Source organism: Lactuca sativa, chromosome 5 (genome assembly GCF_002870075.4).
Source record: "Lactuca sativa cultivar Salinas chromosome 5, Lsat_Salinas_v11, whole genome shotgun sequence".
In the NCBI taxonomy this organism is placed as follows: Eukaryota; Viridiplantae; Streptophyta; class Magnoliopsida; order Asterales; family Asteraceae; genus Lactuca; species Lactuca sativa.
In genome coordinates this window covers 126,500,195-126,572,283 of record NC_056627.2, presented here as the reverse complement: position 1 = coordinate 126,572,283, position 72,089 = coordinate 126,500,195, and the positions used below count along the sequence as shown (strand labels likewise).

The following is a 72,089-nucleotide window of genomic DNA, read 5'->3' as shown; positions in this document are numbered from 1 at the left end:
GTTAGCTAGAAGCGGTTAGCGGGTAGCTGGTAGCGGAAAGCTGTGACTTTTATTTGTTATATGAGTGTTTGACAAAAGTAGCTGGAAGATTTTGAAATATATAAAATTATATAAAAGGACAACTGATTAAAAATAAATAAATATATAAAAATATTTTTAAAGGTAATTATGAAAATTGATTTCAAAAACTCAATAGCGTTTTGTTAAACGCTACATGAAGTAGCTTTTAGATTTGGAGCGTTTTGTTTAAACTAAAAACTAAACGTTCGTACTACCAAACGAAACTTTTGTTTAAACTATAGCGTTTTGTTAAAAGTTAAAAGCTAGAAGCTCGGAAATGCTTCCAAAAGCTCCGTACCAAACACGCCATGATAAGCAGAAAAAATAGTTGAATAATAAGGCTAGAGGGTGTGGTGCCACCGAAACCGCACTCCCTCCCCCGCCACATAAGCGCCATGTCATTTTTTACCATTCAAGTATGGTTTCTTGCCAGTTACCACACCAAGGGAGTGTGCCACAGTTTTAGTTTTAGTTTTAGTTTTTTTTTTTTTTTTTTTTTTTAATTTAATAAAACTTATTTTTTTAATAAAAAAAACATAATTTTAAAAACATAATATTTCATTAATTAAAAATACAAATACCATACATTACTTAATTTAAAAAAAAAAAAAAAAAAAAAAAAAAAAAAACCTAAAAATTTAGAAAAACAAAGTAGAAACATAAAACCTACAACTTAAAAAAAACACACACACACACACACGAAACGATTAAAAACTTGAAAAAAAAACTAGAAATTAGCCACGATTGATGTAACGGTTTTTCACTTCCTCCTTCATCGCCAAAACCACTTCAAGCTCGGCCCCGGTCATATTCGACGTGTCCATCGCTAGTACTCGCATGTCGCTCTCCCTTTGTTTTCGAAGCTCTCTTTCAGAAGCAATTTTCAAAATCTTGTCCATTTTGTCTTTTATACCCTTCATGTCGGTTCCCATTTCTTTCAAATCATCTGAATCCGACGCTTTGCCTTTGCCTTTGCTTTTTGATTTGTCTCTTCCCAATAATCGGGAAGGTGGTGAAGCTGGAACAAGTTCATCTTTGTTCAGATCAAATTGAACACGAGCATCTGATGTAGTGTGGTCGGACTCAGATGTTCTGCTGCGTTTTGACCCACTGTCGATATGCTGGTCAGATGTTTTGCTACTCAGCCATTTCCTGTTATCTTTAAAAAAATTCCAAACTTCAAGAAACTTGAAAAGCCTTCAGATTTTCTTTTTGATACACTTTCAACGCTTTCCTCAAAATCACTTCATCGCTTTATCCACTTTTCCATTGACGTTTCATGTTGTTCCACAAGTCATTAAACAACATGACTTCTTTGTTCATCTTCCCCCATTTAGAGTACACTTGATATTTTGAACAATATTCTCCACGGTTCATTCCTTTATGGAACCTGTGTAAAACACGAATCCAAAAGCGGTCATGCTTTTAGTCTTTTCCAACCGTCGCATATTCTGAAATATCGATCCAAGATTGTACCAACACTAACGCTTCCAAAGGTTCCAAACATCTAGCCTCCGCCTTCTCCTTTCTTTTAGTTGCTGCTCGAGTTAGCTGAGTCTTTGTAACGAATTCCGGTTCAGAATCAGAAACGACCGTTTCTGGCTGTGTTTGTGTTTGTTGAACAAACTCGGTTTGAGATAAAAAATCAAATGGATTAAAATCCGGGTTGGGTTGTGGTAGTGGTGGTGTTTGTGGTAGTGGTTGCCCTGGTCGTTGTGGAAAATATGGAAGCATACCGCCGTAGTGGTAACACGGAGGTGAGAAAATAGGTTGATCGAACGAAGGTCCTGGGGTGTTGGTGTTTCTGACTGGTGTTTTTTCTTTAGTAGGCCTTTTGGAAGAAGACATTTTTTCAAAAAAAATGGATGAAAAGATTGTGTAAATATTTGTTTAAAGATAGAGTGAAGGTGATGAATGGTTAAAATGGTAACATGTATATATATATATATATATATATATATATATATATATATATGAGTAAGATCAATTGAGAACACCAAAAAGGTTGAGAACGCGAGAACACATCTGGGCCATTAAAATATTCAAATCTAAGACTATTATCAAACGGGTAATTTATGTTGATTCTAAAACTATAGGTAGTAAAGTGTAACTTTTAAAATGGCATAAGGGTATAACAGTAATTGAAACTTTAGGTCAATCCTATAATTTCTCATTCCCATTGTTATTTCCATTAAAGATTGCCGTCTCCCTATTCATTCCCCAATCAAACGATTTTTTTTAGCCCTAATTGGACCTGCAAGCCGCTTTGAAGATAAAGACTATTGATGTAGTCGCTTTTTTTTCTCTACTCATCCAGAAAGCACCCTATTTCTCCTTCGTCTTTGATCTTCAACAATCCATCTGCCTCTCTGCAACGCCGCCCTTCCTTTTGCTGCCCTAGCCCCGAAAACGCAAGCTTCGCCGAAGATGGTTGCAGCGACGTCGAGTTCCCCAACCATTGAGGCGTCTATATCCAGTTTAGACCCGTCTCCGCCATAACTGAGATGCAAATATGGTCAAGATAAGCTCCTAAGAGGCTAACAGCCGCCGCCTCCTTCTGCTGCCCTAGCCCCGACAACGCAAGCTTCGCGAATCAAACTCAACCCGAATATGAAGCTTCGAATCAATTTCAAACTACAAACATCCCAATAGTGAACAGTCGATTTCGAATCTGATCTTAACTTTGATGTTCGTGGGAAAAATGAGTCTGAGCCCTGATTATCAAGCTCCGATCGTTCGCAGGTGAGATAGTTCGCAACAATATTGACTTCCAGGTTGACCAGCAAATAGCAGACATCCTTAGAGCATTCCAGTAAAGTTTCAATCTCGATTTCATTCAGTAAGAACATCATACTCCCGATTGCGAATCGATGTTAATACCTGAATCCAAGCATTCCAAACATAGGCTTGATTCAGATTGCAAATATGAGTTACGATTCCGAGACCTCGTTTCTGATTACATTCACAGGTGAAACATTCGAACCAAAAAGTCCACAAATCCAACTTTGACTTTTTAATTGACCATCCCGATTCCAAATCAATCGACAATATACTCCATAAATTCAGAATGTGTATTTATTTATGAATAACATTGTATTCATGTGGGAATAACAGTGCATTCATGTATGAATGAATGTATTTAGTTATGACTAGAGGTATTTATTTATTTATTTGTGAATAGCAAGGTACTCATTTGTTAATAACAGTGTATTCATTTGTGAATAGCAATGTAATCATGTGTTAATGAGTGTATTTATTTATGATTAGAGGTATTCTTTTTATTTTTAGTTGATTAAAATAAAGAATTTGGTTACTTGTAAGTTGATATGTATTCATTTGTGATTGGAGTAGTTTTATGTTTTTTGGAAAAAAAAATCATTTGTGAATATAATTGTATTGATTTGGGGTTGAATTTCTATTCATTTTTTTTTGAAGAAAAAAAAACGTGAAATAAGAGAAAAAATTTGATTTTTTTTCATTATTTAAATAAATTTTTGTAAAAATGTTTTTTATATTACATTAATAAGAAAAATAAAAAAATCGAATATTTTTTTTTGGTAACTGATCCTAAATTTAAGGGAATTTGATTGAATTTTATTTTATTTTAATTTAATTAACATATATAATTACTAATATACCCTTATAATATGATTGGTCCAGAAGTGTTCTCGCGTTCTCAACCTTTTTGGTGTTCTCATTTGATCCTCCCCATATATATATATATATATATATATATATATATATATATATATATATATATATATATATATATATATATATATACACACACAGAGAGAGAGAGGTAGGTTGAAATGTTTCTCACATCTATTGTATACTAGAATGCACCAATAAGAATTGAGTAAACATTAAATGTATATTAAATAATATCCATATTTATAATTCCTTTTTATGGAAACGAATTTAATTCGTCATTGATGTCAATAATAATAATATTATTTCAGAATAATTTCATATATAAAATAATAAGAGTGTATTCTAGGAGAACGAGATTATATTCTACTAGAATACACCATCATTCTTCATATTTCATACAATTTTATTGTATTTTAAGTGAGTGAGTCCTGAAATATTGTTATTGCTGACATATAAACCTAGATACGAATTCATTCTGAAAGAATTTTATTGCTAACATTAATGACGAATTTAATTAATTTTCATAAAAAGAAAATTATAATTATGGATATCATTTAATATACATATAATTATGGAAACCATTTAATATTTATCATTATTTAATTAAATAATAATATAATTTTACTAAATTCCTATTGGTGCATTCTAGCACACAATAAATTTAAAAAACACTTTAACCTAGCCCTATATATATATATATATATATATATATATATATATATATATATATATATATATATATATATATATATATATATATATAGTGGCGGACCTTAGTGGTGCCCCAGGGGTCCCGGGCCACTGCTCCGACGCCGGCACATAGTGTAAAAAAAAATTTAATGTCTTTTTAATGTTTTTTCTATTAGGTGCACCGGCTTAAAACACGAATGACACTACTAATATAGATTTATTTGGAAAAAAAAATTTAGTGTCGCCGCTATGAAAATGTTCTGCGTCCGCCACTATATATATATATATATATATATATATATATATATATATATATATATATATATATATATATATATATATATATATATATATATATATATATATATATATATATATATATATAATAGTAACAAAAAATACACGAATATACAGCTTTCTACGGTCAAAAGTTGACCAGCCAATCAGAGGACGCGGTCTTCAAAGGCCGTACTGCGGTCTTGGCCGCAGAAAACCGTGGCTTGAAGACGGTGTTCCAGATCCACGTGGCAGAAACCGCGGTTCCAAACCGCACCCCCACACCGATGACACCGATGAGTCTAAGTAGAAAAATATGAATCTATGAGGAAAAAAAAAAGGTTAGATTGTGCTAAGAAAAAACAAAGACGTCCATTTGCTAAACCCTTTTGCGGCAGAGTTCACATGATTGGCAGATAATGGTCAATAATCCAAACGTCCTGTTCAAAAACAGGGGCTCACGATTTTGACCAATTGACATTTATTATTTAAACCCTAAATTCCAATGCAATTTCCCAGAAACTAGTAGATCTACGAAGAAATCTCTCCCAATTTGAGAGAAGGCTCAAGGAAGGTAACAACTTTCCAAAGGAGAACGGGTATCTGATTCTTATTTCACCCCTACTGAAAGAAATTAAATGCATCAAGATACCTGCTCTCCTACGCAACTACAACTTAGAATCAATCAACATCTTAGGTTATATACCAAGGAATCTGAATTGGGTATTGCCGATCTCTTGTTATCTCCGCCGACTCTTGTTTATTGATCATTTCGATTTTAGCTGGAGGATTTTCAGTTTCTAAGGTTTATGTCGAGAAATCTGAATTGAGTATTGCGATTTCTTGTTATTCCGAAGGTTGTTTTTTTTGGTTTTTAAATTGCACGCAAGAGATTTACGGAAAGTAGATCAACAGAGATCCATATGGAATATTGATTCTGTCTTAGGGTAATTCGATCGGTTTGGTATTCTACTTTTACTTTTTTCTGTTTGATGCATATGGTTGTTGTCGTCGGTTACAAAAATTGTCTGGCGAACATATCTCTGTGTGTGCTCAGGCGGTTGTCTCTACATTGGGTTGAGCCAACTGCTAGAGATAGATGGGATAAGGATTATTTCAAATTGCAGGGTGGATAGGGAATAGGGACATTCATAGTGTTTGAAAAGAAAAGGTCGTTTGGTTTTTAGATTGTGATTTTAGGAGTATTTCTTCAAGATGGGTTCTTCCCAAGGTTCTTCACTATCCACAAATGTGGCAGGATTGGTTGAGGGTTCATCTAATGGGAGAGAGGTTGCTTATTTAGATACATTGCCTGTGTATGTCAAGGAACTAATAGCTGGAGGTGCTGCAGGAGCATTTGCTAAAACTGCTGTTGCTCCACTCGAAAGGATTAAGATCTTATTGCAGGTGGGGTTTTGATTAATACTTTGTTTGTTTAGCTTTTCTTTTTAATAATCTCCATGACACTTTAGTTTCATTTTTACAATGGTGTGTCTTTGATTTTTACTGTAGTTGTTTGCTTTCATTGATTGTTAAATTGAGAAGTTCACAATGTAGCATATTAGTATAAGGAACTTGTGATTTTATCAGATGTAGAAGCTGGTTTGTATTTGAGTTCAAAGGGGTTATAATTCAATATGGCATGTTAGAGCTGCATATGTGTTTTACCATATAATGAATGACATTAATACCATTTCAATCATTATCTTGTTTTATTAAATAAAAAACAAGAATGATATGATTCAACTTTCCATATAAGGGTAGTCTTGTACTCGAAGGATGATATCATAATTATCATTATGATGAGAATTTTCTTTGAATTAAATCGATTGCATCCAATGTAAGATAATATTGTTTACTGCCAATTGCATCCATGTGGAATTCGATTTATGTTTTGTTTAATGTTAAAAAAGTTATGATTCAGTAAAAAGATGTAGCAGAAAGACAGGATGAAAATCATGCATCAATATGAATTTTCATACATGATTTTGTTCTATTTGTTATATTATAACTTTTCTATTTCTATATTCAGACTCGAACTCAAGGCTTTCAGTCTCTTGGAGTCTACCAATCACTGAAAAGACTACTAAAGCATGAAGGGCTTCCAGGATTTTACAAGTATGTCTAGCATCATATTATCACTTCCATTTCTCTCATTTTTATTCATTTGTATATCTAGCATCATACCTCCTTTTCTTTCTATTAAGACTTTGCATACGTTATACTTTGAGAAGCGTACTCAACATTACTATAATCGGGTAGAGGAAGAAATGAAAAACAAATGAATGGAAATGGAAGTTGCATAATTTAGAATGTATGTAAATGGTTTGGTGTGTGTTTTCAGAGGAAATGGAGCTAGTGTTCTTCGAATAGTTCCATATGCAGCATTGCATTTCATGACATACGAGCAATACAGATGTTGGGTGTTGGACAACTACACCGGATTATTAGGGACGGGGCCCGTTGTAGATCTCTTAGCCGGCTCAGCAGCTGGAGGCACTGCTGTCTTATGCACTTATCCTCTCGATTTGGCTCGCACCAAACTCGCTTATCAAGTCAGTTTTTTCTTTCTCATCAAATCATTTTAATGTTTTCATTTTTTGATCCCTAAATTGCAAAAATCAGCTAGCTATACTCAAGGACCAAAAATACTAATTTTTTTTTTTACTTAAATGAAGGACCAAAAATGAATTAAAAATAACTTTATAAATATTTGAATGGATTTTATCTACAAATAATTATGGAAATTATCATTTCATCACAATTCTTATTTTGCTTTCTGGTTTTATAGGTTGTGGATGAAAAAGCAAGTTTGGGAAATGGTTGTAAAAGTAAAAGTATTACTACTACTACACAGCCTCGCTACAGTGGCATTAGAAATGTTTTACAAAGTGTTTATACAGAGGGTGGGATGCGTGGCTTGTATCGAGGTGTAGGTATGTTGTTATGTATCATCCTTTATCATATATCATATATTTGCATATTTCTTATAGGCTACTAATTTAATTATCTTTTCAGGTCCAACACTTATTGGTATTCTGCCATATGCTGGTTTGAAGTTTTATATTTATGAGAAGCTGAAAAGACATGTTTCTGAAGAGCATCAGAGATCAATCATGATGCGTTTGTGCTGTGGTGCTTTGGCTGGTTTATTTGGTCAAACTTTCACATACCCTTTAGATGTTGTTAGAAGGCAGATGCAGGTACTACTTAATACTTATGTTATTTTATTTTGCTTTTTGCTTCCTTAAATGCATACAATAGCAACCTACTTGTAATTATCTATTTCTTACATTTTTCAAGCTCTAATTTCTTGTATTACTTTCTTTTGCATTCTACTTATCAAAAATCTACCTGATTAATTATAGTGGTTTCATCCAAATACAAAGCAGTTTTCGCTGATTTAATTCAGTATATTTTTTGGTTAATCTGATAAAAGACCTTATATTTTTGTGTGTCTTTTACCAGATTAAACCTCAACTTTATTTTTTTTTCCTGAAAAAGACCTTGTATTTTTTTATTTTTTCCGAAAAACCCTACTTTGGCTATGTTTCGCATACTAGCTAAAAAGCTGAAAAGCTAGCTGTTAAATAAAAAGTTAGCTGACAGCTGAAAAACTAGCTGATAAAAAATGACGTTTGGTAAAACTAGCTGAAAAGGTAGTTGTTAAATAAAAAGTTAGCTGCCAGCTGAAAAGCTAGCTGCAAGCTGAAAAGCTAGTTGTTAAATAAAAAGTTAACTGATAGCTGAAAAGCTAGCTGATAAAAAATGACGTTTGGTAAAACTAGCTGAAAGATATAAAATGACATAAAAGGTTATTTAAAAGAATGTGTTTCTATAATTAATTAAGGGGTATATTTGGAAAATTAGCTTATAAGCTACTTTTTGGCTTGCCAAACATGACAACTTAAAAAAGCTCGAAAAATAAGCTAGCTTATCAGCTAGCTATGACGCGCCAAACACAGTCTTTGTCTTTTTTTTTTTTCAAAAAAAACCATCAACCTTCTAACTGCCTCCAAATAAACCCTCAACTTTTTCAATTTTTCTCAAAGAAACCTCACATTTTACATATTGTTTGGGAAAAAAAAATGACTAAAAGGGCCAAATGGAAAAAATGAAAAAATACATGGTCTTTTTCAAGTAAAAAACAAATTTGAGGTTTAATCCGGAAAAAAACACAAAATATAAGTTCTTTCATCAGATTAAGCCTAGATTTTTCTAAGTACAATTTTTTTTTTTTTGAAATTACAATGTCCTAATAGAAAGAAATGAAATGAATAATTAATTGTAGGTTGAAAATATGCAAGCCTTAGGGGGTGGTAGACATAAGAATACATGGCAGGGGATCACCACTATTGTCTCTGAACAAGGATGGAGGCAATTATTTGCTGGCCTCAGCATAAATTACATCAAGGTGTACCTCTTCATTTTCTTTCTACTTTCAATTACATACAAGAATCAGCAATCTTAATTCAGTTACACTTGTTTGTTTATATAATAGCAACTAAGAAAATATATACATATATTTATTATAATCTTAATTAAGCTTTTTTATTATTATTTATTTTTTTGCAAATGAAATGTGTAGTATTTATAAAAAAAAATACTAACAGAGACGCACAATTGTTGGCAGATTGTTCCTTCGGTTGCGATTGGTTTCACAGCATATGACATGATGAAGTCATGGCTTCGCATCCCTCCTCGACAAAAAACACAATCGGTCTCTGCTGCATAAATTTCCAAACACATTTTATGCAAAATTTAGACCTCTAAAAGGCAGTTATTGAAATGCAAAAAGTAATATTTTAATCAGAAGCCTATACTTAAGCTTTTAAAGTTTCAGTAGAAGATATATCTATCTGTTGAAACCTTTGAAAGAAAGTGAAAGAGATAGACACGATTATGTGGTGAAGGCTGCTTTGGGAGTTGAACCAAAGTGTAGAATGTTTCTTCTTACAGTCTGTGTTTAGGGACATTATTCCCACTTGTAAATAGTTTTTTTTATGGTGAAATGACACAAATTTAGACTTTGAAATCAAAAAGTTTTTATTTTTTGAGCTTTTGGCTATGTATTTTTTAATTTAGCCGCAAAGCTAGCTAGCAGGTGATTCGGTAAAAAGCTAGCTCATAATTTAACTGAAAAAGATAAAATTATACGATTGCATACAAAAGAATAATTTAATATTATAAGACAAATACGTAAATATGTTTCAATAAATTAAAATAAACATTAAATAACATTTTTCTATTATTTTATGTTTTAGTGAAGTTTTTTGCATCTCCTATCATAATTGCTTGTTATCATGAATATGTCGTATTTTATGATGTACCTCTCGGATTGAATGATTGTCTATTCTGCTGGTCAATAAGATGTTTTGACATTTGTTTCATATGATCTGTTTACAAAAATAAAACTTTAATCATATAATTAATAATTTTAAATTTTAAAATTCTAAATAATAATAACCAATTTGTGTACATTCACAATGCCAAGTGCCCTACCAAACTAAATAGAAAAACCTCTGGTCGTTGAGTATGTTGACATTGGACACAAATTATTATATAGTGTTAATTAGGTTATAACCCGTGGAAACTACAGACAAAAAAGAAAAATAATATTGATAATATAAAATCGTAATGAATAATCAAATATTTGTAAAATAAACTCTAAACTAATAAATTTTTTGATCTTGCAACCAAAAACTCAAGACATAAACTTTCATTTAACATTTATGATTAATTAATTATATAAATGTTTTATATGTAAAGCTGATAATATTTCATTTAATCCTAATTTGTTATGTCATTTGATACATATACATATACAACACAAAATTTAAGAAAAACTTGCCTAACTACATAACAAAATCAAAGTCATCTTTTGATAACATATAACATTCTATCAGGATTTTAAACTTAGATTTATTTTTTATATTTTTTATATTAGTAAACATCATATAACTAACTAATCAAAAACAAATATTGCCAAGTTAGTAATAGTTTTTTCTATAGAAAGAATACAACATATTTGCTTTATATAATTTTAAATTATTCAATGCAATTATATGAAATAAAAACAAAAAATGGGTGCATGAAATGCACCTAACAATATCTTTTGATCCCATAATTATTTTGCATATATATATATATATATATATATATATATATATATATATATATATATATATATATATATATATATATATATATATATATATATATATATATATATATATATATATATATATATATATATATATATATATATATATATATATATATATATATATATATATATATATATATATAGGCAGAGTAACAATTAAGTACGGTGCATATCCCTATATTTGACCAGCATAACTTCTAGGTACTACGTTATCCTAGGATTTTGGCAATTATAACATCAGGTATTATCTTTTCTTAGACTATGAGGCATTATATCTCTTAGGCATAATATCACAACTTATAAGTAGGCATAGTATCTATAGCTACATTATCCTAAGGTTTTAAGCTTTAAAATGATTTGATATTTGTAGATATAAATATATTTAAAAAAAAAACATTTGATAAGCATGTATTCCCCCCCCCCCCCCCCCCCCCCCCCCCTTTCCTCCGGTAAAACATTTAAAGTAGTAAAATAGGGGCCGTCAACTCACCCTAGTCGTGTGAAACCTTTGATGTATGGTTGAATCGGGCTTGGGACCGCTCTAAAGGGTAGCATCTTCTATCAAAGATAGAGAGTGAGAGAGAAGACTGAAAGTGTGTAGAAATGGAATGGCACTGCCTTCTATTTATAGTCGAGTTTTGGAGGTGAGCGTCAGGAAATATTTACACACGCCGCACGTGATTATCATGGCTCCATCCGGAAGTTTCCACGTGTCACTCCCCCACTTGGCCACGTCTCTCACAATCTACTTGAATCAGGTGTGCGGCGTGCGGAGACGCGCACAAAATGATTTTGCAAAAATCATAACTTCTTCGTGTGAGCTCCGATCTAAGCCCTCTCTATATCTATGTGATGATATCAATGGGTACTACAACTCTCTTTTAGGTTGTTTTGGCTAGGTTTGACTTTCATTTTTGTATCTAACAGGGGTAAAAGTAAATGATTTTACAAAAATCATATCTCTCTCATACGTACCCCCGTTTTTAGCAAACTTTTTCCTAAAGTTTATATCTTGAAGAGTACTAAGAAACTCCTGTTTACACTCTTAGTCAAAACTCAACCAATATCTAAGTACTGTTTTGACGTAATTAATTTTAACTACATGATTGATTTCTATTTTTATAAAATCCATAACTCTTACCTTTGGAGCCGGAGTTTTATGAATATTATATCCTTGAGATCACGTTAACGAGTACTATCCATGTATTTTATGTAGCTTATAAAATGGTACAACTTTTCGGAAGTTAATTTTTTAGCCTAATGGATGTTTTTAACAAATAAATGCAATGACTTATTTGATTCTTATTACCTCAAAAATCAAATATTACAATACTAAGCTATTACATCTATTTTCCTACTATTTCCTAATGGTGATCAGTGAACGAAAACCTCTCGGTTGTCACACAGTGAAATCCCTGTAACAGTATCGTCGGTAATGATGATTAAAAATAACCCTTAGGATAGATCCTTAGGGAACAATAAAGAAGAGAACGGGGACGGGTAATCGGTTTAACTGTTTGATAATTAAACATAATTAACTATATTTATTGTGGGTAAAAAACTCTATGTACTCACCAGGTTTCCTAACCTGACCCACTCAGTTTCTTTGTATAATAGGTAACGATACGAAGATATCTGACATTTGGACCTGTTGAGAGATTAAAGGAACTATAGGTCATTAGATATTGTAAGGCCAATAATAATAATGTTTATGATTAGGTTCTTGTATCAGTTATGACATCCCGAGCCTTAATAAATCAATGGAAACATTTCTTCAGAAATACTTTTATGGGACCAAATTCCGCATTAATGAATAAACTCTGTATTGAACAAACATAAATAAAAAGTTTTCAAAATGACCGTAAAAGTGGGGATGTCACATTAAAACATTCTCTTGTTGTTTATCCTTTAAAGATTAAATTCACCATGGAATACACTTATCACTTTCATTTTTTGTTTACAGCCGAGGGTGCTAAAAGTGGTCTTGAATTCAGCAATGTTAAACCTTTCAGTTGGATTCGCTCTAGGATGGATTTCATTCTAGGTATTGATGGTCCCACTAAAGGTGTTTCTAGGGCTCTTGCTTGCTTTAGTAATGTATGTTTCAAGTATATCATTAATCTTATCTATTTAATTAATCAACTAAATTATTATTTATACTTAAATAGTCTTTACATTGGATGATACAACTCTAAGATGGATTTCAGTCCCACCTTCCTTAGTTGGTGTGCCACCTGGATCTTTTGAGCTTGATACAACTTCTTTTTGAAGTGCTTAAAGGTATATTTCTCCACTTCTTTGTGTTTTGTAGCATTCTACTTTCATTTGATTCTATTATATTTATAAAGCATTGCACTTTGAAAATCTCATCTAACTACAAAGCATTTTTTACTATTATAATTGGATAGATTTTAATAAATAATGTTCAAATAAGGACAAAATTTGAAAGCAACATGCTATAATTAGCATTGTACTTTGAACTTTGAAGTACACTGTCTTAATAAGGAAAAGTTAAAAGTATAATGTTATAATAGAAATAAATCAAAATAAGATGCTATAATTCAAAATAATGAAAGTACATTGATTTTTTTGTTTTTTTTGTTTTTTTTTTTTTTTTTGTTTTTTTTTTTTTTTTTTTTTTGCATTTAGGTATTTCTCCATGCCCTTTTGAAATTTCCATATATATTCTTTAAGTTGGTTTTTGTATAGTCATTATGAAATTGGCATTTTAGGCTCTCACAGTTTTAAGTCAATATCTTAGAGTATGTTAACTAATGAAGTTTACTATTAAATGCAAGAAATATCAATGTAATTTCATTGTTGTTGTTTATTATAACGTTGCACTTTCATTTGTTTCTATTATAGCATTTTACTTTGAAAATCTATCCTTTATAAAACTATCATCTAAATATAAAGCAATTTTCACTGTTATAGTTGGTTAGATTTTTAATAGAATAGGGCTTTTGTAGGAAAAAAAAACCAAATGTACAATGCTATAATTTGGTGGATTTGAAGTACAATACATTAATAAGAAAAAAAACTGAAAGTATAATGTTCTATTAGACAATACCTAAATGCGAACAATGAAAGTACAATGCTAATTTTTGGAAAACAATTCTCTAAAAATTAGATGCTAGTAAAAGTACATTGTTGTTTCTTGCATGTAACTATGAATAAATGCTATTCCTACATGCTTAATTAAGTTTGTTTGGTTTCGTGATTCTGACATTAAACCATCTTTATCCAGGATTACTCTTGAGTGTGTCTAATGAAGGTTAACCGAACTAATTTCATTCAACATTTTTGGCACATGAAAGAATAAATATTGGTAAGAAAAACTAATCTTATTTGCATTTTATAAATGTTCATTTTATGCAATCCTTATTTTATTTTTATTTTTTTGGTTTTCATAGGTTTTAGTTGAGATTTTAGGAAGTCGTCAGGGGCAAGATAGTCTTTACATTGGATGCATGAAATCCGGTGAGCTAGATTCGGGCTTGATCCTAAAAGAGGTCATAATAGAGGGAAATGGTATAATCCAAAGATTTCCCCAAATTCCAAGGCCAAGTAAGAAACATTTTAATATAATTTTTGTCATATCCATTTATTGGATTTTAAAGCTTTTCTGTTTATTGACATAATTGGTGTATATATTGTAACACTCAGTTCCTGGTACGTATTTAAATTCAAGTAATTTCATATTTTGCTCTGGGACTCAGTGAGTTGGAGGCCCAACTCGTCGAGTAGACTGGATTTCTGGTTGCGGGGGTTAAGTGGCCTACTCGACGAGTCGGGAGCCCGACTCGGCGAGTAGGGTTGTCTAGATAAACCCTAGCATTTAGGGGTTACACCCTATTTAAACACCTTAAGTGGTACCCTTTGCAGCCTCCAACACCCTCAGACCACCCCCACGAAGCCCTAACTGTTTTTGAGTGATTTTGAGCTCTTTGTGCCATTTTGTGCAAGTTAGAAGGTTGAAGAAAAGAAGAAGGAGCTTGGGATTTCAGAAGGAGCTAGGAGATCCAGAGGTTTTGCTTCATTTCCTGTTTATTGGAAGTAACAAGTCCATACCTTGCTTCTTCTTTCATTAGATACTCTTTTTGGAGTAACTTAGGGTTTTTGGTAGCCATTTTGGAGCCATTCTTGGATGCAACCACGATTTTGGGATAAGAACTTCAGATCTGGAGCCATTGGGGGTTCCTATGGCATAAAGGTGCCAAATTTAATGCCATAAGAACCCCATGCACCATATTAACCCCTTTTTAGAGCCTTTTGAGCCAAAAAACCCATGCATGGACATCAAGTTCGTAACTTTACGTATAATATGGACCCCAGGAGGTCAGATCTATGGTTTAGATGCCTTGAGACCCACTGAAATTGACTGTATAGTTTTGGACAAAGAAGGAATCGGCGATTCGGGTTGCAGTTTGCCCTAGAATGACTTCTAGAAGTGGTCTTCGGTTGAGTTGAAGGAAAACTCAGCCTGTTGGGGTTAGTTATGGAATTGAAGATCAAAGGACTCGACGAGTTCAAGGCAATGTCCCAACCGCATGAAGACAGACTCGACCAGTTCAAGGAGAACTTAGCGAGTCATAGACTAAACACCTTCATACGGATGGAGATGAACTCGACGAGTTCAAGGATGACCTCGGCAAGTCAGTTGAAGAAGGTCTCGATGTTTGTGGAATGCAAACTCGTTGAGCTCTTGCTAGACTCGACGAGTAGTAAGGGGATTGTATCATTTCGAGGACGTGGGGACTCGACGAGTTGGTGGACCAACTCGGCGAGTCTAGTCAACCAGATGTTGACTTTGACCAGGGATTTGACCTTGACTTTGACTTGGACTTGAGTTGACCCTTGTGAGAGTTATGAGTATGAATTGGTAATGTAGAAAGGATGATGTGTAGGGATTGAGGAGTCGAGAATAGTTGATTTTTATACCGAGGACAGTGCAAACACTACACGACATTGAGGTGAGTTACCTTCTAGTAGAGGTGGGCCTACGACCACAATGTCGGCCTACCAGCAGGAGTTGTCTTTAGATGATTGTCTTTGTGATAATTGTCTAGGTTTGCTACTAGCTGATGTGTCTTATGTGCCAGTATGATATGTTATATGCAATAGTGGTAGTAGGAGGGGAATAGTCTCTCGATCCGGTCGTTAGGATGGAAGGGTAGGTCGGACACCCCAAATATGTCTGACAGCATGATTATGATATGTTATTATGTGATAATGGTAGGGGTGAAACAGTCCCCGTGGCCGGTTGAGATAGACCGGAGGGTAGGAAGGCACCCCAGAATGGCCTGACACGGGTAGGTCAGCACCCCATAATGGCTTGACATGGTTAGGTCAGCACCCCAGAATGGCTTGACATGGGTAGCTCAGCACCCCAGAATGGCTTGACATGGGTAGGTCGGGCACCCCAGAACTGCCCGACAGTATGTATGATTGCATGGTATGTGGTATGATGGGGGAACTCAATAAGCTTTGTGCTTTTGGTTTTCAGTTTTGGTTTCAAGTACCTCTTCGTCGAAGGGAAAGGAGCCGACTGGGTAGCAGCACATCGCACACACATGATTCCGCATTTGAGATTTTTGGGATTGTACTCTGACATTATTACTATTTGACGTTATGGTTTTTGAGACATGTAAATATGGTTTATGAATTAATATGATATCATTAATGTTTTCCTCAAACAAATTTTATAAGCAATATAATTAAAACAAAAATTCCTGGTCTCGATTTTTGGGATGTTACAAGTTGGTATCAGAGCCTTGGTTTAAAGGATTCAGGCACACCTTCGGGGGATGTCTGGACTCAAATCGAGGGCTTGAAAGATTTCTACAAGAAAATAGTTTTCTAAAACTTAAAAATAAGGATTTTTGAGAAAGAAAAAGGTGTGTGATGCGTGCGACCGACCGAGCTCAAGTAAGTTTTTCCCCAAGATACCCATACATGATATGTTATGTTATATGATATGATTATGAGAACTGCATGATAGACAAGGGTTGAGGATCTAGGGAGGATGCATGTATTCCTGTTATGTGATTATGAGAACTGCATGCTAGATTAGGGCTAAGGATCTAGGAAGGATGCCTTATATGCCTATTGTATGAGCTTATTGAGCTATATGCTAGGGCTGGTTAGTCAGCAGTATGATAGCCTAATTAGGTTATGCTTGGTTATGTTACTCGATGCACGAATGTTGCTTGCTTTGTGATTATAGGGGGTTCTAGCTAGCTTTACCTAACTAGTAAGCGAATATGTAATAGTATTCGCAAGCTAGTTAGGGAAGGGTGGTAGGGACTCCTTGTGCAGCTAATGGCGGAGAGTAGGTCTGAGAGTACCTTAGGACAAGCCTAGGATGAGATTATCTTGGAAACAAGTATTAGTATAAGGGACTTGGTGAAGTTGAAGCAATCCCTAAGGAAATTATGGACAGATGTGGAAGGTAGTATGGGCCCGTACTATTGGAAGCATAGGATTCGTACTCGAATCAAGGAGGGCTTTGAAAGAACCAGGGAACTTGGAGAGTGTGTGAGACCTCTCAAGAGTTTGTATGACCCTGACGTTTATGTGTTTTATTTCAGAACGACGATTATGCGACATGGAGCAGAGGGTTCAGGGTCTGGATCAAGATCATGATCAGGCTCGGGCGCGGGATCCGAGCAGGTTAATGATGGGCTACACGAGTTCATCGCGTCTGAGATCACGAGAGGTATCCTTGAGGTGACCCCAGTCATTTTCGAGTCGATCAAGGAAGGGATTATTGAGCTAATGGAGGATCGCCTCCAAACATCCAGGAGTGACTTGTCGTCCATCCAGTCAGGGATGTGCACACTGTCCTTCAAAGACTTAAGGGGGAGTGGTGCACCAGACTTTCATGGGTTGAAGGACCTCATTGTTGCCAGGAGATGGATCGCAGACATTGAGTTGTGCAGCTAGCGAGCTTCTGCCTAGAAGGGTCGAAGGTCCGCTTTGTTGCGGGTTGTTTGAGGGATAGAGCTAGGGATTGGTAGAAGTCGGTTAGTGACTCACTGGGAGCCCTAGCCATCGAGGCCATGACATGGTTGGACTTTGTGACAAGGTTTAGGGTTGAGTTTGCGCCAGCTGTAGAGCTTCAACAGCTGGCCAGAAAGTTTCTTGATATGAGAAAGACTACTGAGACAGTGTCGAAGATCACTGCCAAGTTCTGAGAGAAGGCTTTATTGGTAACTCAATATGCAGGGGATCAGGAGATACGAAAGACCCGCTATCATGACATGTTGAGGGCTGATATTCGGGAGCATGTCAGCTACTCAGCCTGCCCGACCCTGGAGTCCATGATTGCCAGGGCGAGGGAGATGGAGATTGATTTAGATCACCTCAAGAAGAGGAAGGCAGAGGCGGAGCAGGTTACTAGGGTTTCAGGGAAGAAACCCAAGGGATCATCCGACACTAGGTCAAAGGGCCAGCCGGGCCACAGCCGCTGCAGGAAATGCAACAGGCCGCATGAGGGAGCTTGTAGAGCAGGATCATCGGGGATGCTACAAGTGTGGTAAGACGAGGCACTTTGGCAGGGATTGTACTGCCCCTGCCCCCACTATTCAGACGTTATACCTAATTTGCTTTCATTGCAATCAGAGGGGCCATAAAAAGGCCAACTACCCTAGGTTGACAACAGCAGCGCCAGTGGTAGCGCCAACTCCAGCAACTACACGGGTTACGGATGGCTAGAAGGTCAAGTAAGAGGCTCCATTGGTGAGGAGCCAAGCTTTCCAGTTGACAGCCGAGGAGGCACGCGCCGCACCCAATGTGGTGACGGGTATGGTTTCTTCTCTCTAACTTTTATTATATGTCGTTTGTGATATTAATGTGTCATGTTATATGTTTTGTTTAGGATCGTTCCATGTGAATGGTATCCCAGTTTAGGTGTTGTTTGAATCGGGTGCTACCCGATCATTTGTCTCTCTTGCGCTTAGCAAGAGGTTCCCTGAGTCTTCAGGCATGTTGCCCTCTAAAGGTCGAGATTGCAGACGACCGATCAGTGCGAGCATCAGAGGTGTTCAGGGATTGTGTTTTGAGGTTGTTTGAGGAGCGCTACTTGGTAGACTTGGTTCCCATACCATTTCGGGGGAACAATGTTATTATAGGCATGGATTGATTGAGCCCCAAAGAGGCAGTGATCGGCTGCGCGCAACAGTTGGTCCGGGTCAGGACCCCAAGTAGGGGAGAGCTGGTGATTCAGGGCGAGAGGCTAGAACATGGACCGGCTTTATGTTCAGTAGTGAGAGCTAGGCGTTATCTGCAGGAGGGGTGCGTAGGGTATGTCGCTTATGTTTTGGATACCCGGGAGGCGGGTGAGGCGACGGTGAGTGATGTGCCGGTGTTACGATAGTACGCGGCTGTATTTCCAGAGGAGCTGCCTAGGATACCTTCAGAGAGGCAGGTAGAGTTCAGGATCAAACTAGTCCCTGGTGCGGCTCCGATAGCCAAGGCATCGTATCGGTTGGCTCCTCTTGAGATGCAGGAGTTGTCTACACAGGTGCAGGAGCTGTTTGACAAAGGATTCATCAGACTGAGTAGTTCACCCTGGGAAGCCCCGATTCTATTTGTACCGGGAGCTGAATAAGGTAACGGGGAAGAACCCTTACCCACTCCCGATGATTGATGATCTCTTTGACCAGCTTCAGGGAGCATCTTGGTTCTCCAAGATTGATCTGCGTTCGTGTTATCATCGGATGAGGGTCAGAGAGGAGGATGTGCAAAAGACTGCTTTTCGGACATGCTATGGTCACTATGATTTCATGGTGATGCCTTTCGGGCTCACCGATGCTCATGTCGCGTTCATGGATCTCATTAACCGTGTGTGCAGATCGATGTTGGATCAGTCTATGATAGTTTTCATCAATGACATCTTGGTTTATTCCAAGACGCAGGAGCAACATGAGGAGCACTTGTGAGATGTGTTTGATACTCTGATGAGGGAGATCTTATATGCCAAGTTCTCTAAATGTCAGTTCTGGTTGCGCGAGGTGCAGTTTCTTGGGCACCCCTTCAACCAGAATGAGATTTCGGTCGACCCAGCCAAAGTGGAGGCCGTGATGAGGTGGGAGGTTTCGAGATCTCCATTTGAGATTTGGAGCTTCCTGGGACTGGCATGTTATTATCGGAGATTCATTCAGGACTTATCCAAGATAGCCATGCCCTTGACTCGGTTGACAAGGAAAGTCGTGGTCTTTCATTGGGGGCCTAAGCAGTAGGTCGCATTTGAAGCACTGAGACAGAGATTGTGTGAGGTGCTAATCGTAGACCTGTCTGAGGGCATGGATGATTTTGTAGTGTATTGCGATGCATCCATCTCGGGTTTGGGCATGGTATTGATGCAGAGGGGGCATGTTATCGCCTACGCTTCCAGGCAGTTGAAGCCTCATGAGGCGAACTATCCGAGGCATGACTTGGAGTTGGGCGCAGGTGTTTTCGCCCTCAAGATTTGGCGTCATTACCTCTATGGGGTCCGTTGTACCATTTACACGGACCATAAGAGTTTAAGGTACCTCATGGATCAACCAAATCCGAATATGAGACAGCGTCGATGGCTAGATGTGGTGAAGGATTACGATTATGAGACCGTCTACCACCCGGGGAAGGCCAATTTCATGGCCGATGCGCTTATCCGCAAGGCAGCACCGATCAGAGATATTTGCTTGAGGATGACCGTGGTGACTCTACTGTCGGAGCGGATTCGAGAGGCCCAGCAGGAGGCTATGAAGGAGGAACATCGTAAGAGTGAGCGTATTGTGGGTCATGTTTCCTCCTTCGATTACGACAGTCATGGATTATTGACACTACACCGTAGGGTGTGGGTCCCATACCATGGAGGTGTGCACCAGGTATTCATGGAGGAGGCGCACAAATCCAGGCTTTCCATCCATCCCGGGACGACAAAGATGTATAGGGATCTTCGTCCTGATTATTGGTGGCCCTGCATGAAGCGGGATGTAGCTTGGTATGTTGAGATATCGCGGCAAGATCTAGCCATTGGATATCTCGATGTGGAAATGGGAAGATATCACTATGGATTTCATCACGAAGCTTCTCAGGACCACGTGAGGAGTGGATTCGATTTGGGTCATCGTGGATCGGTTGACCAAGAGCGCCCATTTCATTATGATTCAGAAGAGCATTTCGTCCGAAAGGTTGGCCGACATCTACATCAGAGAGCTAGTGGCTCGGTATGGCGTGCCCGTCACGGTGGTTTCTGATAGAGACGTGCGGTTCACTTCCAGATTCTGCACTTTAGCATCGCTTTTCACCTGCAGACGGATGGTCAGAGCGAGCGAACCATCCAGACTTTGGAGGATATGTTGCGGGCATGCATTTTAGACGTTGGAGGTAGTTGGGATACTTACCTTCCATTGGCAGAGTTTTCCTACAATAACAACTATCATGCAAGTATCGATCGTCCTCCCTTCGACATGTTGTACGGGAGGAAGTGCATGACCCCGATATGTTGGGGTGAGGTTGGAAAGAGGGTCATGGGGAGTACTGAAGTGGTACTCAAGACTACACAGAGGATTTAGCAGGTTCGGGGAAGGCTTCAGACGTCTCAGAGCCGGCAGAAGAGTTATGCTGACAAGCGATGTTCGGACTTGGAATTCTAGGTCAGGGATATGGTGCTTCTGAAGGTGTCACCTTGGAAATGTGTCATTCGGTTCAGGAGGCAGTGCAAGTTGGGCCCCAGGTACATTGGACCCTTCAGGGTTGTAGCCCAAGTGGAGGTAGCATATAGGTTGGACTAGCTAGCCGAACACAGTCAGATTCATAGTACCTTTCACGTCTCCTAGTTGCAGAAGTGTCTGGAAGACGATTCGGCAGTGGTGCCTTTAGAGGATATTCAGGTGGATGACAGCCTGAACTACATCGAGCGGCCAATAGCTATTCTCGACAAGAAGTCGAGGGATCCGAGGAACAAGAGGGTGGAGTTGGAGAAGGTGCAATGGAAGCACCACAAGGGCTTAAAATGGACCTGGGAGTCGGAGGACGAGATGAGGGAGCACTACCCTGAGCTTTTTCCGAATTCAACAGCAGATTTCGAGGACAAAATCTAAAATAAGTAGGGGAGTTTTGTAACACTCGGTTCCTGGTACGTAATTGAATTCAAGTAATTTCATGTTTTGCTCTGAGACTCGGGGAGTTGGAGGCCTAACTCGTTGAGTTGACTGGATTTCTGGTTGCGAGGATTAAGTGACCTACTCGACGAGTCGGGAGCCCGACTCGACGAGTAGCTGTCTGGATGAAACCATAATATTTAGGGTTTGCACCCAATTTAAACACCTTAAGTGGTTCCCTTTGCAGCCTCCAACACCCTCATACCACCCCCATGAAACCCTAACCGTTTTTGAGTGATTTTGAGCTCTTTGTGCCATTTTGTGCATGTTAGAAGGTTGAAGAGAAGAAGAAGGAGCTAGGAGATCCAGAGGTTTTGCTTCATTTCCTGTTTATTAGAGGTAAAAAGTCCAGACCTTGCTTCTCCTTTCATTAGATACTCTTTTTGGAGTAACTTAGGATTTTTGGAAGCCATTTTGGAGCCATTCTTGGATGCAACCACGATTTGGGATAAGAACTTCAGATCTGGAGCCATTGGGGGTTCCTATGGCACAAAGGTGCCAAATTTATTGCCATAAGAACCCCATGCACCATATTAACCCCATTTTAGAGCCTTTTGAGCCAAAAACCCCATGCATGGACATCAAGTTCGTAACTTTACATATATGGACCCTAGGAGGTCAGATCTATGGTTTAGATGCCTTGAGACCCACTAAAATCGACTGTATAGTTTTGGACAAAAAGGGACTCGACGAGTCGCTTAGGTGACTCGGCGATTCGGGTCGCAGTTTGCCCTAAAACGACTTCTGGAAGTGGTCTTTGGTTGAGTTGAAGGAAAACTCAGCCTGTTTGGGTTAGTTATCGACTTGAAGATTAAAGGAATCAACGAGTTGAAGGCAATGTCCCAACCACATGAAGACAGACTTGACGAGTTCAAGGAAAACTTGGCGGGTCATAGACTGAACACCATCATATGGATGAAGATGAACTCGACGAGTTCAAGGATGAACTCGACAAGTCAGTTGAAGAAGGTCCCAATGTTTGTTGAATGCAAACTCGTCGATCTGTTGCTAAACTCGACGAGTAGGAAAGGGGTTGTAGCATTTTTAGGACGTGGGGACTCGACGAGTTGGTGGACCAACTCGGCGAGTCTAGTGAACCAGATGTTGACTTTGACCAGGGATTTGACCTTGACTTTGACTTGGACTTGAGTTGAACCTTGTGAGAGTTATGAGTATGAAATCGTAATGTAGAAAGGATGTTGTGTAGGGATTGAGGAGTCGAGAACTGCCCTACAATATGTATGATTGCATGGTATGTGGTATGATGGGGGAACTCACTAAGCTTTGTGTAACATCCCAAAATTCAAGACTAAAAATTTCTTTTAATAAACCATTACTTTAAGCAAAGTCACCAATCCAAAACATAATCGAAGTATTAATTTCCAAAACACATGTTCGTTATCAGAGTAAACATTCCCAGGCTGTCTAATCTATGGTGTGTGACATGCGATCACCCCGAACTCTTCCCTCCGCTACCGGAAGTACCTGAAACCAAAACTGAAAACCTTAAGCACGAAGCTTATTGAGTTCCCCACCCTACCACATACCATGCATAACCACATACTGCACATATTGGGCCACACCCGCTATCCTGGGCCTCGCCCCCTACCCCGGGCCTCGCCCACTACAACGGCCCCGCTTGGCTTTGAGCCCCACTCGGATACAGATATGTTTCACTTAGGCCTCGCCCACTAAAATATAATAGCACATAAACATATCACATCACATCACATAAGCTAAAAACATACTAACGGATCTTGTCCTAAGGCATCACCTGTCTCTGGGCCCCGCCCTTGTCATGCTACTGATGAGTCATGGAACCCCGTCCATACTCCTGCTGATAGTGAGGTACGGGCCCAGCCCACCCTCACTCCTTCCCTATCTTGGGCCTCGCCCCTGATCTGCTGCTAATAAGATGTGGAACACCATCCACACTCTGCTATTGGTGAGTTACGGGACCTCGCCCACACTCACCTCCCTACCAGGCATATATAAGTATCACACAGACAACAAGTATAGACTATCACATAAGTCATTCCTTGGCCACCCGCCCGCTATCATTGGACCTTGTCCTGAATATCATACTAGCATACTGTGCCTAAGGCTAACCCTCGGGTCTTCTAATCATACTACATGGGCCGACATTGTGGCCGTAGACCCATTCACACAAAAGGGAAACTCACCTGCACTGGCTGAACTTGCTGATGATCCCACTAGCTGCTACCCGACAACTCTCTGAACTCCTGCTCCACTAGCTCCCCGAGCTACCAATATCAATGCAACACTGAGTCTAACTGACCCCCGAAATACAACCAAGTCAACTCTGGTCAAAGTCAAGGTCCTGGTCAAGGTCAACCTTCCAGGTCAACCCTACTCGCCGAGTCACCCTACTGACTCGCCGAGTTCATATGTTTAGAGTCCTTCCATTCGCGACTCGACTCGCCGAGTCAGTCCATGACTCACCGAGTCTACCGATTACTGAGTCCTGACCTGTCCAACTCACCGAGTTCCACTCGACTCACCGATTCGAGTCTCAACTCGAAGGGTTTGGGGTTTCACGACTTGACTCGCCGAGTCCAAGAACAGACTCGCCGAGTCCAAGACAACCTTCAATAGACTCGCCGAGTTGTTCTTCCAACTCGCCGAGTTCCTGTCCAACTTCATCCGACTCGACGAGTTGTTCATCCCACTCGTCGAGTTCCTCCAAATCTTCATGCTACTCGTCGAGTCCACTCAAAGGACTCGTCGAGTCCATTCAGATCTTCATACATGCAGAGGACTTTTGAGTCATGCATGGACTCCAAACTGTAGATCTACCCTTCCCAAGCCTATTCCTCACGTAAAGTTGCAAACTTTACGTGTAGATAAGGAGATCTAGGCTAAATACACCATAAACTAGGGTTTATGTCACACCCCAAAACCAAGAACGGCAGAAACGTTATGGGGCGGAGGACGTCATGTATAGTATCACAACACAGTAAATGTAAATAAGCAAACAACATCATCCATTGCATTAAATATATAATTTTAATGCAAGTGTGTTCTGTACAGTTATAGACACCAAAAATAATGAAACACAAAATAATATGAGATGAGTCTTGAATGCACTCCATCTTCTCAAAAGCTGGCCTCGGTACCTGTCTACTGATGACCTGAGAATACAAGTTATTTTGAAAGAGTTTATCAGCATTAAGCTGGTGAGTTCATAAGTATTTTAGTGTCAATGTTTCTTGTAAAAAACGTTTGAACCTGTCTCAATGTATAAGTTGTAAAAATGTAAGTAAATGTTTGAAAGTGTTTGTAAAAGTTTGAATCACCCAGAAAATCCTATATTTTCTATAAAAGTAACCTTCTACCAAGGCTAGGCTGTTTTGTAAACTTTTCTGTTGTAAAAGTGAGTGATTACCCAAATATAACTATCATTTGTTATAAATATAGTTTGTACATTAATGCTTAAGTGAGGTTATCACTAAAATATGTAATGGGTAAATCATTGTAGTACTGTAGCTTTGTATATTAAGACTACTGCTGTACTAAATACTACTACCTTAAACCGGATTTATATTAAGGCATATTGTGATTAATTGCACCATGCTATCGACTGATAATCAACGACATAATGAACGGTCGTAATAAGAAATGACGTTTGGCACCCGCAGACCTGCAGGTCCGGCTGTAGCTAGCAGCAAGGTGCAGGATAGTCAATCCAGTATAGATCTATACGCAAACTCACGCTCTCCCTCCAAGAGAATTCTGGCTACAACTCGGGCCATGACATTTAAGGCATGCCCGATACAGTGGATCACAATTATTACGTATTTATGTATATGTATTGTTTCTCGTATATCTGTATATGTATTGTTTCTCGTATATCTGTATATGTATTGTTTCTCGTATATCTGTATATGTATTGTTTCTAGTATATCTGTATATGTATTGTTTCTCGTATATCTGTATATGTATTGTTTCTAGTATATCTGTATATGTATTGTTTCTAGTATATCTGTATATGTATTGTTTCTAGTATATCTGTATATGTATGATCCCGCGTTACCCCGATGGTAACCAGCTAATGATGTACTGATGAGTATGAATATGGAAGTACTTTTATGTCTATACATGTATATATGTTATATAAGTAATATGGAAACGACCTTCGGATGGTCACCCGAAATCCCACCAGACCACATCCAAATCGAGGAAAAGGAAATAGGGCGGATGGCCTTCCTAAGCCCTTTAAACATTATTTATATATCTATACATATATGGGCATGCAATTGGATATATAAAGCATAAATAAGTTTTCATAAAACATTTGAAGCAGTAATATAATTTCAAGAGAAGATCGACTTGATGTCGATCTATAAAACATTTTGAAGGCATAAGTTGATAAAACAGTTGAAGTATAAGAAGTATTTGTTGAATCATAGTCTATAAATGAGTTTGGATAGTAAAACAGCTTGTAAAACATTTCAATAGTAAAGCAGTTTGAAAAACAGTTTGAACAGTGTAAAAATCATTGTTTTCCTAGTTATTAATCACATGTGATTAAATGCAATCACATGTGATTGAAGCAATAACTATAAGTATTTGACTTTTATTCCCCCCCATAAAATATTTAAAACACTTAAAATCATTTCAAAGGTTGATTCAAGGGGTATGAACTCACTTGTGGTGAGTCGTTTGAATTGTAGTGTCGGCTACCGTGCTAGGTGACAAACGGAGACTGGTTTACACGCACGAGCCTAGTTATCATATAATAAGCATACGTATAACTAATTAGACATATAATAAGTTAAATAAATAAGTTAAGACACTTAGAAAACATTTGAACACTTTTATGAGTGTTTAAGGTTCAAATGGTTGCATCTAAGTTGCTACGGGACAAGGCAAAAGGGTTTGAAACATCAAAGGGCCTTGTATAGGAGTTCACCACCCAACAAACCCCACACCTTGGAGTTTACGGCCGTAAACTCATAGGTTTATGGCCGTGAACTCCTAAAAGGGTGGTTTTGGGTGTTTTGTGGTGTTATCTTGCATCTAGAATACTCCTAGCTTTGTTGGAATAACACATGAAGTAGTTTTAAGGCTCTAGCACACTCCATAAGGGAGTTTACGGCCTAAGGTCCTTCACCTTAGAGTTTACGGCCGTAAACTCTAGGAATTTAATTGATTTGAGGCACTTAAACATCAAGAATGGCATCCATGATTTTATCTAAGGCTAATGGGGACAAGAGGCACACTTTGGTGCCTTCACTTGGAGTTTACGGCCCAAGTCATGTTCCTTGGCCGTAAAATCCTTCCAAGGAGTGGTTTAGATGTGTTCTACTCTCCATTCTAGTCCTAAGGGTGCAAGGTAAATTGTCTAAAGGCTTAAGGGTAGCTTGGAATGATTTTTGTCCCACAAAAAGGGGTTTACGGCCCAAGAGAGTTCCTTGGCCATAAACTCCTAATAATTTATGGTTTTGATGATCTTTTGTTGTTCTAAACAAGCACAAGTACTAGTAGTTAAAGTCCTTAAGCATTTGGGGAAAGTTTTAGGGCATTTAAGCCCTTGAAAAGGGGTTTACGGCCCAAGGGAGTTCCTTGGCCGTAAACTCCTAGAACTTGTGTTTCTTGGATGCTTTTTGGCCTATAAAGATCATATCCTAACTCCTAAACAAGTTGTCTAACAAGGAATCGGGACTAGGAAGCATTTATGTTCCATTTTGGAGTTTACTCCCCAAGAACGTTCTTGGGCGATAAACTCCCGGATCTTGATATCTAGACATGTTATTGTTGTTAAGAAGCATTAAACAAGTATTGAAACACATATAGAAAAGTAGACTCACAATCTGGAATGAAAACCCGAAGATCCGTCAGAGAGAATATGGCTTTTCTCTATTTGGAATTGTGAATAATGAATTAATTTAATTCAGAAAACTATTTATAGTCCTGGAATATTTTGGCAGAAAATATTTTTATTCCTGATATTGGACTGTAACATAATGAAACTTGAAATGCCCAAGTTTCACAACACTAGGAGTATCCACTCTCCTGATATCATCTAAAACATAAACCCTAATGTACACCAATTTGTTCGGAAAAGCTTGAAAATCACTGAAACTGGACTAGCTTCTATTGAATAGATGAGGTTTATACAATTGGAAATTTCAGGTTGTCACATCATCCCCCTGTTAGAGGGAATTTCGTCCCGAAATTAGAATTTAAGCAAATAAAAGTTACAAACAATCAAGCGAAAAGATGAGGGTATTTCAACTTCATCTGATCCTCGCGTTCCCAAGTGAATTCCGGTCCTCGCTTGGCGTTCCAGCGAACCTTCACGATAGGGATACGGCTTTGTTTCGTCTGCTTGACCTCACGGTCCATGATCTCTACAGGTTCTTCCACGAAGTTGAGGCTCTCGTTGATTTCGATCTCGTCGAGTGGGACTACAAGAGTCTCGTCGGACAGACACTTTTTCAAGTTAGATACGTGGAATGTAGAATGTACGTTACGCAGTGTGTCGGGTAGATCAAGTTTGTAAGCTACAGGGCCGACTCTGGCAAGAATCTCGAAAGGCCCTATGTACCTCGGATTAAGCTTCCCACGCTTGCCGAAGCGTATCAAGCCTTTCCAGGGTGAGACTTTGAGAAGGACTCGGTCTCCCACCTGAAATTCCAAAGGTTTTCTTCGTTTATCGGCGTAGCTCTTCTGTCGGTCTCTAGAGGCTTTCAATCGTTCACGGATTTGAACGATCTTCTCTATCGTTTCCCGAATGATTTCTGGACCAGTGAGAGTACTGTCGGAAGCTTGCCCTCTCGCTAATTGGGTATCACCAACCTCAGCCCAGCACAGAGGGGATCTGCACTTGCGGCCGTAGAGAGCTTCGAATGGAGCAGCCTTGATGCTGGTGTGATAACTGTTATTATAGGAAAATTCGACAAGGGGTAAATGAGTATCCCATGCCTTCCCAAAATCAATCACACAGGCTCGCAACATATCTTCCAAAGTTTGGATGGTCCTCTCACTCTGTCCGTCGGTCTGTGGATGGTAGGCTGTGCTCATGTCCAGCCTTGTTCCTAGGGAATGTTGTAGGGATTGCCAAAATCTTGAGGTGAACCTACTATCTCTATCGGAGATGATGGAAATAGGTACACCATGCAACCGTACAATTTCCCTAATGTATGTTCAGAAATATCTTCCCAAGTCCAGATCTATAGCTCCTTCTTGCACCTCCAAGATCCTTCTTTCTTCTCCAAGCTTTAATGCACTCTTCAAAGCAATAATTGGCTCAACAATGGATATGGCGGCTAGGGTTTGGTGTTATGGGTTAGAGAGGCAGTAAAAGAACCCTAGGGAAGAGAATGAGGCGCTTAAATAGGCTCCAAGTCCCGAATTTAGGGTTTTCCTCGCACAGACCAGACTCGCCGAGTCGGTCACTTACTCTTCGACCCGGATCCCGCTCGGACTCGCCAATTTCCTCCTTGGACTCGCTAAGTCGTCCCTAAAATTAGGGTTTCCTTTACTTTCTTGTCTTTCTGACTTCGGGTGTTACACTTTGTGCTTGCGGTTTTTAGTTTTACCTCTTCGTCAAAGGGAAGGAGTCGGCAGGGTAGCAACGCATCGCACATACATGATTCCGCATTTGAGATTTCTGGGATTGTACTCTGACATTATTACTATTTGACGTTATGGTTTTTGAGACATGTAACTATGGTTTATGAATTAATTTGATACCAGTAATATTTTCCTTAAATAAATTTTATAAGCAATATAATTAAAACAAAAATTTTTGGTCTCGATTTTTGGGATGTTACATATATGTACTGTTTATATAACAGATGAAAGTCATCAACTATCTTTTGGTGCCAATATGATTGGCCTTTTCAATGTATGAGAAGATTAAAGGCTATTTAGCTAGAAGAAGTATGATAAATAAAAAACAATATCCAAGGTTATTTTTTTGTTTGTATAATCTTAAGGTTGGTCATGACACATATAATATAGAAGTGGATCAACTAGGTGCACCTGATGTTGTTGTTTCTCTAAAATATTTACATATGTTCTCACATTCCACATGAGGTAGAATCAAAGTTTGGATGATATTTGTTATTATTATTTATGGTTGATTCCTAAAGCATTAGGGAGCTTTTTTTTATTATTCCAAAAATATTTAACAGGTTGTTAAGGCTAGGCGTGGAGAAGTGGGACACCACTCATAAATGGTGGACTGCATAAAAAAAGTGTTTGACCATGAGGGAATCCCTCTATCCCATGCGGATCATGGGTATCCTTTTTCTAGTTAGGATTAAAATGTTTAAAAACATTAATGTTCCAAATAATGTTAGGCGTAATTTGACTAAAATATCATGTGTCAAGCTTTTACGAGTCGTGGCGAGCCACGTCGTTTGTAAGGAGTGACTTAAGGCGGCAATTTTATATATAATGAATATATATATATATATATATATTACTATTATTCATTTTCATATCTATACATACATGTAACGTATGGGATTTATAAGGTACTATTGTTATTTATATAAGGTTAATAGTTTTAAAAAGGTTTGGGCTTAGACCTTTGGGCCCTTGTAATTGGGATGAGGAAGCACTATATGTGGAGTGTACCTTGCTATGTACGCTCAACATACTCAAGAGATAGGAACACGGAAGCCATGCACGTACGCCCAACATACTAAAGGGTACGTGCAACGTACGCATGCAGATGCTAAAACCCTAAATTTTAGGGTTTGATCCCTGTATAAAGGACCTTATGCCTTTGGTCCAGCCTCCCTAAAACCCTTAGACAACCACCACGAAAACCCTAACCTATATTTGTGTGTTCTTGTGATTTGGTAGCCACTTGAGAGCATTTTAGTGTTGTTTTGGTGTTTGGAAGAGAAAGAAGTTTGAAGAAGGAGCAAGGATTTAAAGGGAGCTTGCAGATCCAGGAGATTAGCACCATTTCTGACTTATATGAGGTATCAGGCTTCAAACTTGATCATTTCATGCTTAGATTTGATTTTTGGGGTGTTTTGTGTCACTTTTGGACTCCATTGTTGAGGTGGCTTGAATCTTGATAGTTTCAGACAAATAAGAGCTATCCTTTTGAGCTATTAGAAGCACTTAGAGTCATACAAATCAGACCTTGATGGTTAAGCCACAACCATGCAAGTGTTTGATGGTCACAAAGTTTGGTTAAGGACCAAAATCATGTTTTGATCCCCAACCATGCATGCAAGCACATAAATTTTTGACTTTATGGACTATGAGGTCTTAAAGGACCTGGATCTTCATTCTGGACATGAGGAATTAATGGATTAAGTCACAAATGGAGCCCCAAGGAAGCTGGTCAGTACGTTGGGCGTACACCCTGGTACGCTGTGCGTATTGGGTCAACTTCCCACTTTTGGTCAAGGGCAACATACGCTGGGCGTACGTGCCAGGTACGCCGCGCGTATGCATGCAAAGTGGCAAACTTGGGCTTTTGGGTCTGGATAGTTGGGCCCCATGACCCACTGTGGAGTAGAGTTTCTTGGCCTAGAACTGAGATTTAAAGTATTAGGCCATATTAGGCCACTTGAAATTATTTATTTTGGGCTCGGAATGGACTTGGGATCCCGAGGAAGAGATGAGGGAGCATTATCCGAAGTTATTTTTAGATGCAACAGACTTCAAGGACGAAGTCTGATTCAAGTGGGGGAGAATTGTAACACCCAGTCCGTGTATTAATTACATTTTTGGTCCCTTATATATCGATTTGCTGCTTTTGGACCTTGTAATTATGGAATTTGGAAGAAGGAGGGACCATTTATGCCAACTTTGGATTTTGGAAGCGGAGCCCGAACGCGGGGCATTCCCCTGAGGAATGTGCTGCGTTCCCGTGTTGAATGCAAACCCTAATTTTTAGGGTTTGGGACCAGTAGGGGATAATGATTTTCGACGGTCAGCTTGTTCAGTTCTCTATAATAAATACACATTCGGAATGAGCTGTCTTTCTTTTTCATGAACAAGACCGGTGCTCCCCAAGGCGAGAAGCTTGGTCTTATAAAGCCCTTGCTGAGTAGTTCGTTAAGTTGACCGGATAGTTCTTGCATCTCTGCTGGTGCTAGATGATAAGGCGATTTGGCTATGGGAGTAGCCCCCGGAACTAAGTCAATCCTGAATTCGATTTGTCGTTGAGGTGGTAGCCTTGGTAGTTCTTCCGAAAAGACGTCAGGAAAGTCGCATACTATGGGGAGGTCTTTTAGGTCTTTTGTTTCTCGGTTCACATCGACTATATGAGCAAGGAATGCACTATATTCCTTTTGTAGGTACTTCTAGGCTTGCATGTACGAGATGATACGAGGATTCGTACTAGGTTTGTCTCTGTAGATCATCAAGGTTTCGTTATTCGGCAGGTTTAAGCGAACTGCTTTCTCGAAACACAGAATATCGGTACGATGGAGACTCAACCAGTCCATGCCAATAATGACATCGAAACTCTTTATTGACATTGGTATGAGGTCATTTAGAAAGGAATAGTTATCTAGCGTGAGGGTACAACCTATGTAGATCTCGTTACAACTCTTTGTCTTTCCGTTAGCTATTTCTACGACGAAGGTTTCTTGTAGTGGTTGCAGTGATTGATTAAGTAAGTGTTTAAATTTTTGGTTCACGAAGCTCCTTTCTGCCCCAGTATCAAATAGGATACATGCATATGAGTTATCGAGGAGGAAAGTACCTGTGACTACTGTGGGGTCTGCCACTGCTTCGTTGTGGCCGATAGTAAGTAGTCTCCCTACTCCTCCCATATTTCCAGCTTTAGGACAGTTTCTTTTGAAGTGCCCGATCTCGCCACACCCGTAGTAGGCCTGGCTTACTCCTACACCAGGAACTTGGGTGATGGGTCTGGGTGGTGCTTTGCAAAACCGGATAGTATGACCCTTCTGGTCGCAGTTGGTGTAGTGCATTTCTCGGCATGGGCCGTTATGATGGAAATTGCACTTAGTGCACTTGGATAGACTCCCTGCATATGGCTTTGCTGGTACAGGAGCAGCAGGAGTTGTGGCAGCACGGACAACCACCACCTATTGGTTCTTGGAAGAGGGTTGAGCTGATTTGCCCTTCTTTTAGTCCCAACGCTTTCTCTTGTTGTCGACCGCTTTGGTTGGTGTTGAGGCAGTAGTCGTAGTTGTGGCTGGAGGAGAAGGAATCTCGTGATCGATAAGCCTTTGGGCTAATTGCTTGGCACTATCAAAGGTTGCAGGGTTCGATGCTAGAACGTTTCCTCGGTACGGGGATACCAAACCCCAGATGTATCTCTCGATTTTCTTGATTTCGTTGAAGATCATATTAGGACATAGAGTCACTAGGTCGCTGAACCTGGCTGTGTAAGCCACTATGTCGGAACCCTTCATCTTAAGGTTTCGCAGTTCCTCTTCGAGTTTCTGAATCTTGCCCCTCGGGCATTACTCCTTTGCCATCAGATCCTTCAGTGTATCCCAACCCATAGCGTTATCCGCTACCCTTGAGACTGATTTGACATGGCCATTCCACTACGTCAAGGCTCTTCTAGTGAAGGTGCAGGCAGCAAATTTTATCTTGCTTCCTTCATAACAAGAGCACATTTCAAAGACTGCTTCCGTTCTTTCTATCCATTGAGATAGTGCAATGATCCCTCCGGTTCCGTTGAAGAACTTGGGCTTGCAGCTGATGAAGTCTTTATAGGTACACTCTTGTGTACGCATTTGGCTTTCACCATGATTAGAGCTGGTGCCCGTTCCAGCTCCGCTGGTACCACCAGAATTTACTTGTGTCATGGCTGCGGCCACAACTGCGGTCACAGTAGCCTGAAACATCACCACATCGAACTGCGGAGGGGGTGGTGGTGGTGGTGTTTTATTTATAGGCGTGCCTCTGGCCGGACACTTGTGAGACGAGATCTTTTACTGAAAGTTTAAAGACATGACGAATATGGTAAGAATTAATTGCAAGTATAATGAGAGTGATCCATGGGTTAAATTGCCATAGCCAAACCATTGAATGAGTGTATGTTTGAAGCAGAGACACAATAGTAGGATAGGGGAAACACAAAAGCAAAGATTTTTCAACAGATTAGACAACTGTCAATGTTACTGGTATTAATGATGTAAATGAGTTCGGGGAAAAATGATCTAACAGTAGGTCTTACATCAAACCATACATGGGAAAATTTTGACAGCTTAGTAGTCTAGATAATGTACTTGAAAAGACAGGAATATTTTACAGACAAGTGCTTTATAGAGTATATAAGAAAGGCTATTCCTTAACCCAAAAGAAAGGATGAGTCAACATCTTCTACTGACGAAGGGTACCCCTCGGGTGAACCCTCAGATCCGCCAGTTGACGTACCACTTCTTTAAGATGTCGCTCGTGACCTCTTTGACGAACACGAATTTCTATGACCTCGGCTCGGGATGCAACTAACTATTGCTATAGAGCCTCATTGGTTCTCCTAGTCCTTTCCATAGACTCTTCAAGTTGGCGGATGCGGACCGTGTTAACGCCAGAGTTGGCGTCAATATCCATGACTTGGTCTATGGCTGCTTGACCTTACTCGACATTCCAAGCAATTGTAACAACCCAATTTTCACGTCCAAAAATTTCATTTTTAAATCAATACCTTGGAAAGCATTTGTAAATAAAACATTGTCTGATCAAATCATTCCACAATCATATATTGTGTTTGAAAAACCAAAATACGAAATCAACTGAATATCATAGTACAAATCCCAGAACAATCTCATAAGGCGGAAAATAGTGTATGTGTATGATGTATCGCTACCACGCCAGCTCCTTCCCCTTTAAAGAAGAGGTACCTGAAACCAAAACTGAAAACTGTAAGCACAAAGCTTAGTGAGTTCCCCCAACGTACCACATACCATACATACAGTACAATCATATAACATACCATACTTGTCAGGCATTTTTGGGGTGCCCGACCTACCCGGTACGGCCATTCTAGGGTGCCGTCCTACCCGTGCGGCCATTCTGGGGTGCCCACCACCCTTCAGTCCTAACAACCGAACCTCGGGGACTGTTTCACCCCCTACCACTACTACTATCACATATCATAACATAGCATACTATCAGACATATCTGGGGTGTCTGATTACCCTTCGGTCCTAACAACCGAACTCGGGGACTGTTCCCCTCCTACTACCCCTAACACATATCTCAGATCATGCTATCATAAAATCATGAGATCACATACTGTCAGACGTATCTGGGGTGTCTGACTACCCTTCGGTCCTAACAACCGGACTCTACTACTATAACACATCAAGCTAGCGTATAACATATCAGGTATTAGCAGAACTAGATGATATCACAAAGACAATCATCTAACACACAACTCCTACTGGTGGGCCGGCATCGTGGCTGTAGAGCCACCACTACTGGAAGGTAACTCACCTCGAAGTAGCTGCTGATCTGCGCGGGAACTGTCTGTCTGCTGCTGCTGCTCCGGAAATCCTCCGGCTGTAATTCCCATGAAACACTCAATCAAACACTGCTAATTGTCCTTAGGGTAAAATGACCATTTTACCCCTGACCAAGTCAAAAGTCAAGGTTAAAGTCAACTTCCAATTGACCCGACTAGCCGAGTTGGCTCGTTAACTCGTCGAGTCCCTATCCAGTCGATTGTCCTCACTCCCGTCCCTACTCGTCGAGTTAGGCATTGACTTGATGAGTTCTCCTTCTATACAGATATCCAATAGTCCTTCATTCGACTCGTCAAGTTGTATGAACAACTCGTCGAGTCTGGTCTTGAGGCAAGAAGATTGCCTTGGACTCGCCGAGTCAGGGCATTGATTTGCCGAGTCCCTCCATTACTGAGTCTGGCTTCCGACTCACTGAGTCCACTTAAAGCTCACTGATCCCACTCAGCGTAACTCAAAAGGGGAACATCGGGAACTCGCGACTCGACTCACCGAGTCGCATGCATGCAATTACTATATACTCGATTCTGCTTGAATCCAATGCATTCCATTCATAGATCTGGGTTCTTAGGGTAGGTTTTACACGTAAAGTTTCCAACTTTACGTATATTCATGCATCAAAAGGGAAATAAGAGGCTTAACAAGGACTAGAAGAGTAGATCTAGGACTTATACACAAGTTAGGCTCATGAAGGCAATAGATCCGAGCTCCTAGAGCTCAATCATGCCTAGATATGAAGTCCCTTAACACTATAAGCTCATTACTCAAAGATCAAGACTAGAAGAGGCCTTAAAATGACTATCTTAAGCTCTTAAGGAGATAATAATGAAGGAACAGAGAGGGTTTCGAGTCTAATACCTATAGAAGCTCTGAAATGGCACAAAGATTCTGGATCTTCTTCCTCTCCTCTTGATCTACCTTCTTCTTTTCTCCAAAACTTCAAGGAAGTGAACCAAAAGCACTTAAATTACTAAAAGAAGGGTTAGGGCTGCGTGAGGGGTATTTTGGACGTAATGGGGGCCGTTATGAGGCACAAAAAGATGTTTAAATAGGGTGCAAACCTTTGAGATTAGGGTTTCAACCACACTGGCGGACTCGAAAAGTCGCCAACTTAAACGTGCTTGATATCTCGTCTCTACTCGGCGTCAGAACCATCCGAGTCAGAACCATCCGAAAAGCCTTCTACGAGGTGATCATCCAAAGGTATTGGGTGATCATCTTCTGGCTCATCTTCAAACCATCCTGCATGGCCTTGATTTGGGAAGTACGGATCGCCAGGGGGATGGGGATGAAATCCAGCCATGATATCTATGCGAGAATAGGGATAAAGAAATGATTAATAGACATACTATTTAGATAATTATAAGATGATCTTTATTAGTTACTTCAATACTTGTATAGTGCATACCAGTTATAGGTAATCAAAAAAGGATAGACCTTCGAATAAGTGACCCTAACTCTAAATCCACAACCAAACAAGGAACATGGAATAAAGCAAAGATCATAGATTCTCCGTTTATGACATCTTAGTTACATATAATCTTAGCGTATCCACTTAGCAACTATTGACCTCCTAATAAAGACCTTTTTAGTTCTCAGATAAGAATTTTAGTAACACGAAATACTCCTATAGTATTTTAGGTTTATGTTCTGTTCTAATGTTTCCATTGTAGTAGTGTTGGTAAGTTTTTAGACTTGTTGCAACCTCACAACCATTCTTAGGCACATGCTAGTTACTCCTCGGAACAATATAGTTGATCAGGCTATATCACTCCCAGATTTGACCATATGTCTCTAAGCCTAATTGTTCCGTTCAACAATCGTAATACTTTTGTTCTGTTCTAGTATGATACTGACCTTGGTATGAATATATGTATGTATACTTAGTTAAATATTTTATTATTTAAAAGTATAAACTCTTGGTCAGAGTAATTTAATCCCGACGTGTTTATAGTTTGTATATCTTTTATGGGTTGATACACTCAATTCACTATAAACAATGCTCTGATACCAATCTGTCACACCCCAAAACCGTGACGGCGGAAATGTTCTTGGGTGGAGGACGTAATGTACAATATCATAACAATGCATAATAGTAAACAAGCAACAACATCCATTGCATTAATAGAATAGTTAAATACATGTGTGCTCTTTTGTAAGTTTAAATGACACTAAAAATGTACAAACAAAATAAAGACGAGTCTTGGATCCACTCCGTCCTTCAAAAGCTGCATGAGTGTACCTGTCTTACTGGTTCCCTAAGAATACAAGTTATTTTGAAAGAGAGCGTCAACATAAACATGTTGGTGAGTTCATAAGTATTTTAGTGTCATTATTTGTATGAAAAATATTCACAGAAAAGTTTGTAAGTGTTTACTCGTAGTAAAATGTTCGTTAACTGTTTGTATAATGTTCGTATCTTCCTAGAAAATCCCATATTTTCTACTAGACTGTAGACTTCTACCAAGACTCAATGTTCGATTTGTTTGTCTATAAAAGTATGTATTTTCCCAAATCTTACTATCTTATCAAGATATATTTTGTATATTATCTTTATAATGAGAAAATGTTTCAAGGTAGTTGTATTAGGGAAAATATTATAGAATTGTAGCTTTGTATGTGGGAATTACTATAGTACTGCTTACCTCAAAGCCAATGAATTATAAGGTAAAGTGAGATTCGTAACCATATTGATTGACGACTGTAAAACACGACGATGAAAGACGTCGAAATAAAAAGTGACATTTGTCACCCCTTGGCTTGGTCGGCCAGGGACTGTAGCTAACAGTCAGGGTGCGGGATAGTATGTCCCGTCTAGATCTATACACATAATGCCCGCTCTCCCTCCAGGAGACTCTGGTTACCTACATGACAATGGTGAAATCCGCGTCATGTAGAAGTAAATCTCATATTCTAATTGTTATGTTGGTGTATGTTCTTTATGTTTAATTGTAAATGTATATGTATATGTTTTTGTTTGTTCCTTATTATAGTAAGTTATGTTTGTTTCTCCTCATAATAAGTAGTGTCTCATGTATGAACTGACTCTTTGTATGTTTCCTCGTACTAGAAGTAATGAGTAGTATCTTTCTAAACGATACCTATTATAGTTTACTAGTAGAATTGTGGTATAACCGAATGTATTGAACTGAAATAAAAGCTTTTATGTCTTATACGTATATACATAATACATAACTAAGGATTAAACGACACTCGGACAAACAATAGGATACTCTAAGTCCACAACCAAACAAGGAACAGGAAACAAAGTGTGTTATCATTCCTAAGTCCTTTAAACCTTACTTATATAACTATATATGTATTAGACATGGTTTTGACAAATTATAAGTTTAAAGAAAGCTAAAGAAAAGGTTTGTTATGTAAGAACAAGTTTGATAAAGAGTTTAATGTGTAAAGGAGTTTGATAAACATTTTAAAGTAGTTTGTTTGATAAAACAGCTAAAAGTATAGAAAAATCCATTGTTTGATAGTTATTAATCACATGTAATTGATATAATAACTATATTGTTTCAACTTGCATTCCCCCCCCCCCCCATAAAAGCATTTGAAATCATTTAAAAGGTTGATTAAGGGGGTATGTGTTAGGGTGCAAAGTCACTCTTAGATGTAGTGTTTTAGGCTTTCCTCTTTGTATGTGTAAATGGGTTGAGTCTTTCCTATAAATAAGAAGTGAGTGACTCCCATTATGTAAGTGAATCCATTTGGAGTGTTAGACTAGAGAGAGAAACTTTGTACAAACCCATTTGTATATTCTTTCTAGATATAATATGAGCTTACAAAGATTTAGTTACTCCTTGTGTTCTTGATTTTACATGATGATTCACTAGATCTTTCATATTCCGCACATGCCATCATAATCAACACCACTACAATTGGTATCAGAGCGGGTCTTCAAGATCAAGGTGATTTTTGAAGAACGATTCTTGGTTTGGCAACTTTTGTCGTAATTTGAGCAATTTTGGTGAGTCTCTCTATGATCTCTCTTAATTTCATTGAATTCGTGCATTGCGTTTTTGATTTGTGATCATTTGACTCGTTGGATCAAAATTTTATTGAAAAACCCATTTGTTGTGATCCAATAATTTTTGTTGATCAAGGTTCGATCCAATCTAATATCAGTTCGTTCAAATTGATTTTATAATTGCAATTATTATTTTGAATGAAATCAATCGTATAAGTGGTCATCAATTCATGTTAAGCACAATTGAAAATTCATCTACTGTTTATGTCCATCCATTGAGCCCAAAAAGTGTTTAATTCGATATCCTATAAGTTGTGAGCCCAATATTTCATCCGTTTATGATCCAAAAGAACTCTTCACTGTTCATCAATAATTTGAGCTCAAAATTGTTAAAATCTGTAACTCATTGAATCATTTGAATCATCGATAGATGTTCGTATTCTGACTTGTACACACACTTCCTGTACATGTACTATCAGTTCATATATCTTCTTAAACAATTGATTTTGAAGTTCGATTTCATTGTCTTCAAGTTTGATTTCTAAAAAATCGATTAGAATTTCTTGTTCCTCAGAATTGTGAATCAGTTGTGTTTGATAAGTCGATAATGATCAAGCAGGTGTCGATCCATTCTTTGAGTTTGATCAAATTGATCAAGAAATCTCAATTTTTGTGAAGAACATGGTTAGAACAGTTGTTTGAACACTCTTTGATCTGAGATTCTGTGAATTAAAGGCTGAAATCGATTGTTACAAGTTGAATATGGGATATGGATGTCGTAAGTTTAATTTTGAATTTGGATGAGTTGTGTTCTTGATGACGAACTCTGTAAATCGATTGGAAACGATGGTTGGGACGAACTGTAAAATCGATGAATTCGTTTTCTTTTAAGTTTTGAAAAGTCGATTTTCGTTTGTTCATTGGTATTAACTGGAATGAAGATTCGCATGGTTTGGATGGATGTCAAGAACGAACAGATGATGTATGTCAATTGTTGATTTGGAGTCGGGAACTCGATGTTGTTTAGATGTCGATGTCGATGTTGACTGGGTTCGCATTTTGTGAAACAATTTTGAGGTCAAAATCAGTTCGCATAGAAGTTCACGATTTCTTGTTTGAGGATGCGAAGGCTTCATATTGTGAATTGGTCGATTGGGTTGATGGTCAAACATGAGTTCGCATACATGGTCAAGAACGTTCGCAGGTTGTGATATGGGTCGTTCGCATCTAGTAGCAATTTGTTTGTTTGTCAAACATGATTCACAATCTGTGATGTTTTGGAGAAGTTCGCATCTGGTAACAAGCGTAGAAGAAAGCAAAAGTGTCAATTTGCATCCCTAAACTTTCAATGAAATGACGGTTTATACCTACTTTCGCAATGAGGGTCAACATTTGTGTCTAATGCTGAATTTCCATTTCGCATCCCTACAGTCTTCGCAAGGTGACAAATTTTACCCAGCTTCGCATTTGGGGTAAAATTTTTGAGAAATCGGAATATTTTTGAATCTGGTCCCTGCAGTTTGTGCGAATTTACACATTCTACCCAGTTTTGCAAATGGGGGTGTGTTTCGCATATTTGGCTGTTTTTGGCGCAACGGGTCACTGCAGAATTTTGAAATTGACAATTTCTACCCATTTTTGAGAAATTTTGTCAAAGGCGATCCGTGAAAGAAGCTAAAAATAGAATATTTTTTGGATTTTCCGGTTTGAAGCACAAAGTTTATGACACATGTTAAGGGGGAGTTTTGACATGAAAAATTCCGAATAGAACACGTTCTTTTTCCTTGGAGTTTTATAATCAAATTTCGATTATAAAAAGAGAGAGAAGTTTTATATGGAAATTCGAACTTGAATTTTTCATATTACACGGATTTGAAGACCAAAGTGATCTTGAAGTTTTGAAGCCTACGAGATGATGCAATTGCAAGTTCGGAAGTGATGTATTCGAAATGGGTTTGGTTTATTGAAGATTTTAACATATAATTACACATATATGAATACATTTAATGCATATAACCATTAGTGGTGATAGGGAAACGCCTTAGGGACATAAAAACACTTAGAACTAAGTGTTACCAACACATATGCTTGCACATAAGGGGTGTATGGCTCTATATTGGAGTGTAAGGCCACAAAACCATGGAGTTTATGTGTGTGCGGCCAGGGTGTATGTGCGGCCGCGCACTCACTATGAAGTGTGCCAAAGAGTGTTTCCAATCCTTAGGAATGTTCTAGGGAAGGTGTTTTGACCAATGCTTAGCCGAAATGGAGTTTGTTGCTATTTTGGACCCTCAAAAGGGTGTGTGCGGCTACACTTGGTGTGTGCGGCCATACACATGGTGTGTGCGGCCGTACACACTTGAAAATCATATGAAATGGCGTTTTTCATGCAAAAATTCTAGGGTTCTTAGCTTATATCAAGCTATTGCAAGTGTATACCCGAATTAGAGGCTAATATGCATCAATCAAAGGGGTATACAGCCACATGAGGGTGTACGACCGTACCTCCTTGATGATCATGATTTTGCACGATTTTTAAAGTTATAACTAATAAGTATCAAGCATGGGGAGGAGCACTTACGATATATAAGCCTTTGGGGGTGTTTTGGGGTCCAAAACTTAGAAGATGTGTTTGGTGTTCTTGAAGAACACTTGAAGATCTAAATAAAATGAGTGGATTCTTGGATGAAATGATAGATTCTTACCAGATTGTGTAATGAATCATCAAATGGGAGGAAGAAATACTTATAATTTGAAAATCTAGAAGTGGAAGATGGTTGATACTTGAGAGAAAACGAGTTCTTGGCTAGGGGGAGTGAAAAGGGTTTAATGGAAGCTAAGTCCCCCATTTATAGATCAGAGTGTACGACCAGAAGGGGGGTGTACGGCCGCACACCCAAGTGTACGGCCGTACACTCCTCATGATGGAGTGTATGGCCATTTTGTGAAGTATTTGAACTTGTGGGACCCTTTTCCATACCCTAACTTGAAGATACTAGGCTTAGAACGCTCTATTTGACTCTAAACAATGCTAGAAGATTGCAAAACAAGTCCGAACTTGATTGATTTGAATAATTGCACAAGGTAGAAATTTCGGGTTGTCACACAACATTTTGTAAGAAAAAATAGGATTTGTAGTGGAGATATGGATACCACTTGGATCGTGAGAACACTTTCCGAACTGATATTTCTACCCTATGTCTAGGTTGCAAGAAATTCAGCCTAGGATAATCCATGAGGACACTTACGATTCTAGGCACAGAAGTCGTAAGCCAAATTACTAGAGGGATTCTCTGTTTGCTTGATGAAAATGAGAGCTTAAGAATTTCGTGTATCTCTACTAAAAGAGAAGAGTCGTTTATATAATAAACAAGATTAGGGTTTCTGTTAGGGTGGGCCGTCATGGGGTGCTTTTGAAGCAAGCAAGGGAAATCTGGATTTTAATGAGGATTTAGGGTTTCCAAAACTACGAATTTTGTTAGTTTTACCATAATCACCCTCAAGAATTTGAATTTCCCATTATGTTCCTATATGTAAAATCCCGAGAGGTTTTGGGGTGCTGCCCCTCGACCCCACCCGCTGACCTGGGATCGAGACCATAGCCAAGGGCTTTGCCCCTTGGACCCCACTAGGGGCGTTGCCCCTAGACCCCGCCAAATGGGCACCGCCCCTTTGGAAACTCCGGACCCAGGGGCGTTGCCCCCGGACCCCCGACTTCTCGTCGAACCAACTTTTAATTCGATTTTATACATGCATGCATTTCGCACAAACCCGTACATATACATATATTAGAGTACAAATTATGAAGCCCAATAACTCACATGTTAGTTCCAGTTACATAAAATGACATGATAACACTAAAATCACCAACATTTTTTTTGAACTTTAGAAAATATTAAATGGTAATTATCTTTCTTAGTTATGATCAATCGGCGGAAACAATACGAGTAAAGGTGAGAATTATTTGGTCCGAAACCGAAAAACCAGAAAACTGAATCAAACCGAAATCGATTTCAGACCAAATTATATTTAAATTCAGTTTTTGGTTTGGTACAAGACCAAACCGAATTGCGAATTTGGTTTTTGGTTCGAATTTCGGTCTCATGAAGCTAAAACCAAACCAAACCAAAAAAACTGAAAAAACTGAATTGCATAAATAAATTAATTAAAAAGTATATTATATATTTTATATTTTATATATTACGTAAAAATATTAATTACAAAATAAAAATCATTTTAGCCAATTTACTATTTTACCAATGTAAGGTTCACTTAAATGACTTGATCACTGTTCAAGGCTTCAAGCTTCACGAAAATCCAATCGTTGATATTTGATTCCTCTGTCCTTATTTGCCACGACTCACACAATCGACAACGAAGCTCTCACGAAAATCCGACCATCGGTACACGATTCCTCTATCTCCATTTCTATGTTTAAAACATTGTAATGTATGTTTGGAAAATTGCAACACTAATTTTTTTTAAGTTAGTATTTGATTTCCTCGGTTTTCAAACCGAGCCAAACCGAAATAGAATTTGGTTTCCGATTTGGTTCATAGAATTTGAATTTGATTTGGTTTAGGTTTCAAATTAGACCAAAAAAAATTTCAAAACAAGGAACACGATTCGAAGAAACCAAAAAAGCCGTAAACCGAACCCATTGTCACCCCTGAATACGAATATAAGCCGGTGCTTAACCCCCCAACTTCTCCTCTTTTACTTGGTATCTTTTACCAATGTAGTGAATCGGACAAAAAACCATATTATATTCTATCTAAAGCCCAGTTATTTTAATCGACGTACAATTATTAATCCCAGGGTACAAGTGGGTTATTTATCGCCCCTAACTATTTCAATCGACGCAGCGAATTGGACAAAAAAATTCCCCTAACTATTTTAATCGACGTATAATTATTAATGAAAATGTACAAGTGGGTGATGCATTGCAGTGCGTCATGGCTTAATTACACAAAGATTACCCTTCTTTTACGGCTAGGATTTGTTCATCTTGTTGCAGACTTGCAACTATAAGAAAGAAAGATTAGGTTGAACAATACATTATAGAGACACACGTGCACCCATCGAAGGAGATTTGTTTGTTTGTTTGTTTGTTTTAATTATAAATAAATTGTAGTAATTGTGTTGGTGATTTTAGTGTGACCATGTCATTTTGTATAACTGGAGTTACATGTAAGATAAGACACTTCGTAATTTGAGGTCTAATATATTTTTGGGTTTGTATGGAGTGCATGTATGTATAAGATCGAATTAGAAGTCGGTTCGATAACAAATCTAAGGTCCAGGGGCAAATGCTCCTGGGTCCGGGGTTCCTAAAGAGGTAGTGCCCCTAGCGCGGTCCAAGGGGCAGAGCCCCTGACTGGGGTCTCGCTATAAACCCTAACCAATTCTTAAGAAATTATATTTCCTTGTTTTCAGTCTTTTGTTGCACTCAGTAATAATGAGATTGAAAAAATTATACTATGTAATAATGAGATTGAAAAAATTGTACTTGTGATATAAAATATATTGTAATTGTAAGTACATCAATGTTTAAGACTAGAAAATATCTTATTATAGTGTTAAGAAATGTCTTAAAACCAACATACTTTCTGAAAAAAAACTGTAACCAATAGATTTATTTCATAATATGAACAACGATTGATACAATTTTCATCCGTAACTTCAAACATTTATTGAGACAACTTTTTTTTGGTCAATAAGCACATCAATGTTTAAGACTAGAAAATATCTTATTATAGTTTTTAGAAAGGTCCACTGAGTCTTAAATCCAACATTCTTTTTGAAAAAAACTATAATCAGTAGATTTATTTCATAATATGAACAACGATGGATACAATTTTCACCAGTAACTTCAACTTTTATATAAACAAGTTTTATTTTGTGTGCATGTATGATTGATTCTGGACCAATCATTTTAGTTATTTTAAAAACTAATTAATGCATATTAAATGTTGAAGATGTAATTTATATCCATTATATCTTCAACATGTAATATGTATTAATCAATTTCTTAAAATAACTAAAATGATTGGTCCAGAATCAATTATACATGCACACAATAGATAGTGAAAACAAAATAACCCAACCCTATATATATATATATATATATATATATATATATATATATATATATATATATATATATATATATATATATATATATATATATATATATATATATATATATATATATATATATATATATATATATATATATATATATATATATATATATATATATATATATATATATATATATATATATATATATATATATATATATATATATATATATATATATATATATATATATATCTGCTTTTATGAGTTTATCAATATGCGTTAAACTAATTGATGAATGCTCTTATAAATAAAATATTCTATCATTTAAATAAAAACGTAAGGGAGGAGGGAGTCATTCTTTCCAAACCCACTGAATCCATTGCCACATCACTTTTTCTCTTTTATTTTTCTTAATCTTTTCGAACCCACAACATACGGAAACCCTATCTTTTTGAACCCACTCAACCCAGTCAATTAAAAAAAATATAAAACAATCAAATGTAAAATCTTAATTAGCAATAGAGTTATCGGCGGTACCACCCGCTTCAACGAGTGGGTTGATTGGTTTCACTAACCTACTTCATCATCTTTCTCTACTTTCTTTTTCTTATTTTTTCTTGTACCATGTGTTTTAAAACTTGTATATTAGTTGTTTTGTATTTTTTTTTTAATTGAGTGGGTTGAGTGAGTTTAGAAAGATATGATTTCCGTTTATTATGGGTTGGAAAAAATGAAGAAAAAGAAAAAACAAAAGTTAATGTGACAATAAATTCGATGAGTTGTGAGGGAACGAAACCCTACTCCTTAATGCAAAAAAATAATATAACTCAAGAAAATAATTTAAAATGTTTGTGCTTGATGATTGAGAATGGGTCCAGATATTTCTGGAACGTGTCCTGATTTAACCCACACACTACATCACACGTGCTCAGCCTAATCCATATGCACACACAGCTACCGCATTATTTACTTGTACAGTACAAGTAAGTAGATGTTACTTCCACTCTTACAAGTAAATATCTTCAGATAAAACACGCATTTGCAGTTTGTACTGTACAAGTTTCACAGCATGATTCCAAGAACCTTCTTTGATATTTTATCCTCTAGAACCTTCTCCTCGTTCTCCTATTAATACTCCGAACACCCGTTTCAAGCTGAATAAGACATTCATCATCGACAAGACGTTAATCGAAGAGATTTCATTGACAATGGACTTGAAAACTGAATTGCAAGGAGGAGTGAGTGTGAAAGTAGAGGAGGTTACATTTATATCGTCTACGAACACCGCCGCAACCGCTGGTTCATCGTCTTCATCTTCTTCGCCGCGGCCGAGGGAAGGGTTGCATGAGGTAGGTCCTCCGCCGTTCCTGACGAAAACTTTCGACATGGTGGAAGATCCATCAACTGATTCGGTGGTTTCGTGGAGTAGAGGAAGGAATAGTTTTGTTGTTTGGGATTCTCATAAGTTTTCCACTACTCTGCTTCCGAGGTATTTTAAGCATGGGAATTTTTCTAGCTTTATCCGTCAGCTCAATACTTATGTAAGTCCATCTTCTCGATTCATACCTACATTGAGTCATGACAATCGGACGCTATTTGTTGTTTGCAAGGAATTCGATAAAACGATTTAGTAGCATTTCTTATGTGTTATGATTGAATGTTGTAATAGTAGGTTTATCTGTGAAAAATCATTTTAATTTCACGTTACACTGCGTTTTCCGTTTATCCTTCTTACTCTCAGAATGCAATGCTTTTTTGTGTTCGTAGATTGATCAACTGTGTTGATTATTGAAAAATCATCAATTAGGGCATATCACATTGTGCATCTTCAGAATTTTGTTTTCGTTTATTTCTGTTGTTCAAAATAATCGCTTTAATTTGGTACTGAATACGAAATTTGATGCAAATTGGATTCAGGGATTTAGAAAAGTGGATCCAGACAGGTGGGAATTTGCAAATGAAGGGTTTCTCGGAGGTCAAAGGCAACTTCTAAAAACAATCAGAAGAAGAAGAAACATATCCCAATCCACTCAACAAAAGCATGATTTTGGCCCATGTATCGAAGTAGGTCAATACGGAATCGAGGAAGAACTCGAAGGACTCAAAAGAGACAGAAGCTTATTAATGGCAGAAATCGTACGTCTAAGGCAACTTCAACAACATTCAAAAGACCAACTCATAGCCATGGAAAACAGATTAAGATCCACCGAAAGAAAACAACACAACATGATGGGATTTCTCGCAAAAGCATTTTCAAATCCCGAATTCCTTCAAAAATACATGGCTAAATACGCACACAGGGAACAAGAACACATTGAAATTGGTCGTAAAAGAAGGTTAACAATGGTGCCAAGCTTTGAGAATCTACAAGAAGTTGATGATGGTCTGGATTCATTTCTTGCGACCCCTGTTGAAGATGAATCAAGCAGCGATGTGGGAAATCAAGATGTTTCAAGCTTATTGGAAGATGATTCGAATTTATGGGAAGAACTATTGAAGATTGAAAAACACCCTGAAGATGTTCTTGATGATTTAGATGGTCAACAGCTTGAATGGGATGAGGATTTGCAAGAATTAGTGGATCAAATGGAGTATTTAAGGTCATCCAGTGCTTAAATTATTGAGATTTTATTGTTTGTGGCCTTGTGGGTGTCTGCAAGTCCACGTCTTCTTTAGTACAAGTCAGAGATGCATATGGATATGATTCATTAGTATCTCTGTGGTAAAATGTTAATTTGTTGTTTAAGTTTGCATGTTTGACAGTACTTTCTGCATCTGATGTACGTTTTTCTATACAGCTGAAGAGATTGTGGATTTGCAAGGAGGCCAAAGCTGCTGGTTTCTTGTATCCTTTTGTCGTTTTTATATTCTATTTACTGGCATTTCTTTTTTATTTTCTTATTTTGGGACAAAAAAGCCCTTGATTTATTACCTCTGTTTCTTGCAGGGGCCAAAGAAACAAGAAACAGAAGTTGGAGGGGTAATATTAGAGCTGAAAGAGAAGTTGGAGGGGTCAACTTTTTTTCTTTTGACAGTCTTGAAGTTTTTGTCCCATATTTTTACCACGTAAAAATGTTGTAATTTTTGTTTTGTTCATATAATAGAATGTTATTTTTTTATGATGAGGGTTTTAGAGGTATAGTGGTGTGTATAAATTTTAGATGGAATGGAAGTTTTTTTATTTGTTGTTCTATTAATCTGTAGGCTTCATAGGACTGCAAGTCAAGCCAAAATATCTTTTAAAAAAGGTTATACAAAATCAAATTCTACTATCCTTAGATTCTTTTTAGAAAGCGAATATAAATAATACCCATTTGTCACTGCTGTTGGAAAATGTAAACTTCTCCGCTTTCTGAATCAAATCCACCTGCTACTTTTTAGCAGAGTCTAGACCATCCCCACTGCCATTGAAAACCCGGAACATCCATTTGAGTTACTCTGTCCAACATACATTATTAGTCTTTCCTGTTTTTATTAGTGTAATATTATAGACCGGTTAGTCTTGCCCATTTAATATTGTCAATCCATTTGGATTGTATATATTTTGTAGAGCAAAGGTAATCTGATTATGGGAAAATATTGAAACCCTAATATCAGGGGCGGAACACAAACTCTAAAGGCTAAGGGGGCCGAAATCGAAACAACGAAACAATATAAACAATTTTAATTCTGTTTAAATTGTAACATATCATAATACTATTATACTTTTTGTTTATAAATGCAGTTCTAACAGCTACCAACTAGGTTTTTGAATAAAAATGAACTAACAACTCACAACTTGGGTTATGATTCATAGTTAATCTTTAATATTTTCTTTACAAAAAATAGCATTATTATATATATATATATATATATATATATATATATATATATATATATATATATATATATATATATATATATATATATATATATATATATATATATATATTTTAAATACGTTTGTAATAAAGGATTTCTCTATATCTTGTCAAATCCTTTTTATTCAATTTATACAATTAAACAATTACACAAGGTACATATACAAAAATAAAACGTTTACACAACAAATGGTTTATACATATCTTACAAAAATAGTAATTCTTACTATCTTATATTCCTAAAAAAAATTCGTAATTTGTACTTTACTATCTTATCTTCCTAAAAAAATTAGTAACAAATATGTGCTCCTATGGCTATGACTATGAGCCTATCACACATGTATTTAAAGAAAAGTCAAAAGCTAATATAGGATGTAGAGGCATAGGTGCTCTGTTGCAGTATTTAATTAAAAAAGCAATTCATGTATATGCATACACACAATGTGTTGGACTCTGATTAATAACACTTTACCATAAAATACCCTAAAACAACCACCGAGAAGGAACAAGATACAAGAAAGAGTATGTTGCCTTACAACTTATTAGCAACTGAGGCTACAGAGGTGAAGCAAAGTGAGAGTGTGACAGTCTGAGATGAACGGAGAGACTGAGAAGCTCGACCAATGCATCGTTAAACCATTGGAAAAACGGAGAGGAGGATAAGAGCTGTGTGTTCAGTTACAATCTTTTTGAGACTTTTTAGTTCTTTTTTTCTCCGTTTTATAGTTATCAGATAATTTGAACTTTTAGATTTGAATTTTGGAGCATATGTTTCCTTCAAATTAGGATGGTTAGTTATTCACAAAACTTCTACTTTTATTTTCCGTTCCTTTCGAGCCCTCCAATTTCCAAAGCTTCATTTTTTATAATATCCTAGAAATAACTAAAAAATAATATATATATCAAGTATAAGTAGGCTGAAAAGCGGGGAGACCATGGCCCCCTCTGGCCCCTAAAGGGATCCGCCCATGCGGTTTCGGAACATACTCTTGTCACATATTTTCTCAACAGTTAAACCCAAAATATGACCATATTGTTGTTGTGATTCACCACAAAGAACCTCTCCCGACTTTGCTTCAAGCCCGATTGATCCTTCTCTCGAGGACGGTTGTTTCTCACGACCCCGTCAAGCTACTGCACATCATTCCGACCACGTATCTGCTCCCATTATTCTTTATTCGGCTTATCCAACTTCATCTTAAAATAAAGAGCAACAACCGAAACATCAACAATCGTAACGACTCTTCTAGCCACCAATCCACCAAAGAACCACCAACAACAGGTTGTCCTTTCTCCGTCTCCACATAACCACTTTCCTGATGTTGTGGCTCGACTTTCCTCTACCTTGGACACCCTACGACTGGCTTACATCCTGTGATATGTTCCTCACACCTATGTCGGACAATAGCAGAGTCACCGCTCTCCTTCACCTTTAGTAGTCCCGCCACTACAGATCGTCTGTTTCAGCCTCTTGTTGCATTTCACACCGCTGATCAAAGCACCGAGCCTACTCCCCCGTGGAAATGGTTTCCTCCGACTCAATCTGACCAACCCACTAATGTTGTTAGTGAAATAAACACCATGTCCATCAATGCACATGATCCATCTTGGTTCATGGACATCGGTGCTACTTCTCATTTTGCTTCAGGAACATGTAAACTCCATTCTTTTAACAATAATAGCAAAATAAATTATGTTCTTGTTGGCAATGGTTCACATATACCTGTCACTCACACTGATCACCCCCGCTTACATACATCCCATCGCCGATTTCACAATCACAATGTCTTTTTTTGTAACACCTTTGTTTAGGTAATTTCTTTTTCAATAAGTAATTAATTTGTTGCATAATTGGTCCCATAACTCACTTATGTGAAGCGTGTATCTGTGCTAGTACGCTAGGCGTACCCAAGCGTATGCAGGGTGTACGTGGTTGGGTGTCAACCCTAATTTTTAGGGTTTGAGATTTATTTAAGCATCATTATCTCATCAAGACCTTTCCCCTCATCATCCTCCATTTCCCAAATCGTCCCTTGTAAACCATAATCCATTTTGTGAGCACTTTGAGCTTGAGTGAGTGTATTTTTGTGTTTTTGAAGGAATGAAAAGATAGTGGATTCATCTTGGAAGCTCAAGACCACTTAGATCCAGAAGTATCTCACCCTCAAGCATCCTTTGGAGGTTTACTTGCTTAGATCTTGCTAGTCTAGAGTTTGTGTATACTTTTGGTCCCATAGTTTGGTCTAGTAGAGTATGAGCTACTTTAGGTACTTGAAGTGTAGTTTTATGTAGTTTTGAGCTCATAAATTCATATAAACGAGAGCTTTCGCATTCTCATTAAGCCTTGCAAGAGTTTTGGGACTTTGGATGACTTTTAGACCAAGGGTTTGAGTTTTTACCCTCTTGTATGCATGCAAATGGATAAAGTCAGTGACTTTATCCATTAAGATGTCCATTTTTACATCTTGAAATGAGTTCGAGTATACGGATGTTTGGAATCTCTTTAAAAATAAACATTTTTTCATGTAGACGATTCTTTTATTTGTAATGTTTGTCATTCCTATATCTTATTCGTAATGTTTATTTTCTGGTTTTTTTGTAATGTTTTTATGTTATTTGTAATGATTTGTTTATTTGAATGTATCATAATATTTGTTGGTGCATTCTGTTTAAAAAAATAAAGGATAAATAACATAATACAAACACAATTAAAAAAAAATCAATCATAGTACATATAAATAAAGCAATACAAATGCAGTACAAGTTAAAAATACGGGAGATCCTTGAAAAGATTCCAAGGGGCTTAATAGTCGAAAATCTCTCTGTTGTTAATGGATTTGTATTCTTTTTTAGCCACCTCCAAGATGTCTTCCTCAATATCATTCACACGTGCATCTTCAATCTTCTTATAAAGATCGTTGAATAACACAACTTCTGTTTTCAGTTCATACCATTTTGCTGCTATATCAAGTGTGCTGCGATGGTTTTCTAAGGTGGTTTGAGCGTCAGTGTTGAAGGTATTGGTTAAACAAAGCCAAAACATTGTATCATTCAAATTGCTCTTCTCGTAGACATTAATATATGCACGAGTTAGAAGCAAATACTCCTCAGTGGTCCATGGTCCTTGAACCCATTGTAAGAGATACAAAGTAGATGTAGTGATATACATTAGATGAAATCATATAGATTTTTGAGTCATTTTATAGTGAAATGTAATTTGCGACTTCTCAGTCCGCATAATTGACTTGACAATCCGCGGAAGTGACTTGCAGTCTGCGAAACAAATATAATAACAAAAATAAAACACATATTTATATTAAAAAAATTACTAAAAACATGTATTTCATATTAATATTACAAAGTTCCTAAAATCAAGTTGTATAGTGTCCCAAATAATATTTGTCATTCAATTTGTATATAGAAATCATGCATCTCTACGTGGCTATCAATCTTCACCGGTACCCCCAAAACAATCATTTCTATAAACATGATATGAATACTGCACAATCCCCTCTATCTTCGATGTATTCCCGGTGTGGCAAATCTATAGCTTCAAGAAACTCCACAATTGCATTGTCTCTGTGTCCATTGGGGAAATCGTTCCAGTACTCAATCACATCTAGCTCTCAGATAATACTATCCCCAAAACTTTTGAATTCTCCACCAATCTTGTACTTTGAGAAGAAACTCAAAGATCGTGTCGAATCATAAATGTTTACTTTCCACATATTTAAATGTAGCACTTCCACAAACCAAGGGACACCAACAACGGTTATGGGGAATAGAACTTGGAAAAAAAATTAAATAGTAATAAATTTGGTAATATATATATATATATATATATATATATATATATATATATATATATATATATATATAACTAAACTAACCATATCCACATCCTTCCATTTAGGATAGTCTCCAACACCATTTGCTACATTCCTAAAAAAATGATTTTCAGGGTTGCAAATTGAGTTCTTGAGGGTATATCGTCCACCTTACATTCGCCGACCATCTTTCCATAAGCAAAGCACTCCATATTGCAATATGCTGGAAATTTTTAGATAAAATTGTTACAATTACTTATATAAATTATCGTCTAAAAAAGTAGTTCAAATTTAACGAATGTTACCGAAAAAATTAACCACCCAGAGTCAGTAACTGCAAGTAACCTTGACGAAAACTCCACATCCAGTGGGAGTATATGCAACATGTGTGTAGTGTTGAGGTTGGAAGAGACCATATTCCATTCTTTTCAAAAACCCCAACATACTAGCACCATAAAGACAGTCTGACAATAGATAATTTAAAACATCACTAATGTCTTCATTCACAATGTCTTCAGTTGCTTTTTCGGGACACTCCACAACAATAAGTCTCAAATGTTTAGACCTTTTGCCATTTCTCACAATTCGAACTATGAAGAGGTATGTCGTAGTCATAATCGAATTTGAGAATGCAAATATTACAATTGCTAACTCTTTAAAATCTACTTAGTGAAAGTGTTTCCTCACAATCATTTTCATGAACTGGAGAGAAACCTTATGACACTTAGATTTTTATGGTGTATGTGTTCCTATCCATGTGAATTTGTCATAACCATAATCTTAAGACAAGGCTAGTGACAAATCCAAACTCAAATGGACTGAACTTGTTCAATCTTAATTCCTTGCCACCTGACAACACAAGGGCCTATCATTGCTTCCAGGTTGTAATGCAAACAATTGAGAACTCTTAGAAGTCACATGCATAGTCAACTTTAACTGGAATGGGCACAAAAAATAAGAATATGTCAACACGATAGGTTACAAACCTCAAGTCGTGTGCTAGTGATTAACAATAGGTTTAATCTTGATTAGTTCTTAAAACTTTTCAAGATCTTTAAGACTACAACTGACCTTTTGACATATAAGTTTCTCTCTATCAAGAAACATTACTTGACAAACAAATATTCAAGAGTTAGTGCGATTACCTATCAAGACAAACACTTTTGACAATCGGTGTTAGTTGAACTTTGTTTTATCCAAAACATTACAACTTACCAATTTCAAATGTACAAGAGTAGAAAACATTTTACTCTACATTTGTTTATATGTCACTCAATATACAATCTTGGAGGATGACTCTAAGATTTGATTTTGGAGCAAAGTATGGTTCATCTTAGTTGGTTTAACCATTTCAACAATTCCTGATTCCTCTTCTTAGCAAAATAAATGCACTAAGGTGTCCTTAGAGGATCAAATTGTGATATGGTTTTCATAATCATTAAGATGATCATAAAACACGACACTCAAGTACTCTCCCATCTTTTCAGATTGGAGAAACTTTTATCTTTCTGCCGACTTTGATTCTTCTTTTTCGTTCTGCTATACATTGAGACTTTTCAATGACTAAGAATTATACTTAATCTTGTAAGCATAACCGTATTTACTAACGTTAGTAAATCATAACAAATAGTCTTATCGTTCTTTGTGATGGACTTGACGAGTGCAAAACCAAGTGTACCCGATCCCCTAGTCCTTCACTTGACTCACATATACATGTGAACAAGGAATTAGTCTTAATTTCCCAAAGACAAAGGTTCTCATTCATCATACAATACAAGTTGCATGATCCAAGTTTTTGTCCAAATGAAACTTGGGTGATGAGGATCTTTCCTTATTTGGTAAATTTGACACTATCACAAACGAAAGAATCAAGTCCATATTGCTAAAAATACAAACATCAATTTTCACACTACTTCATTGTACGAATCCTTCCGAAAAATTTCGAATCCTCCTTCGAACCTTATTATTTTCATACATTTGTTTAAGCCTTATCGACATTATTGACATTCCTATCATTATAAATGATTACATGCTCTTACGCCATGAGCTAGACGCTAAACCTATAACTTAACCCCTGACCCCTATAAAAGGCTACATAACTACATTGACACCATAAATTTTTTTACAAACAATTTTTCTCTTGAACTTTATTTTGGGGACTAAGCCACCGGTACTCGTATTATACTCGCATTAGTATTAGGTATGACTAGTTACACTAACCCAATTAGTCCTTGCTTCTTAATCTTTCACTAAACCCATTTCATTTCACCAGTTCTATTTACCATCAGTACAATAGTTTGTAACTACTTCATATAAGTTACTAGACCTTTCCCAATAATGTAAGTTATATTTCTCGTTAAAAACAACCAGCTTCACCTTTGACAACTTGCTTTAACTTAACAGTTTTCTCTAAAACTCATTTTAACCATTGTTGGTTTCAACCTTGTTATTTCAATTTCATTTCAAATCCATTTCAATGGATATATGTGCTTTTAAAGGGCATATAAACCATTTTAAACCTTGCTTACTATTTTGGCACGTTTTCGAAAAACTTAGAAACATTTCCTTTTATAAAAGTGTTTAATCTCTATGCTATAAAACTTAAACATATGACATTGAGGTTCATATTATGTGCAAAAACTTCATAGGATTTTCAAACCACTTTTTTTTGGACTCTTTTGATCACTTTCTTAAATGTGTTTTCATGAAACCCATCATGATATTTTTACAACTTTCTACTCCAAACGTGTTTACAATGCATCACCTCTACCTACATTTCAAACATACCACATTTGTTTATTTTATTTCAAATTAGTTTTATAACATATAATGTTTCTAAAATTTACAGCATTTCAAAACATTAGTGTTCACTCTTAAATTTCTAGTGATGCACTTTTAACAAAATATAATTATTCTTTTAAATATATTGAGTTTTACTTTATCCATTTAAACCATTGTTGGAATCTAGTCTAAAAGGTCAAAACTGTTAGATTTTCAATTACCAATTGTAGTGCTTCTTCTTTTTCACAAATGAAGTTTAACTTAATAGATTACTCATGAATTTTTAGCAAACCTTAGCAAACACTTTCTTCATGTCTATGTAACAATCAACATACATCAAAGGGTGAAGTTTGAAATATATCTCGACCTTGTTTTAAATCTACCTATTTGTATTGCTCTTAAAATTTTATCAATAGCAATCATTGCTACTACCTACATTTTCTTTCTCCCGATCTTGATTTCTTGCTCTCCTTCTGATTTGAGATCTCACAAACTCATAATAATAACACAATGAATGGTCTAAATTTGTTTTTGTCTATTTTTCTTCTCTTGGTACCATGTTCGTACACATACAGACTAGAAGTCTACCCTTATCAACCTGAGAGATTAATGTGTGTATAATCATGAGACATAATTTTAACTTGGTCAACTTTGATATATTCAATTACGTCATCATATACATTTTTTTTTATTTTGAAATCTATTGTAAACAAGTGATCCTTATTTACATTTTCTCTTTCATTCTAAATTCGGAAACTTGATTTAAAGTGCAATTTTCATTGTATTTTCCTTACAATTAATACACAAGATGAATACCCTTCTTCTTATCATTTCTCTAAATCCAGAAAATATATGTGAAAGAATACATTTTATTATGTTTCTTCTTCTTAAAAACATTAAAAAAGTTTTTAAATATTACAATTATCTATCCTTAAAATGATTGTTTTTGGTAGAATCACTGAATAAAAAATGCATTATTTTCAATGATCGATATTTTTACTTCTTTTGTAAAATAGCATTCTACTTTGCAATCTCTAGTGAATTCCTAAACTCTCAAACTTTTTTTCATAAATGCCCTGACTCCTCTTAAACTTGTATTTGTATTGACTTTGACAATTAGACAATTTTTTTTCAAAAGAGTAATCAAAATATTTATGTATAAATTCCCTTATTGATGACTAAAACCTGTAACCTTAATTAATTAATTAATATATATATATATATATATATATATATATATATATATATATATATATATATATATATATACACTACTTCATTTGATCGCCACACATGTATCTTCATTCTCTTGGAATTATTATACATTTTGATAATAATGAGATTATTTATCATTTCTAAACACTCAAATGCTATCTAGACAATGTGATTTAATTTGTCACGAACTTTCATCGCCTCCATTTGCAACAATGACTCTTTAAATATATATATATATATATATATATATATATATATATATATATATATATATATATATATATATTCAAATATGATTTTACTATAGAGAGAGTAACAGTAGTAGTAAATATAGCTTTAGAAATCTTTAGCCATTTCGTAATTTCTTTGGTAGACGGGACTTAAATAGCCTTTACATTTGAGATGTACCACAACTTCGTTGCCTACCCTTAGTGCGTATCTTTAGGAACTTACCCTTGATCGCTTCTCTTTCATTTGTGTTACCCCTTCTTATTTCGGAATATATCTTTTCCAGATTTAGTAGCCAACCCGGAAGTGAACAAATTGTTCCTAATCTCTTCTTTATCGGATGGCAAATTTACACTTAGTGCTGATTTAGAACGCGACTTAAGGATCAATGCGGACTTAACGCTCAATGCAGTTGGTGCTTTAGCATAATTTATAGCGCTCTCTTAATTCAGATAATATCTAATTAGATAATCTTTTTCGTCTAGGTCGCCATGGTTGGGTCATGATTCCATGAACCAAATTTCCCATAATCTAGAGTGTAGAACTCGAATTAGGGAAACACTAATTTGATTATAGCTAAAAGTTGGGCTCTTCCCTTGAGAAATAAACCCAAAATAATCAAAGAGCTCTTCAAGTCACCACCTCTCTAACTATATAATTGTATTCGGTTGAGTTTTAATAGAATACGTCACGAATTGAATTTCGGGACGAAATTCTTTAAACCAGGGGAAACTGTAACAACCGTCAAAATTTGAGACAGTTATAGATTTGAATAAACTTAGTTGGATGTATAAGCACGACTCCTACTAGACTTAGTAACTAGAAGCTAAATTATAACCTACTAGAAAACTTGGAAACAAGTCGAATCAAATTATAGTGTACTTAGATTTCACATAAAAATCAAGGTTTTATGAATAAAAAACTTGATTAGGGCACACATTTTATAAAAAAAAATTGATATTTTTATAAAAGAGTTGAATTTTATAAAAATGGAAGAAAATGAAACCCTCTCTCATCCCCTCAATTTCGTTCTCTCTCTCTCTCTCTCTACGACTAACACTGTTTCCAAACTAGTGATCATTTGAGCCATTCTCACACTCCGTCTTCATTTTTCTTACGCTCTTTCTCTCTCACACTCCATCACTCCTTTTCTCTCTTCTTCTCTCTCAAACTCACGAAAATTCCAGCAAAGTGCAACCATTTTTACTCAAAAACTTCTCCATTTTTAAGTGCTCATCAAGGTAAAATCGAAAACCCCTTATTCTCCTTTTAAAGTTACTCCATTTCATGCACATTTTTCAACTTCTACACCATTCTATGGATGGGTGATGAATCATATGTTCATAACCATGATTTTTATGATGATGGTGGTAGTATTTCACCCAAAAACCAACATGCATGTGATGATCTTCAAGCATTGATGCTTGATGATCAAAAAGCTTTCAAATATGTCATAAAAGATTTATTCACAAATAAATTTCTAAACCTTCCATTATGATCAAATCTGATTTTTCCTAGAATCTAGACAACAAACCAAGATGATCAAGAAATTTTCAGAAAATAAATCACTTTTCTCGATTTATTGATATTTTTGCAAGAAAATAGATCAATAATTCATATAAAATACTTTTAAAGGTCAATAAATTCTGGTAAACTTCGAATATCACCTACGCACTGAGTAAAGACTTTTCATAAAGTTGCATGCATTTCTACGGCTGTTTTCTGTTAATTTCTAATTTATTTTTGTTGAAGAGAAATAAATTGAACAATACAGTTATGGATGTCCAAACCGATATTTCATAATTGTTTCAACTTCTAGACATCATAAAGACTCCATGAAAACGTTTTCAGATTTTTCCAAGACAATTTTTTATTTTTCCCGATTTAATGAATATTTAAGGGATTAAATTGATGAATATAGCTACACTTATCCAAAAATTATGAAACTTTACAAGAACATCTTATATTATATTAGGATGCTGTATGAGAAGTTGGATGAGTTTTCTCTTTTGTATGCTATTTTGTTTCTATTTTTCTTAGATTAGATACACATAAATCCAAAAATCGGATTCCATTATATGAAAATCAAATTTGGTATTTTTCCCAGCTTATGCACACTGTATATGAAGTTTACAAAAAGTTTGGTAATTTTCCTTAATTGTTTGATAATTATTCAAAAATTAATGCTTATTTAAATGAATAAAACAAAGAAAAATAGTTAAACTTTTTGAAGACCAACTTTGATATTTTTTCCAGCCTAGATTTGTTAAATAATAGTGGCACAAAATGTTTGGTGAATTTTATAAACTATTTCCTATATATTTCAAATTTGTGTTTATTTGAGCATTTAAATAAAGGAAAAATACCTATTCATATATAAAATTCATCTAAAATTTTATGGAAGTTCTTAACTTCAGTTGGAACATAAATAAAAAGTTTGATGATTTTTCACTACTTTTTGTATTTAATTAAAATTTCTTGGTTTAAAAGATTATTAAATTAGAAAACTAGGTTCTATTGATCAAAATTGGCAATTAATATTTTTCCCAATTTAAGGATATTATGAAGCAGTAACATAACAAATATAATAATTTTCCATGATCATTTACTGTTTTCCCCAAATTTTATGATGTTTTCAAGGAATTAAATTGGTGAAAAATAGTTATACAAATAAAAAATTCAAGAAAATTTATTTTAATGTCTTGACTTCAGTTATACATGAAATACAAAGTTTAGGAAATTTTATAACTTATTTGATTTATTTTAAAATATTTAACCATTTGAAACACTTTCTAAAATGTTATAGTTACACTTCAATTGACATTGCCAAAAATGAGATTTTTCAATTGAATTTGTTATACAACAAATTGATTTATAGAAACCTAAATTTCACAGAAAAATGTTTGTAACTTACTAATATTAAATTTTGACACAATATTGGCATAATTATATTGTAGTAAGTGTACTAGTATTAGATTTCGATTAGAGACTCATTAGTGTGTAACATCGTTGTTGGAATCGATAGTGGTACAACTAGAACGTAGTTCATGACATCATTTACATCATCTCAATGTATTGTGAGTATTCACGAATTCCCCTATTTTCGGTTTTTATGTTTTGGGGTGCAAAAGCATGTCCGAAAAACCGTTTATTGTTCGTTGTATTTAAATTGATTTTGTATCAAACATGATTGTTATGCAACTTGAAACATGAGGCCTTATCCTCTTAAGTCCATTCCCTTACACTTTACTCCAACCATTAACTTTTTGATCCAATGGTCATTATGGATAACACTATTAGGAATTGACAACTCCTCACTCGCCCGATTGCTTGAGTGCATTATACCGTATTCATCTATGGAACGATAAGCATAGATATTGATAGGGAATCAGTCATAGGCTTGGTTGTGAACTCATTGTTTGCTCGTATACATACAAACTTGTTACTTATTATAGCAATAAACTTTGTTTCTCATTATAACAACGAGCTTTCATTACTAGAAACTTATTTACTTGTCTTAGCAATGAACTTGTTTTCTCTTTGTAGGAACAAACTTGTTTGCTCTTTATAGCAATGAACTTGTTTGCTCTTTGTAGCAACGAAGTTGTTTGATCTTTGTAGCAGTGAACTTGTTTAATCATTTGAGCAACAAACTTTGTTTCTCAGATTAGCAACAAACTTCTATTTATGGAAACTTTATTACTCGTTTTAGCAACGAACTTTTATTCATGAAAACTTATTTACTTATTTTAGAAATGAACATCTGTTTATGGAAACTGTTATCAATATTCTGATTATCATGACTTCAAACTATATTATGTTATAAACCTATGAGTACTCACCAACTATTTTTATAGTTGACGCTCGTTTTACATGCTTTTTCAGGAATCATCTAGTATGAGGCACGTAGAGACACAACACTTGTAGGAGCATTTGCATGTGTTGACTTTTAAATACATTGTAATCTCTTTTAAAAAGTTGTTCAAACTCATTGTAAAATTGATGATTTTGAATACCATGGTTAGTATTGTCTTTTAACTTTTGCGATGAGACCGTTTGTACTGCCATGCCCCGTGTTTCCGCTTTGGCAGGGTGTGACAACCACGAACTCGTAATGCCCGTAGTGAGTTCGAAAAGCCATCTTCGGGGTATCCTCCTCCCAAACCTTCATTTGATGATAATCGGATCTCAATTCAATTTTGGAAAACCAATATGCCCCCTACAACTGATCAAAAAGGTCGTCAATCCTTGGAAAAGGATACCGGTTCTTCACTATTAATTTGTTCAACACTGAGGAATCGATTCACATCCAATGTGAACCATCCTTCTTCTTGACAAAGAGGATCAGTGCTCCCCATGGTGAGCTACTCAGCTGAATAAACTCTTTCCCCAACAGCTCCTGCAGCTGTGAGGATAGCTCCTGCATCTCTGCTAGCACAAGGCGATACGATGCTTCACAATCGAGGCGGTACCAGGAATCAGATTGATCCTGAACTCAATCTGCCTCTTGGGAGACATGCCAGACAATTCCTCCAGGAAAACATTGGGAAACTCCCTTACAATAGGGACATCGGGAACTGACTTTTCCCTCATAATCCACGTATCGACCACGTATGCAAGATATCCCATACATCCATGCTGAAGGCATTACCCCGCCCTGGTAGAGGAATAAAAGGTGGATCCAATCCTAGTGCCCTCACCATAGATGGTCAACACTCCCCCCACTAGGGTCATGGATCAACACAAACTGATTCTTGCAGTCAATTACTGACACAAACTGTAACATCTCGAAATTCAGGTTCAACCATTTAACCCTTCTTCATTTACAAGTTGTTGTATTAGGTCCCTTTATGTAAATTCTAGGCTTGTGAGTACGCTGGGCGTACTAAGGAGTACGCTGCGCGTACTCGCGTGCTTATTTTGTACGCGGATTCATCCGGGTACGCTGGGCGTACCCAAGGTTACGCCGGGCGTAACCGGCCTAGATGCAAAACCCTAATATGACTTGAGGGCTATAAAAGGAATGAGATGGTCTTGTCTCTCAGCCACCATCTCACAGAAAGAAACCCTAAGAGAGTATTCCCTTCGTCCTTAGCTTGTGTGTGAGTGTTCTAAGCTTCAAAGTGCCATTTCAAGGTGGTGAAAGAGAAGAGGAGGCCATTGTAGGAGCTAGAAGTTGGTGGACAAGAGTAGGTCTGAGGTCTACAGAGGTTGGAGCTTCTTCCTGAGGTATAAAGTTCAGAACTTGCCTTGTTATTTGTGTTGTGTGCTTATTGGACCAAATTCTAGGGTTTTTGGTCCCAAGATAGAGACTTTATGAGCAAATAGTCTCCATTGGCCTAGATCTATCATATTCCAGGACTATATGAGTTGTATGTTCATAAAAATGCAATCTTGGACATAAATGTTGAGAGCCATGCATGAGATCTAGACTTTTGGGGGAGAAAGGAAAGGTGTTAGAAGGTGTGGGAACCTTTATAGCCATGCAAAGGCTTAAAGGTTTCGACTTTATGGATTAAGAGGTATTAGAATGGCCAGATCTGGAATGTAAGATTATGTCTTAACTGTTTAAGACCTAAAATGAAGAAAGTAAGAAACTGGGATTTATGCTGGGCGTAATCCCAGTACGCGCCGCGTAGGGGATCACGTTCCCCGATTCTGGAGTGCAAGGGTACGCCCCACGTACAGGAGTTGGTACCCCCCACATACTGCTTGTTGTTGACTTTTGTTGACTTTTAGGGTATTGGTCAACATGTGGACTTTTGAGTCAGGGAGGGGTAAAATGGTCTTTTACCCTTCTGTAGAATTATAGAAAGGGATGTAGTATAGCCTTGAGAGCCGTTAATGATTTGGAATGATTACTTGTTGTGATTAGGCGAGGCTAGGTCGTTGTTTCGAGGTTCAGAGATATCAAGCATGTGAGATACTAGACATCATACGAGGTGAGTCTTCTCACTATACTGTACCTGGAAGGGTACCTATGTGTGACCGGAAGGTCTGGTATGCTACGAGATATATGCATTGTATGCTATGAGTTGCCAGTTTTGTAAGCGATATGTATGCTATGCTTGATATGGGCCAGAAGGCATTATGATGTGGACCGGAAGGCCAGGGAGTTATGGACCGGAAGGTCGACACGGGTAGGACCGGAAGGTTTACCGGGTTGGGACGGAAGTCCCCTGAGACACATGGACCGGAAGGTCGTGTGGAGTATGGCCTAGAAAGGCATATGTGTGTAAGTGGTATATTAGGGGACTCACTAAGCTTCTTCCTTACAATGTTTATGTGTAATGTGTTTTAGGTACTAGTGAGGACCGTGGGAAGGTGCTGACATGACTCGTACACACACAGGCGGATTTGGATATGTTTGATCTTGGGATTTGATATGTTTTGTATTATGACCATGTTACATTGGATTTTATGGTTTGTCTTGAATGAAATTATGTTTTAAAGAAATGAAAAATTGTTTTGAAAATTTACCTTGTTACAAGTTGGTATCAAAGCCTTGGTTTGAGGGATTCGGATGCACCTTCGGGCGTAACTAAACTCAAACTGAGGATTTGAGAAAATTTTCAAACGATAAAAACTAATTTTTCTAAAAAGCAAGAGATTTTGAGACAACCAGAGCGGAGCAGTGTGTACGGTTAGCCAGCGCCCGAACGGTGAATCCCCAAAATGCCCTTACGTTATGTGTTATGAGATATGATATGTTATATTATGCATGCTAGAACTGGCTAGGTATTAATATTAGGACTAGAGTGACCTGATTTTGTGATGCCTTAGCCTAGGAAGGATTATGCTGCTATGTGATGCTTGAGAGCGAGTAGGTAGCAGTGAGGGGCTGATAAGAGGTCTACTAAAAGGTAGCCTATGCTAGTGAGATATAGAGTACTTGTGATCTGGGATCCAAGGAGGAGGACTTAGGGTGAATACTGATGCGGTGTAGGCGGTAGTATAAGGTCCCGTACTACCGAAGACACCAGAGCAGTGCACACTCTAAGTAAGAATCCTTTGGGTACTAAGGAACAAGTAGGGTCGAGTTATCGAGTGCGAGCATGCTCGAATGAGTCTTTTATATTATTATGTTATAGGAGAGACATCATGGTTGGGACACGCCACAGACCTAAGGAGAGCGGTGTGAGTGACGAGGAGCTTCGTCACATGATCCACAATGAGGTGGCTGTGGCGATCAGGGCCGAGATTCCGGAGATGTTTGGGTCTATCAAGACCACACTGATTGAGACTTTCGATGAGCGGTACGCCGCGGTGACTGAGGCTACAGCCGCTGCAGCTGTGGCTGCTGCCAGACCTCAGGGAGGTGACTCGTTGTTGTTCCAGGAGTTCAGCAACACGAAGCCACCTGAGTTTGATGGGACACAGGATCCGATCGCTTTTGATGAGATGGATTTTTGATATTGAGGGATGCTTCTATACGTGTTCATGTCTGGAGCATCTGAGGGTACGGTTTGCTTTGAACCAGCTTTGCTTGGGAGCGAAGGATTGGTGGAAGTTCGTGACGACGAGCTTCACTCTTGCAGAGATTTCGGCGGTGACCTGGGAGAGGTTCACCACCATGTTTAGAGACGAGTATGTTCTGATGGGTTTTGGTCATAGGACATCCTATGTGCTCATACAAACCCTAATGCTTGGATCTAGGTTTCTCTATTGTACATGCTTTGAATCCAAGACTATAAACCCTAATTCTAGCATATGGAAATCAATATTAACATATAATTAGGTTTAAGATATTACCTTGATTGTTATGTAGCAATAACAATCTCAATTCCTCCTTGAATTGACTTTGGAAGGCTTAGAGTCACAAGTGTCACTCCTCTAATGGTTCACAAACACCATAAGCAAGAGGATGAAGAGGAGAGAGGATGGAGGCTTCCAAAACCGTGTGAAAACCCTAGAAGGTTGCTTGTCCACGTTTTTGAGCCTTAAGGGTTCTTTATATAGTGAGGCTATTAGGGTTATCTAACAAGGAAACCCTAATTTGGTTGCTTAAGCCCTAAGCGACCCATAGACTCCTTTAATCAAGCCCATGGACGATTTCCTTATGGGTTTCCCCATAGAATTCGTCCACCCCTTGATTCAAGGCAATCCATGGCCCAAATTGCAATTATCTTATAATTACAATTCCAGTCCCTTAAGTTTAATTAATCTCTTTTAGTCACAAAACTAATTACCAATTAATTATTGACTAATATATTATTCCCATAATATATTAATAAATCATATTTAATCCTTTCTCTCCATAATTCATCCTATCAAGTTGCTTTGGTGAAGGCAACCCAAAAGGACTATGTACCAACGGGTCAAGTACATACCAAAATAGTTATGGACTTAGACACTAATCCAACAGTCTCCCACTTGGATAAGTCTAATAACTATTCTGGGTATGACTTCAGATCCTGATCTGCAATCGTAGCTTTCCAAAGCCGTTGTCAACTCTGATCCTATCAGATACGCGTGTCCTTAGATAAGGGATCATATATTCCTCCATTCTAGATATTGTGACTTCCCCAAAATCTCGGCCAGAAAAGACCGATTTTGTTTATGCTTTGTAAAAATCAGAGTACTTTTTTTCATAAAAATGTTGCGGAATTTGTTCCCAGAAAAACACGATAAATACGTTATTAAAACATTTTCGAAGAAACGTATTTTTATTCCTCTTAAACGTTTGGGATGTCATCGTTAATACAGAAACATAAGCATAAACAGAACTTACAATTATTTACACTAGTGATCTACATCTCTTTAAATCTCTCAGTGTAATGTCACTTCATATCGCCACCTGTGATGTAAATAAACTGAGTGGGTCAGGTTGGGAAACCTGGTGAGTACATATGGTTTTCAACCCACAATAATATAGTTATTATGTTTAAACAATCAACCCAATTACCCATCCCCATTATCTTCTTTTAGTCTTCCCTAAAGATATTATCTCAAGGGTCATCTCCTATATCATATTTACTTCTCATCTCCTTACATCGTATTTCCTTATATGATTGTTCCTACGAACTTTACCTAAGGATCGTTGCCTACATTGCATAGACAATACTAATCCGGGGATTACTCCCTCAATATGTGTCTAGTAAGAGTTAGGGTATCATCGCATGATTACGCAACCACAACATCGCCTGGACTTGTAAATCATGATAAGGGTTAGTCTATCATCGCATGAATACGTAGCCACAACATCGCCTGGACTCGTAATTCATAATAAGGGTTAGACTATCATCGCATGAATACGTAGTTACAACATCGCCTGAACTCGTAATTCATCACCTACAGGTTACTAGCCTGCTGGTGTTTCCACGGGGTTGTCTATAATAGTCCGTGATCGCCATTTATACTCTGGTAGATGACTACATCTCCAAATTGTCGGACAAGGTTGTAGTATCCTACATCACCGATTCATAATCACCTTCCTGTCATCACCTATCTCTCATTATTTTATTTCATCACTCACCAACTATTTCATCTACCCATGTTTTATCCCAACAAATCATTTAAAACATGTATAAATCATTCATCCAGCATAGACAACAAGTATTCAAACAATATGCACACATAGCACGTAATTTATATTAAAATACTTCATATCTATGTGTAAGATGAAAGGGACCATGCACTCACCTGAGTAGGTGGTGACTCATCACTCGGACAACGCTTCGATACTCTCAAAACGATATTCCTTCGATAAAACCTAGTACCGATACCACTAGGGTTTAGTTTAACGATAACCGCGACAAATTAATTAGTCTGACTATTATTAAGCGTTAATAACGCTCAATATAATTCATAATAATATCCCAGATAATTATTCTAAGGACCTAATAACATTCCTATAATTATTTGAAAGCTATATTAAAAATTGCGTAAGCGTAGCATACTTGCAACGAATTTTATCGAAAACTGGAACTTAATTGGAGCAGCGTTTCGAAACCGAAAAGCTCCTTTTTCTCGGGACTCTGGGAGCCTCGGGGCTTCCCTAGGGTGCTAAGGGTTTAACTAGGGCTTAGGGGAGGTTTGGAACTCTAGAGAGAGAAAGAAACTAGAGAGAGAAGTGGAAATTGTGTGAAGAATGCGAAGGCCCTCGCCCCTTTTTATACCCTGCGAGGCCTCGGACTACGCTGGGCGTAATCCTTGGCTACGCGGGGCGTAACTTCGGATAAGGCGGACACGTATGACCCAGCTGGCTCGCACTCGGACAGGACCCGGATAAGACCGAAGGTACGCGGGGCGTACTGAACCTCGTACGCGGGGCGTAATGCGAAGGCTTCGTGGCATGATCCGAAGCAAGGTTTGTTCAGCGATGGAGGGTCCGAATGTTGCCACGTCATCTTAGTTTCGCAAATTTCCTTCTCGACTTCTAAAAATCATAACTTTCGCATACGAGCTCCGTTTTCGACGTTCTTTATATCCACGCGAAGGTGGGAACATACTTTATAACTTTCGTTTAGACTTCGTTGGCTAATTTTGGCTTGATTTTAAAATTTATATTATTAACGGGCCGAGACAGAATTGGTCCGTTAAATCCTCATAACTTCTTCATCCGACATCCGTTCTCGCCCATCTTTTTCTCGTTACGCTACTCTTAACGAGATCTTCGATTCTCGTTCAGGTCGTGTCGGCTAAAACCGCTCGATCTAATATTCGAATTTCGGGCTGTACACTGCTAACTCGAAACTTCGAAAGATCATAACTTCTTCATACGAAGTCAGATTTAGGCGTTCTTTTTATCGATGTTCTTAGTTTAACATATTCTACGACTTTCGTTTAGATTGCTAAGGCTAAATCTCGCTCTATCGTAAATTCATTATTTACGCTTTTCGGTATCGTGCCGGTTCTGTCGCGAAACTTCGACGGGTCATAACTTCTTCGTTATAACTCGGATTTCGGCGTTCTTTATATGTACGAAAACCTTGTAACATAATCTACAACTTGGTTAAGATTATTTATTCTAAATAACCTTTTGTCAAAAAGTCGTTTTCGACCCCTATTGCCTCTAATTTGACTAGCCCAGATCTACGGGCGTTACAGATATCATATGAGATATGATTTCAAATCATTCTCTTCGTACTATATATCGATTCCCGATTTATGATGACTGACTAATTGAACAAATCAAATTAGCCCTAGCCCGGCCGAGCATTTACGTTTGTCATTACTAAACCATCGAGGGGCCCAAAGATATCGCTTTTATCCTTCTTTGGATAAAAGGAACGGATAAAATTTGATACAATGCTTGCTTGCACTCACTCACCGAATCACACACAACAATATGTTTTATAACACCATGTTACTAGTGCATTTACATATTATCAATGTGCAACCGATTTGCAAGATACAACTCACACATCTCGGTTTCAAGAATATAAGATATTATCGTCTCACCAATCACTCGTGATACAATCCATGGAGTGATCCAAGTGAGCGTGGGTTTAATCCAATGCTCAAATCATATTCGTAAGCACTCATGAACGTTGCAGCAAACATTTGCTTATGTCTAATACTTTTCTAGACATTCCACACACCAAGTCACGACAGTCTTCATTCATACCTACTTCCAACATATGAACGACTGTGGCCCGTTTGAATAATTCGATTATTCTTAATAAACTCAATTATTCTGGAAGTCAAAACATGCAAATGTGAAACACAAGAATAATACTAATACCATATGGCCTCAAACCTTTGTGTATAAATAAAACGCCTTTTATTTATCACCATATTGATTACTCATTATTTGTCGTTTCGGGTAATCAACTTCTTATTTGAATTATTACACTTGTCCCATGCTCCTAGCATGCACACAATGTTTACCTATGGTTCTTACCTTTTGAAATAGATCACATTGAACACATTTCCAATCATTCTCATTTCACAACTCCAAATCCTTTTTCCATAAGTGAAAGAATATCAAATTCTTGCTACATATAGAATATGCTAGATTCTAACATTCTATGCAACTATCCTTTCTTAATGTCACTGCACCAAAGTCACAAAGACTATTGCCAATGATATTACAAAGTCTTCTAACAGAGATTGTTACAAGACAATTCCTTAGATATGATGTCTCTCACTCAAAGTACATTCCTCTGAACATCCTTTTGCATAGAAGTTTCTAATCTAGACATAGATTTTCAATATTCAATTCCCAATATAGATACATTTCCATATTTTCAATATGACAACTTATTCTTAATAGAATCTTATCTATTCATAATAATGTCGATATGGTCCATCCAATATGGAAACATTTCCATAATTTCCATATGAGAACTCATTCTTAATAGAATCTTTTCTATTCACAATAATGTCGATATGGTCCATTCAATACCATGCTTCCAACTACTTACAAGCGACCAATCCTCGTCAAACTTTGGATTGTCCTTTGATAGTTGTTTAATTATTTTAGTCAAAACCAATTCTAGTCCCTTTTCCCTCTAAATGCACTTGACATTTGGAAAATTTTAGAATGGTCAAACATTAAAGGATTTGCAATCGATCCTATACCCGAAGCGTATGGGACACGACGCATAATGTTTTATTTGCTATGTTCTCAACCTAATCCTTTAGATTTGAAATGAAGCATAGTATTCTCTCCCTTAATTATAGCAAAACAACTTTATAACCCTTACTACTTTGCAAGGTATAACTCTTGTTTTCTATAATTAATATTGCCAACTTGCAATACTTGCCTTAATAATCATACAATGATAACATTTATGCTCCCACTATCATGATGATTATTATAAAACATAACACTTATGCTCCCACTAGCTTCAACATGTATTCATAAACATTTTAACTTCTAGAAAGAAAATACTTATTGAATTTCTTAAGTTCATGTTTCTAATACTTAGTGTTTTGATAATCTTTTATCAAGGCTTCTTGAACTTTTACACCTTTGCCTTTGATAGTTCATATGTGTGTCTAAACAGTTAAGACTAATTGCCAAACCTCACAATTCAAATTATGGAAAGGGATACTGTAACCATAATTGAATTCGAGAATGCAATTTTACAATCACTATCCTCTTAAAATCTTTCTTAGTGAAAGCATTTCCTCACAATCATTTTCATGATGGAGGAAATCTTATGACACTTAGATTTAAACGGTGTATTTGTTCCTATCCATGTGAATTTGTCAAAACCAAAGTTTACGACGAATTCAAACTCATATGGACCGAACTTTCTTAATCTTGATTTCTTGCCTTATGGTAGCACAGCTGCCCACCATGTCTTCCAAGTAGTTAAGCAGCTCACCCTTTCCTATCAATGTACCTTTCATTGATTAAGGTGCTTTGCCTTTTATGCGTTCAAAATGAGAACTCATAGAACTCTCATGCATAATTAACTCGATTGGATTTGTACAGAACCAAAATAATGTCATCACGATAGGTTGTAAACCTCAACTCGTGTGCTAGTGATGATCGATAAGGTTTATTTGATTTGTTCTTGAAACCTTTCAAGACCATTAAGACTCCCACTGACTCCTTGACATATAATATTCTCTTGTCAATAAGCATTTCTTGACAAACAAATATTCAAGAGTTAGTGTAGCTTTTATCAAAATGCTTCATAAATTGGTCCTAGTTGGTCTTTGTCTTATCCAAGGCATCATAACTTTCCACATTTGATGAATGTTATAAACCTTACTTTTTCACTCGATGTCACAATCTTAACTTTAAGACTTGTTATTGGAACGAAGTATGATTGACTTATTGATTTAACCATTTCTTCAATTCTTGATTCCTCTTCTTAGACATATAATTGTACTAAGACTCATTTAGAGGATCAATTGAGATATGGTTCTTAATCATTAAGACCTATCATAAAGCATAAAAGGTACTCTCCCTTCTTCTTAGAATGGAGAAACTTTTATCTTTCTGCCTACTTGATTCTTCTTATTCGTTCTACTATTGATTTAAACCTTTTCAATCAATTCAGAATTACACTTAATCTTATAAGTATAATCATATTTACTAAATCTTTAATAAATCATGACGAATATCATTGTTACTTTTATGGTGGATTTGATCAGCACGCAACTTTGTGTGCTCGATCTCCTAGTCCTTCACTTGACACCATGTCAATGAATTAGTCTAATTTTCAAATATGAAATTTCTCATTCATCGTGCAACCAAGTTGCTTGATTTCAAGTTTCTGTCCAATTGAAATTTGGGCGATGAGAAAGTCTCCCTATTTGGTAAATTCTAGACTTTCCATAAATAACATAATAAGAACCAAATCCATTATAGAAAAATTTTAACATCAATTTTTCATACACGCCATTGTAAGGATAAATAAATAAAATTTAAAATCAAAATTTATTTTATTGCAGAAAAAATTTGTCCTTACAATGCAACTCTTTGAAAAACTTATGCTAATACATCTTACTTAGGAATCTAATTCTAACTCTAAGTAGTAGCTCAAGAATCTAATCTTCTAGAAATGTGATCGAAATCCATTCTTTCACGGTTAGATTCTGCTCACTTCTTCCCTTAAGCTTCTTTCCTTTTCTTCGATCCTACAAAACATCAATTGTAATCTTATCACATTATGTATTCAGAATCTAGAATGAAGCTTAAAAGAGTTAGTCAATAGATTTTACCTAAATTAGAGCCATACGTTTCGACTCTCCCATCTCTTAGATCTCTTAG

At 36.9% G+C, this 72,089-nt stretch overlaps 2 protein-coding genes across 7 annotated transcripts; both read left to right on the top strand.

Annotated features, from left to right (window-relative positions):
• Positions 1 to 5,169: 5,169 nt before the first annotated feature.
• LOC111918517 (mitochondrial carrier protein CoAc1) lies at positions 5,170 to 9,740 on the top strand. Its single transcript, XM_023914179.3, has 7 exons — positions 5,170 to 6,087; positions 6,713 to 6,798; positions 7,025 to 7,235; positions 7,472 to 7,616; positions 7,699 to 7,883; positions 8,972 to 9,094; positions 9,314 to 9,740. The coding sequence occupies exons 1-7, from the start codon at positions 5,896 to 5,898 to the stop codon at positions 9,413 to 9,415; spliced, it is 1,044 nt and encodes a 347-aa protein (XP_023769947.1). The 5' UTR covers positions 5,170 to 5,895; the 3' UTR covers positions 9,416 to 9,740.
• A 36,903-nt stretch (positions 9,741 to 46,643) lies between these two features.
• LOC111918518 (heat shock factor protein HSF30) lies at positions 46,644 to 48,701 on the top strand. 6 transcript variants are annotated; one of them, XR_006192369.2, is made up of 4 exons: positions 46,644 to 47,045; positions 47,422 to 48,226; positions 48,303 to 48,349; positions 48,452 to 48,701. XR_006192369.2 is itself a non-coding variant. In XM_042902543.2 (4 exons), the coding sequence occupies exons 1-3, from the start codon at positions 46,713 to 46,715 to the stop codon at positions 48,304 to 48,306; spliced, it is 1,020 nt and encodes a 339-aa protein (XP_042758477.1). In that variant the 5' UTR covers positions 46,645 to 46,712; the 3' UTR covers positions 48,307 to 48,349; positions 48,452 to 48,701. The 6 variants fall into 6 exon arrangements, 3 of the variants coding, with proteins under 3 accessions (XP_023769948.1, XP_042758477.1, XP_023769949.1); XM_042902543.2 differs by having other exon boundaries at positions 46,645 to 47,045; positions 47,422 to 48,104; XR_002859261.3 differs by having other exon boundaries at positions 48,303 to 48,701.
• The last annotated feature ends 23,388 nt before the right edge of the window (positions 48,702 to 72,089 follow it).

Bases quoted from the DNA above. Each gene is read 5' to 3' on its own strand.
- LOC111918517 (XM_023914179.3), top strand. From the start codon at position 5,896: ATGGGTTCTTCCCAAGGTTCTTCACTATCCACAAATGTGGCAGGATTG. The intron at 6,088-6,712 runs GTGGGGTTTTGA...TTCTATATTCAG, and splicing joins GGATTAAGATCTTATTGCAG to ACTCGAACTCAAGGCTTTCA. The intron at 7,236-7,471 runs GTCAGTTTTTTC...CTGGTTTTATAG, and splicing joins GCACCAAACTCGCTTATCAA to GTTGTGGATGAAAAAGCAAG.
- LOC111918518 (XM_023914180.3), top strand. From the start codon at position 46,713: ATGGACTTGAAAACTGAATTGCAAGGAGGAGTGAGTGTGAAAGTAGAG. The intron at 47,046-47,421 runs GTAAGTCCATCT...AATTGGATTCAG, and splicing joins TCCGTCAGCTCAATACTTAT to GGATTTAGAAAAGTGGATCC. The intron at 48,105-48,451 runs GTCATCCAGTGC...TGTTTCTTGCAG, and splicing joins GATCAAATGGAGTATTTAAG to GGGCCAAAGAAACAAGAAAC.